This window comes from Paramormyrops kingsleyae, chromosome 1 (assembly GCF_048594095.1).
Source record: "Paramormyrops kingsleyae isolate MSU_618 chromosome 1, PKINGS_0.4, whole genome shotgun sequence".
Classification (NCBI taxonomy): Eukaryota; Metazoa; Chordata; class Actinopteri; order Osteoglossiformes; family Mormyridae; genus Paramormyrops; species Paramormyrops kingsleyae.
In genome coordinates, this window is record NC_132797.1 from 63,790,891 (window position 1) to 63,844,895 (window position 54,005).

Here is a 54,005-nt window from a genome sequence, read left to right on the forward strand (position 1 = left end):
ACAGAGTGATCAAATTAGAGCTTGGAAAACTCTGCAAACAACGAAAGTACTCTCCTCTGAATTATATTTGAAACTAATTAGATTTAATCCAGCACAGACGACCTGAAAACGGTTGTTTGCCTAGTTTGTGATATGCTTTTGGGAATATGTCAATGCAGGTTATTTTTGATGAAAGAACTCATTGTTTGGTAAATACAAATAAAAGTTAAGAAAGAGTACCTCAGCTGTTGAAATGGCAGTGTTTTCCATCTGGTCTATCTTTATCGTGCAAGCCAAGACCCCCACTGAAAATTATCTGAGAGTTTTGCGGTGGATGAAACAGGAAGTGGGAGGCGATTTGGGTCAAGCAAAGTCCATCCAGCTCAGAACGGTCATACAGGAGTATCATGTAGCTTCACATGTCTCAGGATACCAAGGGAGGAAGCAGCCTTGAAGAATCAGCAACTCCGACATTGCTGGCTTCTCAAAAGACCAGCGGGTCATTTTAGCGGGTCACTGTGTTTTAATGGCATCCAGTAAGATCTTACATTGTGATATTTTTAGATTTATGCTTCTCATTGAACTGCCAGAACCAAACCACAGACACATATGGTGCTTTTCCACTGGCATACAGGAACCGACCCGTACCCGAGCCTTGCCGCAAAGAGAAACTATAGTTACAGCATGGTTCCAGCTTGCTTTGGTTTTACACTGCATAAGGGTTGGCTCAGTAAAGGCGTTGCTGGGTTTGGAAAATGACACTGACGTCAAAAAAAGAAGAGAGACTTATTTACCGTTCACACAGTGTGCATCATGGATGTTTATCAATATGCATATGTGACCGTAGTTTTGTTTTCGTGTATCCGATTTACATCATCTTCCATTACTGAAGACTAGTTCCGATACTCAAGAACAGAAGTACAAAGGACGGTAAAAATCCCCAGATGTCACAGGGTCCACCCCACTCCAAATATCAAGGATAATTCTATCCGTTGTATCCTCACCGAACGAGACCAATCGCATTATTCATTGCGCCCCAAGTTCGAGAAACACCCCATGATTCGAGAAATACTCTAGGATTTACCAAGTGCAATTATTATTATTTTTTTACTGTGTGCTATTTTCCGCTATTGAGAATCATTGTGTTATGCAAGTATGAAACGCTAGTGGAATTCACATTTGCTTGTGTGAATTTACTTTAGGAATCCATTGTGTTCAGCTGTTCTATAGTACTTTTTTAAGTAGGAGGTTTGAAATTTTTAAGTTCCAAGTTTTCTGGAATGCATCGCATTGTGCAGTACTACTAATAATGAAGAACATATAGAATGTACAAGGGGCGACATGGTGGTTAGCAGTGCTGCCTCATATCCCCTGGGACCAGGGTTCAAGTTTCTGCCTAGGCTACATGTGTGTGGAGTTTACATGTTCTCCCCATGTCATGTGAGTGTGCCCTGCGATGGGCTGGCCTCACATCCTGGGTTGTACCCCACCTTGTGCTTGTAGCTTCCATGATAGGCTCTGGACCTATTTTAGGACAACATTTTAGGTTTAGTTCTATGGCACTGATGGAAGTTAGTTAAAAGTAAGGTACACAATAGATTGATTTAGCAGATGCTTTCGCCCACAGCAATGTACAATTCAGAAAGCAGGGTCAGACAGTCTTTGGAACAATTGTGATAAAGGGCCGTGTTCAAGGGCGCAACGATAAAATCAAGCCATTCAGCAGGGGAGTTGAACCAGGAACCTTTACAGTTGAGGCAGAGCACTAACCCACTGAGCCACGCACAACCCTTGAACAATATGTGCACCTGGGGAAGTCTCTAAGAAGAAATTCAGGTGAAGTACTTTGCTGATGTACACAAAAGCAGCTGCTGAATCAGCAGCCTTCGCTACGTAACTCTATTTGTAAACTAGGGTGCCCCTATGTCCCATTTATAAACCATCAAAGTGTGAGCTGCTGCTTCACTGTCAGCAGTGAAATGCACATGCATAATTCCTGTATATTATGTATGTGCTGTCTTTACATTCGGCTGCTAAACTGATAAAAACAAAACAGTTGTGGCATCATCTTCTCATTAGAATATTAGCAAAACAACCAGGCATGTTTTTGAGTCGACTCTAGCAGAAATGGTCAGGATGCAGATGAACACTGAACCCAGGAAACACCGCTGATCTGCTTAGGGGATTTCACTGGAGGAGAGGCTTGTATTATCACCAATGGATTGCTCAGGGATATGAGATGATTGTAGCTCAGGGCCAACCAAAGCTTTTCACTGAGTTTTTGTCTTAATTCCAGAACATTTGGGACATAATCATTTAATGAGGGCGTCTTCATGGACTGAATGAAAGGACTGGGAACGTTACCAACATCGCTGAGTCAGACTCTCAATACCAAAGCCTTCCAGTCGCACAACAGGAATTTTACTCTCATGACATGAATTTCAATAACCTTTTAAATGCATACCTGATCCACTTAGGCTGATTATTGATGTCTGACGAGAGAATAACTTGGAAGGACACGGTGCTCTACACATCCTGACAGTTACAGCACGTCTGAGGTACTCTGAAGCATCAACAGAAACCCCCAAGAGCCACCCCCACCCCCTTCCTCCCCAAGTCTTTACTGAATTTGCCTTCTGGGACAAATTGTACCTAAATGTTTGCATGTGACACACCTTACCCGTGTTCCCTGTTTTCCATCTTAAGCAGTTCTCTTCACAGCTGTGGCTGAGCTTCAAAATAACATGTTTATTTACCAGCCTATAGCCACACAGCACTGGACCCAAACCTTTAAGCTATACAAGTCTCAAAAAACCTTCAAAATTAGGGCAAATGAAAGTGGGCTAGCTGTTCATTAACGTTAGCATATGACCAGAATAAGTCCACTGCCACTTTAAATGAGTTTCAGCTATTTCCATTTATATTTTTCTTCTATAGTTTTGACTACAGGAGACCATTTGTATAAGTACATGATGTATTTAATTCATTGCATTGCAGTATCATAGCCCTCAAGCTTCTTTAAACCCATAAGAGGTTAATTATGTTTGAGAAAAAACAAAGATACCATACCACAAACATTTTTTCTGGATTTATTTCAAAGGGGAAAAATAGATACTTCAATAAATACTGCTAAAACATCAATGGAACAGACATACAAACAGACATTCAGAAAACGATGAGGCTCTACAGTTTTAACACACTTCCATAACTTAAAATTTCGTTCATTCGTGTTTTTTCGTTTTTAACATTGAAATTGAAAGCATAGCCAGCTAGCTGATAATACTGCCCCCTGAGGATAATCGGGGCATCACGGTGAAAGCAGTCCAGGAACAGGCCCAATTAGCAGAAAGGCAGCTCGCTGCATCAGGTGAAGCCTCATTTTGATGAAAGTGCGACCGGCGGCTTGTAACACAGACAAAAGCACATCCAAATGCTCACCCGGCAGAGGAGCCTCTTTAACGGAGTAAAAAAACTCAGTCTCCGTTTTCTCGATCCCTCACAAAAGCCTGTAAAAACCTGCACAGGAGTGTGTTCCAGCGGTAAGTGGTGTGTTTCCGATGACCCAACGTGGATCTGAAGAAAACTATATGCATTGCATAGTCAAAGACCCCCCCGTATAGGGAAAACAAGGGTACAGCGGGACAGGAATTTGTCTGAGGTTGTCTCGTGGATGATGAGGAGGTGGCAAGGAGGGAGGATGAGAAAGGGTGCCCTCTGATTGGCTGATGCATGTTTCCACACGCACACATCACACTCAGGCACTGGCATGGAGGCCGACCGCAGGCTAGGGCGAGCCCACGAAACACACCGGCGTATCCTACAATACCCTGTTGCCATGGTGACACGTCAAGGCTTGGCTGAACGCTGGTCAAGAGCGTAATTAAATTAAGAAGCGTGCGGAAGCTTCCGGGGGAATTCGACACAGATCTTTGGTTGGAAAACAAAAAAAAAAATTGGTTTGGAGCGTAATGTTCTCTGAGTTGTGAATGTGAGCGGCACAGGTTTTCACACCTGGAGTGATGTCGCGGTGCGGCATGCAGAGAGAGGTTCCTCATTCCACTCGACGGACTGGGGATGGCATTGAGGAAGAACTAAAATCCTGAAGAGCTGATTCTAAACCACAGTGATTCACGTAGTCCTTCATTGTCCACCTCTGTCATAAGTGCAAGGAAGGCGCTTGCCTCTCCTGTGTGAGAGTGAGGGGGTTCTCCCCCACCCCTGAGGAGAATGGCCCTCCAAAGGAATCCCAGTTTTCACATCTTTCATCATAGGAAGGGATCTGACGACTCCCATTTACCTCCTGCAGGCGATAAGAATAGGGTTTGACCCCCTCCCCCCCCCCGAGAGGTCACAGAAGGTCACCAGCAGGGTCTGGGAAGGGGTTAGAGAAGTGGACCCAATAGTTTCCTTTTGGGGGTATGTTCAAAAGCTGGGGGGCAGACATGGGCGGGGCATCTCGGATGCACCAATCAGCTTTCGCCAAAGTCTCTCCTGTGGGCATCCACTCAGGGTCGTTCATTTGGCACCTTATGTTCCAGCTTACGTCAGACCAACAACCGAGGGGGTGGGACTGGGGGTGGACAGTGGATGCTTTAAAGTGCAGAAACAGCCACCTGCCATCTCTCAAGTTTGCTTGATGGTCAGTTGGATCGAGGTGGCCCCAGTGGGGGGGCCGGGTTGACGTCCTAGCACCCTGCTCTGCCTTCGCCACGGTAACCCAGTTGTTCCCAATGCATCACATGACCACGCAGCTCTTGGCTTTGTCCTTACGGAGGTCTGTGGGCACAGTACCGAGCTCCGCCCGCCCAGGCATATGCGAGATGCGCTTGGTGCTGCGAGTTGTCTTGCTGCGTTTCACATGCTTGTTGTTCTTGTTGACGCTCGCCAGCGTGGCCATGTGGAAGATGTCCCGCACGCTGTTCTCCGACTGCAGTGCCGAGCACTCGATGTAGGGGGCGCCCATCTGCTTGGCCATGTTGGAGCCCTGGAAGACAGCAGTAGAGTCAGTCCACAGACAAGCAGCCAAAGTGTTCAGGTTCACATCCCGGCAGCAGAAGGATCTTAACCACACCCAGCTAATTAACCCCTGGCCCTGCCTCAGCTACTTTGCATGTAATCATCCACTAAGCAGCCAGCAATATCACCACACAAAATTTACATCACACATGTCGTCTCTATGTCTGTCTCTCATCGAATTTATGACCTAAAAACTTGTAGACATGAGAGACTACTCTTCAGGCACTGTAATGGACAGCTCTGGTACAAGCTGAGAGCTGGACTTAGACCTCACCTATAGAAGAGCAACATGCAGAAACCAGCCTACACGTGATTTAGGCACATCATTTAAAATAGCCTAAGGCAGTGCGAGAAGGGCAGCTGCTGATAATTTATGCGAAGAAGGTTAAGCCTAAGATGTCATCAATCAAAGGGCCGAAGGAAGGACTCTCTGGTCAGAATCCTTTAGTATTCAGATTCAACAGCTCAGAAGTTGGGATATTAAAAATGGGAAAGGGGGATAGGAGCTGCTTTTACATTTAGACATGTCTGTGTGTCAGCAGCTGTGTTCAGCCACACAGACTCGTCCAGTGAGGAATGACACTCACCTGATCATATGACACGGGGGTCTGCCTGTGATTGGACAGTTCCACCAGCGTGGTCAGATCGGTGCGCAGGTCGGATTTGCAGCCCACCAGCAGAATCTTGGTGTTGGGACAGAACTCCTGGATCTCACCCTTCCACTGCGGGAGTCAGGGAGATGAACGTTAGAAGAGGCAGCTTGGAGGAAAGTCCACACTGAGAGTATCCCCAGGGGCATTCCCGCATTTCAAACGCAAAAGGCCAGGGTGATCTAACCGCTGGCGGAGGAAGACTGGATGATGATAAGGTTAAAGGTCAAAGGTTGGCCGAGACAGCAGTGCATGCTGGCAAAGCTATGACCATTACGACCTTTTCAATTACCTCACTTACTGGTTAAGCTGTTTTGTCATGGTTGAAAAGGAGTCCAAAGCCCCCCCACCCCTTCCTGCTTCATATAACTCCCCCCATGGGTTGTCCAAAGTCACTTGACCTGCTGCAGGTCAAGTGACTTCTTAAAATATACATGAAACAAGCTGAATTTTTCACTTCCTCCACCTTAAAGCCCCTAACCACCCGTCGTTCTTCCTGCCCACCTTCTTCTGCACGCTGTCAAGCGTCTCCGGCCGGCTGATGTCGAAGCAGATGAGGACGGCATCTGAGTCCGGGTACGAAAGTGGCCGCACGTTGTCGTAATACGGAGACCCTGTAAAACATGAAGCCGGGGGTGGGGGGCGGATCAGCAAGGGGTATGAAAGGGACACCTAAGGCCTGCAGTGACATTCAGAAAAGTTCAGCAGGGTCACTGGGGACCGGCATGCCACACTCACTGAACCTGGATGGTACTTTTATACTGGATTACGAATCATGATTACTAATCATTTAACCCATTTGTACAGCTGGATTCCCATTAAGGGGTTAGGGAGCCTGAATCTGTGGCCTTAACCATTGCTGGAGCAGGGGTCATAGCATTAGGCATTAATTAGCCACTTCCGCATCAGTGCGAGTCATCTCAGCCGTCTGACCCCCTCGGCCTGTCCCCTGAGGAAGATTTGAGCCTTATTTGCATCCAGCAATGGAATGGATCTTACCCCCCCGCCCCCTCCAGCCGAAGAGTTGGGCCAGACAGCCCCAGCAATTACTCAAGCCGTTCAGAGACCTCTTAGTCTCCCAGAAAGCACACGATCGGTCACACCGTCAGCAGCTCCGCCAAAAAGAGGTAGATTAATTTATCTCAGCCATGGAGAGAGCTGTTTCCCCTTTAAAAAATAATTTATAAAGATTTACTTTTTGAGTTGCGTTGAAAGCCCACGGAGTGTAAAGATCAGCCATGTCAGTGACAGTGGCAGCAGACTGGCCTGTTAAGCACAAACTAAAACAACCAAAACGATTGTTGATCTTTTGGGCTGATTGGGCAAAATCCCCACAGTAAGAAAAGAATCTAAAAAATCTGTTTTATAAAATGTTTTATCTGCTTTCCAACGATGGGTGGAAAACTGTGAGGGTGCCTAAAGCAACAGAGCATGGCGGGGGTGTCACATCGAGTTAAGGTGACTCCCCCAGCCAGCGTCGCTGGGGAATCTGAACTACCCACAAATAAAGCAACACGGCCTTCAGGAATCCGGGGAATTCTGTTTGTTCAAGTATAAAAGTCCTCTGGGCGGGGACTCCTGCGAGCCCAGATTTACACCATACGCGCGAGCAGTCGCTGACCCCAACCCCCCGTCCCCCCCCCCTTCATCCTCCACCCCCCGTGCCCTGTCTGTGCACAGTTAATCTAAACGGTCTGGAGGGGAGGTTTGCTGTAAGTTGTATATATCTGTGGTGGCCTGAGTTTCATCAAACAGCTCCCTCCATACCACACAGAGAGCTGGGAAACCACAGAGCAGAAACCACCGCGAATATCTCACCCCCCAGACTCAGCTTCCAGTGCTGTGAGCAAACAAGAGGATGAGAAATATGTATGTGGGAGTGAATGATTTCCCATAAGAGGGTGCTGACATCATCAGTTTGCGATGATCCCATGTGACGGCCCGGTGTCCGAGACAAATTCCCCAGAGACAGTGAGAGCGGGGCAATCCCAACTCCTTCCACCAGTACGGGTCCACAAAAACCAGTAAAGACCACTTCATCTTTTGCAGAAAAATCCAGAGGAATTACAATTAAACATTTTCATGTCTGAGTAGTGTTTTGCTTGTTAAATACATACTAGAAATACTAAAAAAGACATCCCTGTATTCCAGTTTAACAGTGTTATCTCTGTGCCAATCCGATGCCTGGTGAAGTTCTGACCATGGCACATGCCGGTGTTTAGCTAAAGTTTAGTTAACTGTATGTTTGTGTGGATTAGGTTTATATTATGTTATGGGGACCAAATGTCCACCACAATGTAATAAAAACCTGTTTTTTGGAGTTGTGGGCACCATTTTTCAGGTCCCCACAAAGATCTGTGAATGAAAAAAAAAGGAAAAATGCCAAAAGTCTTGTTATTTTGTTTGGTTATTTGTGGTTAATGTTAGGGTTGGGTAGGGGGTTAAGGTTGTCATGTTTTCCCCATAGAAATAAAAGTGTATATGTGTGTGTGTGTATGTATGTGTGTGTGTGCGTGTGTGTGTGTGTGTGTCTATGTGTGCGTATGTGTGTGTATATATATGTGTGTGTGCGTGTGTGTGTGTGTGTGTCTATGTGTGCGTATGTGTGTGTATATATATGTGTGTGTGCGTGTTTTGCACCAAGGGTTTCATGCTTCTATATGACATTTTAACCTCAGCCTCTAAAGAGGAAGGCCGTCTGCTTGATATTGATGGGTCACACGTGGTTAAAAAAAGTTTGTTCTGATGATGCACAGAACCAGAAAGATACACAGACTGACGCAGACAGACACACAAAACAAAAATACACAGACAGACAAAGACAAACAGCTGATTCTCCATTCACTGCTAGCTAAGCATGATGCCTGTCAAACCAGAAAAGGTCTTTTACTCGTTTTCACTTTTACTTCATTTCTGACACATGACTCCCCCCCCCCCAATCTCAGGGCAAAACAAAGTGTGCCTATAAACTTTTTTTTCAAGTTCACCTTTAAACAAGAGGAGCAAAGGACAACAGGGCCTGGAACCAATGGCTTACTGGTTAAGATCCAATCATTCACCAGTCACCACCAGTACACTGTGGCCCATAACCAGTACAAGCAGAACTAAACCATCTAGGGGCTGGAAACACCAGCTCCCAGAGCAGAGGTCAGACCGCTTCCATCCAAGATGGATGGATGGATGGATCATTTGTTTCTGCACTGTTATAACAGCTCTCCAATAAATCATAACTGACTGTGAGTTGGCCAGGGAATCTCGCTCCCCTTCTCAGATGTGTCTGTAGCTGAAACAGGGCCCCAGCTAAATGCATTACAGCTCCGGGTACTTTAAACAGCTTAAACCTGCGGGGGGTTCACCGCCTGCAAAACGCTGACAGCCCCCACATTCCACAGGCAGCCCGGCCCTCCCTTCTTCCCGCTTCCACACCTGAGAATATTTTCGCCCCATTATCTGCATTAAAGGCACGGTGACGGCCGATTCCTTAGGAATCAGCCAGTTTCAGGCAGGCGGGTCTTCTCTGTCAGAGCCCACAGACGCTCCTTTGTGCTGCAAAAACCCAGCCCTCCGCCTGAGGAATGTGCAGCATGCTGCTTCAATTTTCCCAGCGCAGACGGGCAAGCCCCACGCTCCCTACACTCCCGGATTAACCGAGACCGCCCCCTACGACTGTCAGTCTAAGCGGAGAACGTGATGCACGCCATTTGAACAGATAAATTCAATTCCATTTATTTTTATATAGTGCCTTTCACAACACAGCTGCACCAAGGCACTTGAGAGTGTGTGACAGTACAATACTGCATCATGCATACAAAATGGTTCATGAAACAGGGAGAAAAGAAAAAAAGAAAGAACGAAAGAAAGAATGCCAGAAGACAACGGAGGAGAGGAACCCAAAACTCACGACTAAGGAGAAAAAAAACCTCTGGGTGTTCAAGATCGACTGGCTGCCCAACCCCCCTCCCTCAGAGAATAAAAGCAGAATGACCCTGTTTAAAAAAGCAGGGTGCAAACTGTGGTCATGGTTAAAGTTTATCAGCCAGCCGGTTCTCCAAGCTTAAACTTGGTTAAATCAGGATAGTGATGGGAAAAGGGAGTTTTGAGAGGTTACAATGGTTTGGGACTGCTGTGCCCAGTTAAAAGTTTGAGCTCTCCCATTAGAAAACCAGACTGGGGAGACTGGAAAGAAGACTTTCCCTCCTCTCACCAAAGACTGGCTCCGCGTGCGTCCTCCTCTGCCAGGGACCCTCTGGAGGGATCGACCCGGGTGCTAATACCTTTCCAGCTCTTTCCAAATCAGTTTTTTGATTATGGCCTGACTGACAGCTGGGCCTCATTAACTGCTGCACAGATAAATGGAAGGAGAATGGGTGGCCTAGCACTTAAGGTGGGGGAGGGGGGGACACACACCCTGGGCAGGGGGGAGCATATATATCGATGGGGACTGTGTGTTTGATGAAGGGCCTTCAAAGGGGGGCTGGTCCTACAGCCCCAAGCTTCCGGGTATTGCTCTGGTGATTATAATTTTAAGTGCTGGGGCAGGCAGACAGAAAAAGGGTGGTTCAGTTGTTATCTGAGGAAGGGGAACACCTGAAAGCCCCCTCCCCCCCCCCCCCCCAGGCCATTCTTTATAGATGTAGGGCAATGGGCTTTCAGGGGGCGCACTCCTCACAAATACTTTGCTGAGGAATATTCCGGAATATCCAGAGACAAGGCAACCGAGGCAGGATTTTGAGCAGCGTGTGATGTACTCGCTACGGGCGTGGCGTCCCAGACCAGAGGCTGCCCCCCACCACCACGTCCTGCTCCAGTGAAGCCCCTCAGCAGTGCGGGCAGGTGGGCCACGCGCAGAGTCGCCAGGGTAACCTTACTCGTGCTTTTCAATACAAGCAGTGCCGGGGGAAACGCACCCCCCCCCCTCCAAACCTGAGAGCTTATTGGGGGGGAGGGGTCCTCTAAGCTCAGGGTTTTCTCTAGCTATTGTATTCCACATAAGCACCCCCCCAACCCCAAACCCAGGCTCATGAGTTTCCCAAGCACCAAAGTCTTCTGGCAAAGCGAAACTCCTCGTCAGAGGAATTCCTGGGTCGGGGGGGTCACCATCCACCTCTAGCCCCAAGCTAATGCTTGATGTGCCGCTGCTGCCCCCCCCCCCCCCCCCCAAGCCTCCGAAAAAGCTGCCCGGCCCATCCTTCTGCCAAGGGACAGTGATGGATTGGTCTAGCGAGGCGCTGCTAGGTCCACAAAAGCCCACCTTATGTGTCAGAGAGGCTCCGCCACAGCTGTAAATCACGGGGGAAACCTGTTAACGTCACACAATTGCTTGGTCCTACATAATGGCACAGTGCATCAGACTGTGTGAGACATGTATTTACCACAAATGTGTGTGTTTACTCAGAATGTAAGTGCGGGGATCCTACTCAAGCCTCAGTAAAACTCTCGTCACCCTCAGTCAGAAATCACCTGTTACAAGTTACAAAAACTAAGGGTTCTGTGTGTGTGTGTGTGTGTGTAACAGGTACTGTATGTATATGACCTTGTACTTCATACCAAGGCTTTTACTATATAGGTATTTATTTGCTCACGACCTATTAATGGCTCCGAGCACACATTCCAAATGTATGAAAACATTCCAACGCCACCAAAAATCGTTACTGGTATACTGGGAAGTCACATTACGGATTTGGGACGGGAAATAATTTGGCGTCAATTCCCAGCATCGTCTTGAATAGGGGCTATGTGATTAAGGTTGTCCTGCTGTTGGTCTTCAAGCGCTATATCCCCCGTCCTACTTGGATCACCCCATTCCACGCATACCGAGGCGCGTCACTCGTCCCAAGAGACGCGCCGGAGCTTCGGACAAGCCGGGGCAGGTCTGACACACGCCGACTCTCGACCGAGAGCAGGGTTTAACAAGCGTTTAGTGACACAGGATATATCCACCCTGCCCCAACATAAGGAACAAGCACCCCGTAGCGTCGTAGGAAATATCCACCCTGTTCCGACCTAGGGGATATCCCGACGTATGGAATAGCCTATCCACCCTGTCCCGTTTAAAGACGGGTGTGTGTGTGTGTGTGTGTGTGTGTGTGTGTGTGTGAGATGGGGGGGGTGCTAACGGACGGCAAATGCTGTATCATGCCGTATTTAGCCTACAAAGGATGACCGAAGCCAGTCATGGGAAGACCCACACACAGAAAACACCAAATAAGATCTGGGTATAGGCTACATCATAGAGTCACAGGAAGCGATCCCCTGTCGGCTCTTCTCATCACCATAAAAAGCGATACGGTCGCCGCAAGTGCGGTTCAGATCCCAAACATTTCCCATAAATGCAAATACTCTATGAACAAAAAACCTGAGCCCCTACAAACATACGAATTCTCATCCAGTTATCCGCGTTGTATATATACAATGGAAACACATGAAAACCATTTATTCTTTTACCCCACACCGCCCCCACCAAAAAAGTTGACTTACCTGAGGTGTCCCACAAACTGAGCTCAATCCTTTTCTTGTCGATTTCAAAACTCGCAGTATAATTTTCAAATACTGTCTGCACGTAGTTCTAGAAAACAGAAGCAGGTTAAGCAACCAGTTACACACAGCCATGACCAAGTTAAATCAGACTCGAAATAAAATAGCTAATACTTCTAGATCTTTTAGACAAAACAATCCAAAGACACAAATCCATCCCATTATCAGACAGGAGTGAGAATGTCACAACTTTGTCCTTCTGACATTATTCCCAAAACAGCAACACGATTCAAAATAATCTTCCGACAATGTCAATCCCGTTCCCCGCATAGTAGTTTCATATAGTTTTATTTCCATATGTTTAAAGTGGAAAATCCTTGACCGTACCTCTGGGAAGCAGTCCTTCGCAAAGACGTGAAGTAATGCCGTTTTTCCACACTGACTGTCTCCCACCACCACTATTTTGCATTTGGCACTCTGATTGGGATCCATCCTGGATTTCAGTGATTTCTGGCTAGATCTTCTCTCCTTCATTGATTTTTGCTATGGTATAGTCCTTGAAAGCACCGACCTCAGTGACAACACACGCATACAGGCAATGCGCAACCAAATTCCAGGAAAGCAAGAAGCCGAGGTATCCTCTCTCACAAAGCCCTCCTCCTCAACGTCCCAGTACTGCGCTACCCCGGCCAAGTGCTCGCAGGTTTTTATACGAGCCTGGAAACCAATCGCCTTCCCTCACAAGGGAGGAAGCGGCGCGGTACTCCCCTTTTTACGGAAACAAAAGACGGAGAGCGCTTCGTCTGCAAGCGCAGAGCCCTCTGTCGGCTTTTTATTATAGGCGCACAGCTGTTTCGTTCCACGATTGTCCAGCCTTGATAAATAATACATTTTTAGCGGCGACCTTGCGACGCGCCTATGTGGAATACGCATCAAGTTTCGAAACAGATTACAACCTTAATCACGGCACAATGCGCGGGATCCGCACGTTAAATGAGGTTTAATTATCCGAATGCGATCTATGAATAAACACAGCACCCACATTTGTGACACCTGCTTGAATAGGGCCGGCACAAAGCAGGGACGATGGCCCGGCAACTCCGGCTTGATTTAAGCTGACACCCACGGAAACACGCGAGGGTTACGGGCATCACGGACCGTAATAAAGGCTGCCTGCGCTTTGTCGCTCTGCATCTGCCTTTGAACCGACGGCCCAAACCTCGCTTTTGTGTTAAGGCCAAAACTCCCCCATGGGTGAAGGACAATGGGATGAATTCAATTAAATTCTGAATTATGAGACAAGAGACTTTTTTACGGGTGGGTTATATTAGGAATTTGGATACAGAAATAATACGGAGGAATTGCCTGGCTAAAATTAAACAGTTAAGCGGATGGTGAAAGTTGGAGCTCGCGGAGAAAACCTGCCTGACCTAAAATAAGTTATGTATATTTATTCGGCAGCCATCTGACTTCGTTAATTGTCATACATTATTTTCCTGCACAATACAGACTAAATATTTAGGTCAACGTGTTGCATTTACACAAGTAGAACATATCGTTACATAGTTGGATTAATATTTATGTAGGCTAGTTAAACAGGTATAAGTGATATGTAACATCGGTTATTGTATGGTTGCAGCTTTAACATTAACACCAACATACTGCAGTGCTCTGGCCAAGGCCGTATAGCCAGGGAGTCAACATTGGGGGGATCAATTAAGGTCGTAATTATAATATGCCTATATATTGGGAGGGAGGGGACATTGTGAGCACAGCTGAATTTTGGGGGGACGTGTCCCCCCAGTATATAATTAGGGTTTGGTTCTTAGGTTTTAACCAAATTTAACAACCCCCCCCCCCCCACCAAAAAAAAAAGAATACCCTTCCCCGGATGAAATACCGGCGTTCCCTTTTAAATGTATCCCAAGGTACAAATCTCGCCATAGCAAACAAAACTGGCAGCTGATTCTCGCGCAGCGTGACTCACTGCACACCCATGTGCTTGCCTGTATAACGGAGCTTACGAGACATTTTTAACCATGTCAGCTATGCCGGTGCGTATTCCCCAGAAGGTGCGTGTTTCCCCGTAAAGTTTATCTCCCTTAATAATATAATCATAACACAATACAGGTAATATAAAATTTGAATTAACCGAATAAATTTTAAAAGGCTTAAGAACTAGTGAGGATAGAGAAGCACGTTAATTGTTGCTAGACAGACTGGCAGAAAACAAGACGAAAAAATTTGTTAGCAATTCAGAAGTGTATTGTTCATGATTAATTCTTCGGCTGATTCCCACTGGCTGTTTTATTTATAGTTCCCCATCAGATCGCTCCTCGGTGATGCTTTTCAAATCAATAAAATAAATAAATAAAGCGCCTTCATCGCAGTGACGCAGACACGCAGGCGCGGCTCAATCATCTGGAAGCAACATGTGACAGACTCCCTCAAACGCAGCTCAAGCCAAATAAACCGGCGCCAATGGTATGCGGCACGCCAGCTGCCTGGCATTTACAAACACACTTAACCAAGCCCGGCAGAGCCGATTTTATACTATGATATTGCGTGGGCAGAACTCTTAAGAGCCAGAGATAGTCAACATTGCGCTGTGGGTGGAGGGTAATGGGTATGTGATCACACAGGGCACGAGGACATGCATTATAACTGCTAGGTAATCTCTGAGACACCCCTCCATGGCTAGATGATATTTTAGAATATAATATCAAAGTACACTTGATAAACATTTATAAAATGATTATGAATAGTCAGTCTGATTATTTTATTAGTACTTATTTATCATACGTTCAAGTGGTACCGTTTTTTTCAGGATCTGTGCAAGTTGTTTTAACACAGAGATTCTGAAAACATACTCATAAATATAGCTCTTAACACGCTGTTTACAAACAAAAATGCCACAGCAGAGATATATTTGTGACTAATATTGAAGGAGGCACGAATTGAATGCACTACAGTGTCAGCACTCTAACGACAGTAAACAACTGAGGTCAGAAGTATTTTGCCCAAGATACTCATGTCCTGAATCATGTTCTGCTCCACCAAAACCTAAAACGGGGCGATGTGAACATACTGGTTCCATGTGGTTCATGCCCCTCACTTCCTGTGATGGAAATGACATAAACGTGCACGGATCCCATCACCATCTATATAAAATGAGATGGAACTGCCTCTCTACCTGGTGGGGGTGGGGGGGGGGGTAATTTTCACCCATTATAATCAAGCAGCAGGGGACGTCCCACTACGCTCACACCCTGTCATGTCTGCTTAGCACCATCCTGACAGCCGCACTCGCCAAAAACCGGCTCACCTCCGCCACCCTTTATTTCCACACCTTTGCCTTGCACCGTAGGGGGGGAGCTTAAAGTGTAATAGCAGCTTAATTGTCTCCATCTCAGGGCGGTCCGTTCCGTCTGCTCCATGGGGAAACTCAGGATTCCTGACGGGGTTGTCATAACGATTAAAGGCAGATTGGTGATTCAGCGCACCAGCGAGCGTCCAGCCTGGAGACTCCACTCGAATGGCATCACGGGCGAGAGAGAGCGAGAGAGAGAGGCTGGGGCAGAACAGTAAGGAGGAACTTAAATATGAGATCCTGCCACCCCCTGGGATGGACGGGGTGGGGGGTCTGTTAGGCAGACTGTATGTGGCTAATTAAGCCAAATAAGCCAGCCTCATAGGGGTTTGGCCTTAAAACATTTTATTTATTTAGTTGGGGTTAAGGGCCCTGCTCAGGGACCCAGTAGTGAAATCACTCCGCCCAATCTGGGATTTGAACTAGCGACCTTTTGATCCCAGGCACAGCATCCTGATCCACTGAGTTGCACATCACCCTCAAGGAAAAGCTGAACTCAGACTGGTGAAGGAGGAGATGTGGATGGAGACTGAAACCCAATCATGACATTCTGAGCACCCTGACTCCATTCTCTAGGCAGGCATGAGGAGCGCATGCAGAGCCAAGGGCTTCGCCTCAGTTTCAGGCTCTCCACCAATCCTGGGCGGGACGTCAGCACGAGGAATACCGCAGACATTAATCACGCGCTCGCCTAACGGCCGGTCGGGAATTCTGCCAGCCCGTCACGCAGCCCCTCCGATGCATTTGGCACTGTACGGCTGAATGACGCGGACCTGGATGGCCGGGAATTTCCTGGTGTCCTTCAGTATCTTATGTAATTCCGGAAAAAAACAGAACATTCGGGAAATGTTTCCTGGATTGACAGCTAATTTTGGTCTATCCGAAGAATGTGTACAGGGTGTAACAATGTGCTTTCAGATGTTCAGAATCTATTACATGCCTTTGCATTTGGACTTTGCATGAGTTATATCGAAAAAGATAAAAATGCAATTTCTCAGGCAAATGTGAAAACATATGTGTTTTTGTCATATCTGCCATCAGGTTCCAGTCTCTTCTCTGTCTATTCCTTGTCCAGTCTTTGACAAATTCTGTCAAGGATCTCAAGAACAGGGAGTGACAAGCAGTCAGAAAACCACTTTAGCATGGCCTGAGAGGAGTCCCAATGTCCTCGTTAAATGTTTAGTGCCAGATCTAGTGGTGACTAGCTGGACCCAAACCCCATAAATCTATCCTTAGATGGACACTCTTACAGATAACCATATTGGAAAGCTCTTTAAAGAGTCACAGGGAAATTAAGGTTTTAACAGCTTCACTTAGAGTGTCAACTTCTGGCAAATGACTTATCATTTGTAAAGAAAAGTCGTGAGCGGTGACTGATGAAAAAAAGACTTCAAGAACAGGAGCAAATATTGACAGACAGTCTGTCTTCACCAACCCTATTATGTCAACAAAGTGAAAGTGTCTCAACCCTTCATAATCCACACCTTCAGGTTTCTGGAATCTACAGACTGAGCTCAGCTTAGATAAGTTCAGACTTCTGCACAGTCAAGGTCTATCACTGCATCCTGCCTTTGCCTCTTTGCATGATTTCAGTGTGATGGTTCTGTTAGGTAGTCACAATACACTTTAAAAATATTTGGTAACACTTCACATTAACTGCACCTTCATAATGCTTTTATATTGCATTCATAAAACATTCAGTACACCTTCATAATGTGTTCATTAAGAATTCATAAAACATTCATAAACATCATGTATGTATACCCTAACATCCTTAACAGCTGTAATATACATTAATAAGAAACATTATATAATAATAACATAACAAACATCATAATTGTATAATCAATAATAATGTTTGTTATTAATGTATATTAAAGCTGTTAAGGGATGTTAGGATGTTAAGGATGTTAGGATGCTGCTTATGAATGTTCTATGAATACATTATGAAACTGCACTGAATGTTCTATGAATACATAATGAATGCATTATGAAGGTGCACTTGATATAAAACGTTACCAAATATTTAAGCTTTTTAACTGAATACCAAATAATGAATGTTTCTAAATGTATTGAACTAACTCTGGCAGCAGGATCTGTTCCTATTTATCTGTTTGCTTGCTTTACTTTGACATTGCTTTACTTTAGATAAACTCTCCGGTAAAGGAACATGTCTCTGTCCTCATATGACAAGCGTGACAGGTGTATGACCGATACAAAAAACCTGTTTCAAATGTAACTCGGGTAATTCTGTATGTTGCATTTCTGGCCAGAGGTGGAGATTTCAGGTCCAGAGAGTACAAATCCAGACCAAGATTTTGTTTCAACCAACCAGTTGAGTATAAAGAGTCGCAGTCACAGAGTATTCAACTGATTGGTTGAAACAAAATCTTGGTCTGAATTTGTACCCTCTGGACCTCTGTTTGTGAAAGATTTCACATTGGGCTGTCACTAAATGGATAAACATCCCGTCACTCACTGACTGTATAAATACAGACTCCATGACACATGACGCCTGTCTCTTTAATGATAGCATCCATTGATAACCTTTTTCCCATCTGCTAACTTGCAGCAAGATTGAGGGGGTGGGGTCACTTTTTGTTTAATTTGAATGTATTTTTTTTCAGCATCAGAGTGCCATTTTGGCTAATTAACTAGAACACCCCACATAAGAACACATGCACTGAGGTGACTTAAGGCTGTTGAAGGTAGTTACCACTGCTGAAGAGACAGACATTACAGGCAAACAACCATCGTTGTCTTAATAGTGCTAAAGATTAACAGATTAGCAGTCTGTCACTGCTTTTAATTGAGTTATTGTAGCGGTACAATCTACAACGACGTAGATGCAACCTGGGTGGGGGTGAGGAAAATTTTTGACAAAAGTACCCCATGGAAGGATTTAAACCCTGAGGTGTTTTACAGTGTGTCATTCAGCCTTTTCCCGAAACACCTCCGCCTCAGGACTCCTGTTTGGAATTCCACTCAACAGCTTTCATAACTATTAATTTATCAACCAGCTGCACTGGTCACTTTCTGCATCACATGCAGAATAACACATCACAATGGAATAATTGCCTTACATTGTACTCCATATATTCACTGTTTCATTTACGAATCGTACCCACAGCATAGCCCTACTTTAAAATTCTACTGCATATTTATTTATTCATTGTTGTCTATGTATGTCTATGTACACTCACCTAAAGGATTATTAGGAACACCATACTAATACGGTGTTTGACCCCCTTTCGCCTTCAGAACTGCCTTAATTCTACGTGGCATTGATTCAACAAGGTGCTGAATGCATTCTTTAGAAATGTTGGCCCATATTGATAGGATAGCATCTTGCAGTTGATGGAGATTTGTGGGATGCACATCCAGGGCACGAAGCTCCCGTTCCACCACATCCCAAAGATGCTCTATTGGGTTGAGATCTGATGACTGTGGGGGCCATTTTAGTACAGTGAACTCATTGTCATGTTCAAGAAACCAATTTGAAATGATTCCAGCTTTGTGACATGGTGCATTATCCTGCTGGAAGTAGCCATCAGAGGATGGGTACATGGTGGTCATAAAGGGATGGACATGGTCAGAAACAATGCTCAGGTAGGCCGTGGCATTTAAACGATGCCCAATTGGCACTAAGGGGCCTAAAGTGTGCCAAGAAAACATCCCCCATACCATTACACCACCACCACCAGCCTGCACAGTGGTAACAAGGCATGATGGATCCATGTTCTCATTCTGTTTACGCCAAATTCTGACTCTACCATTTGAATGTCTCAACAGAAATCGAGACTCATCAGACCAGGCAACATTTTTCCAGTCTTCAACTGTCCAATTTTGGTGAGCTCGTGCAAATTGTAGCCTCTTTTTCCTATTTGTAGTGGAGATGAGTGGTACCCGGTGGGGTCTTCTGCTGTTGTAGCCCATCCGCCTCAAGGTTGTGCGTGTTGTGGCTTCACAAATGCTTTGCTGCATACCTCGGTTGTAACGAGTGGTTATTTCAGTCAAAGTTGCTCTTCTATCAGCTTGAATCAGTCGGCCCATTCTCCTCTGACCTCTAGCATCAACAAGGCATTTTCGCCCACAGGACTGCCGCATACTGGATGTTTTTCGCTTTGCACACCATTCTTTGTAAACCCTAGAAATGGTTGTGCGTGAAAATCCCAGTAACTTAGCAGATTGTGAAATACTCAGACCGGCCCGTCTGGCACCAACAACCATGCCACGCTCAAAATTGCTTAAATCACCTTTCTTTCCCATTCTGACATTCAGTTTGGAGTTCAGGAGATTGTCTTGACCAGGACCACACCCCTAAATGCATTGAAGCAACTGCCATGTGATTGGTGGATTAGATAATTGCATTAATGAGAAATTGAACAGGTGTTCCTAATAATCCTTTAGGTGAGTGTATGTCTGACATCATATTCTGTGTAAAGTTTTTAAAGGTTTGGAGAAATGCTATTTCAATTCACTGTATGCCTGCATATTGTCAAATGACAGTTAGGGTTACATTATTGGTATTACCTACTGCGCTAAATATTAAAATATTAAATTGTGAATGATTAAATGTTCATGGAGAGATTGTTAGGGTCGTGCTACATGCATATTCTATCAGTTGCATTTTTATGGCTCAAACATGCATCTAAAGTTGTTATGTTAGTCAAATTCATTCAACACACCAATAAACCAATGATATCAATAAATAGGTGGTTCCTTGGATTTCTCTTTCTCTCCCATTCACCCCTCGTCCAAACATGCAACACCTTCCCTATTTGGCAATATATTGGCATGAATGACATGATAACAATGATGTTTGCCTTGACTTGACTAGGTGTTGCCACAGACTGGGCAGGCCGGCCTGGTGTGTGGGGGCTGCTGCTAGTTTCCTCTTCACCGCTTACGTTTCGCTCTGTCTGGCGGCCTGGTGTGCAGGTAGAGATTTCCATCTGCGTGGCGACTTGGCTCACTGTCACAATCCCGCTGCAATGCAAATGGAAACAGGTGCAGGTTCCTGTACGAAACGCAGTGCTCACATGCCTTTCAGCGGTTTGCACTGCCACGGCGAGTCATGTGTTATACTTAATCCCTCGGAGGGAAAGCGTCAAAACGCTGCCCCAAGTGTTCACTCGAGGGTCATGCATCCACTACAGCAGCAACTGGTCCTGAATGAGAAAAAGCAATTCTCTAGAGTTCAGGGGGAGGGGGGCATAATTATAAAGGACTTTTATTCCTCCCCAAGTTAGATAAGAGGGATCCTTTAAAAGAAAGAAAATAAAGGATCTCGGGAGTGCAGATAACTTTCTGGTATTTGCAGCATGAGCAAAAATACGAGCAGAGAGTCTGAGCTACACAAACTGCTGACCCCCAGTCCGGATCTGTCACCCAGGATGCGGAACGCTAGTGTTCCCAGTCACTGCGTTAGGTTAATTTGGGTCTTTGTTGGCTTGATTTTGTAAAACCGTGTGTGTATGGGAGGGTGGGTTCTGGTTTAGGTTTTTATCATGGAGTGTGAAAATAAAGCAGACCCCCCCCAGGAACCAGTGGCTGGGTTTTTCCTGAGTTTCCATGGCTAATCATTGGGTTGCTCGCTTGTGAAAGATGGGAGATACATCGGGAAAGAAATTCCAAAGAAATAAATCTCGTGCTTTAAAGGTGACAATAACACAATAACTGGCTTCTGAGACTTCGGCAGAGGTCATGCAGAAGAGGACAGGTGCAGAGGAGTGTCTGACCTGGCGCTCCAAGGTTTCCATATGGACACTGGACTTTTGCATGACCTTGAGTGATCAGCAAGCCTGTCGCTCGCGTCAGTGAAGCTCCTCCGTGCTTCTTAAACCCCCGGCGACACAGTGTTGCGACATCCAACAGAAAATGTCACCTTGAATATGCATCTTTTTTTCCAAACAACCTCGCCAGAAGTACTGCTGCAGCTGATGATGAGACGCACAGGTCAGAGATGTCGTCCCGGGTCTGACATGGCGTCCGTCCAGCTGTTTGATGGCCTGTCACTCCGGCTGCTTTGCAGATCAGCAAGCCGTGGAACATGCAGAATTTTGCAAAGGGAACTGATACGTAAAACATTTAGCTGACAGTGTAAACTAATGCTGCAAGCTGTTTGGATAAATTATGCTACATCCTAAAAATATCAATTTATCCTAGTACCAGTCACCAGAATAAAAAAGCCATTATCAGTGTAAAGAATTAATTAGAAGGGAAACGTAATGAAGTGGAGACCTATCGCTCCTTGTAACTGTGTGTCTCCATCTTCGAGGAACATTAACTGCAATGTGGCAGCAGCATTTAGAGATTCTGCGAGGTGATAATTTGCCTGAATTAACACAGCATTTTATCACCGCGTTACAGATCCTGCCAGTTCCAGCAAAAACAGGCTTTCATTATGGCTGATATTGCACATGTTACAGACTTGCCGTCAATGCAGGATTTTACAGAAGGACTTAGACAGCAGGGAAAAAAAGCGCATTAATTGTGACGGAAGGAGGCAATTTGCCTTTTCAAATTTTCCGGCACGTACATGAGCCGAGGAAGCGTAAAGCCAAATAATGACAAGGCGTACTTTTTCTCCTGCATGACAAGCATTTCTGCACTGGCAAATGAGGTTACCTGATCTGTGGCTTCGGAGTTATGGAAGGGTAATCTCTGGTTAACGCTCACGATAAGGCACCAGCGGAATCCTATTCCCGAGAACTAACATGAAATAAATTGCACACAGATAAGAGATGTTCTGTATATTATAAAAAGTAAAATCCAACACATAAGCAAAATTAGATGGAAATGTTCACTTGAGACTAGGATTTGAAGTGGTTGTACTCATCAACAGAGGAAATTGAGTATTTTCACAGCAGAAAACACAGTTCATGTGAAATTATCCTGGGGTGAGACTTTTCGCTTTGTGCTGGTTGGTGCTGCCCTTATTATAGGTAATGAACACTGAGGCCTCATTATGAATCCTTTTATTATGACAGGTGATATCAATGAATAAATCAGTTAGTGAGCGAGTGCAGCTGTGAATCCAGTCTGCAGGGCTAGGGGACAGAGAGCAGGACAGGGACAAATGTGATGTAACTGTGACACAATTAGCACATGAGGGTTGCTGTGTGGGTCAGGGGGTTAGTATGCTATACCTGTGATCAGCAGGTTACCGGTTCAAGTAGCAGGGCTGGAAAAGTGATTTCACTGGTGCGCCTTTGAGCAAGATCCACAACCTTAGTTGCTCCAGGTACTACTTGGTTGTGCTTTTTCAAATGCCGCTTGATTAACAATGTCTACTAAATAAACAAAATGTAAACATTAGGGCCAGTAACATGTGATTCACCTGAATTTAGCCGTGGAAAAGCAGTTGAGACTATAGCTTGCTATCCTAATAAGCTAACAGGACTCCCATCCTCCTTTGCATGAAAGACATTCTCATAGGACTCACACCATCCTTTGCATGAAGGACATGGTCACAGAACTCCCATCATCCTTTGCATGAAGGACACTCTTACAGGACTTCCATCATCCTTTTTATGAAACACATGGTAACAGGAATCCCATCATCCTTTGCATGAAAGACATTCTCATAGGACTCACACCATCCTTTGCATGAAGGACATGGTCACAGAACTCCCATTATCCTTTGCATGAAGGACACTCTTATAGGACTTCCATCATCCTTTTTTTTTTATGAAACACATGGTAACAGGAATCCCATCATCCTTTGCATGAGACCATGCAGACTGTGCGGTTTGTGCTGAGGCTCATTGACAGCAAATGGCTGAACTCAATTGTGTCTCAGATTTGATATTTCTGAGCTGCAGCTCTGGAAGACCACCAGTACTTATGAATGATGCTTTTCCAATTCTACTCGTGGTCACCTGTGCTGATGGGATGTTGAATGTGCAGCCCCCCCCCCCCCGGGCAGAAATAGGGTGCACTGAGCGGGGGGTGAGGGGAGTGATTCAGAGGAAGAGTAAATCATGCCTGGATGAAGCATGACATTCGATCAAGCAGCAGAATAGCCCAGCCTCCTGACGTTTTCATTAAACTGCTGTGGCTTTCACATCAGCTGAATTAAATGATCGACATTGGGATCAAATTCAATTTTCATGTCCAGCCTCCTCTACAACTATGTGATTTCCAAAGCCTTGGAGATGACCGGTGTCTAAATGACAGCACGTCGCAGTTATTTGGTGTCACATATCTGAGATATTCTTTTTATAATCCCTCAAACAATCTGATGAATGTGAAAAAAATGAAACAGCTCTAAATTAAGCCATAATTCAGGCCATATGAAGCTCTTATGAAGAACTGGCAGTCCACAGTGGCTGACATTAGCATTTATGAATATTCATACACTACTTGGATGGAGTCAATCATCACAACATTGAGCATGGCTTTGGGAATCCAGAGGAACCTGACCAGAGACATTCTGAGGAAATACCGACTCTATTATTATGTAATGTGTTATTAAGGTCATATGTTGGGCCTCATCAGAAGCAAGACACTTCATTTCTGTATCATATTTAATAGCAACTCCTCTGGCTTACAAATCTACATCTCATCATATCTCCTGCTGGCCATTCAAGTCATCACGCTCACCTATCATCAGGACCCCCCCTGTGACTGCTTGGTTGCTGCTCACGAATTAAGCAGCTGAAGAGTAAGTCTGAAGGTGGTCCGTGTGAGTGTTCCACATTCACCCCAACTCCCCACCTCTTACCTGTAACTGACACCCCAAAGCCACATATCTGTAGACGAGGTCGCTCCAGGACCACTGGAACGACGCATCAGGTTTCTGGAAAAGAAAAGATGTCAGATTCAGTCACTGGGGCCTCTCAGCCTTTCATCAGATGGAGTGAGGCGAATTCAACTAAGGATTAAAAGATCAGCCATTTCAATGAAGACCTCTTAGATGCAGATTAGCCCCCCCCCCCCTTCCGAGTAGACCAGCACTCTCTTGGGGCACAAGCCTAGGTGAACTTTCACATGCCTAACTAGATACCTGGCCTCATTGGATCACTATTACCAGGGTGTATAGAGAGCTAATTATCTAGGCTAGAATGCCTGTTTGAGTCTTCCTTTGCCATAAGTTCTAACCACTATAATTAAGCATTACCCATAAGTTGCTGTCTCTCCTGATGCAGCAGTTTTCTATGGGTTCCTGCATGCAGAAAGCAAGCACAGCTCTCTCATTAATCACAGACACACAACACACACTGGGCGATGCAACAACATGGCTGCTTAGATAAATGAACCGGTCACATGGCAAATCATGGCCGTCAGCGAGTGACAAACATCCCAGTAATGGGGCATGTTTGATCGCAGGTTCATATATTCCCCAAATGATGTAGAGGGAAATTGCAGAGACTCACATCCATCTATAAAAGCCACTGTGAGGACTCCCTGACATGCTCAACTCCTAGAGTCTGCTGTTACCATCTGCATGCTACATGCAGTCAGTGATCTTAATAATGACCCTAATTTTATGGTGTCTTAACCTACCCAAAGTCTGGGCTGTGGGTTTGTGTGTTGATGTGGGGGTGGGGGACATGCATGTATATCCACTGTAGTGGTGTTTGTGTGGGGCCCCTGAGGTTTGGGGGGCCCTCTATTGGCCACAAATATGTAAAATAACATGCATGCACATCCATTTGAAACACACATGACCGCCTTCACCTTCCCCAGAGTCCTGTCCTGTTCCTCGGCTGTGACCCTCTGGCTGGAAGCAGATGTTCGGAAGGTGGGCTGATAGATTAGGAGCGTGGGGATGATAATCCATCAAAGTGCTGTAGGCTGGCTTGCCGGGTCGGGGGGCACTGTTTTACCCTTCAGGAAACCCCGGGGGAAGATGAACCCCCCCCCCACACACACACACACTCTCAGAGGTTGTCAGAAGGAGTGCTTGTCTTGCTAAACAGATAGATAGATAGATAGATAGATAGATAGATAGATAGATAGATAGATAGATAGATAGATAGATAGATAGATAGATAGATAGATAGATAGATAGATAGATAGATGGGGACAACTTCAGCCCTTGTGTAAATGGCAGGAGAATGTGTCCCCTCTGTCTACAGCAACGCTGTCACTGTCCCAAGACCAGTCAGTTTATGGAGAGCCCCCTATTTATGGGATCCGTATACTGTGTAAGTTTTATCATGATAAAGTACACAAAACCGTGGAAACCAGGAGTGGGCTGTACACAGATTAGGCTGTTTTGTTTAATGCACTCGTCTCTTTATGTGGACCCAAGCAGCACTGTTAACAACAACATGATAGAGATGTGAGGCAAAGGAGAAGGAGAAGGTAAACAGTGATTCATTTTCTTGGTAATTAGAGGGACTTCCATCGCGGTTTCTCTGTGGCCAGGAGCCTAATTGGATATCCGCAGTGAATAATGTCTGTATCGCCGCAGAGTGACTCGTCCCTGAGAGACAGACAGCGATTATGAGCTGCTATCTGACGACAGCAGAGCGCAGCGGGAACGCGAGTGCCAGCTGCACCCCCTCACCCCCCGAAGGGGGGGCTGGTGCCGCCTGCTCCAGCCCCCTCCAGTATCGACAGGCCGCCATGCCCGCGATGTCACAGATGCTGGGCTTATTGTCCAAACAAACACGTGAGGCCTCACGGCTTTCCGAGGGACAGGAGTCAGGCATGCGGTAATGTCAAACGTGACTCAAAAGCAAACAGCTGAACTGTGTGTGAAGGACAAAAAAAAACATCAAAAAGATGTGCTTTTTAAGCAATATGACAGGAGTTAGATATAGAGGCCTGAAATGCTGAAATGAAATGACCAGTGTCATCGGAAGCAGATCTGCACTGGTAGCAGGAATCTCAAAATGTCAAAAGCATCCACAGCAGTTTGCTTCGTGATGAATTGTTTGGCCATTTCTGGAGAATCGTTTCTCTAGTTAAAGGGTTTAAAGTCACTTATTTATTTCAGATCTCAAGGCTTCTTATTGATTCGTGTTGTTTTGTGTATGGAGCAGGAGGGCAATTGGCAGAGAGGCTTGATATCTTACATCCATCTTAAACTCCCACCTTGCCACCTGCAGCCTTCCGCCGTCTCCCGCGTAGGTCACCCATGCCAAGCTGCCCAGTTCACAGCCGGTCCGCACCCCACCTCACTTGCACTGGCTGAGGCCGGACATCTCTCCTTGCAGTTGCAGTGGTCTGAAAGCCAGGAGAACATCTTCACCCGCATGAAGACATCATTGTTTTTTTCCTTTTTGAAACACACATGTTTAAACATCACAAAGGACCCAAAAGTCCTCTGACAGTTTCAAAATGAAGGAACATGAACAAGCAGGAGACTTTACAACGGCAGGAAGATGAGGTCAGCTATGTGCCAAAAATACAATGGACTCTTTACTTGCTGTCATTTGAGTCTAAATCCTAGAATGAAATTGATGAAAAATTCAAACAATGATTAAAAAGGTTACAGTGCTGAATGATTTAAGAGTAAAGTCTTAAGTTTCTGGCACCATAACAATGAAGATGTAGACTGATATCCTGGCACTGGCTGTATCCAACTACCAAACATTCAGTGTGTTAACTCACCTAACATACCACCTTGGGAGCATAAAGGTGGGGCTTGTCTGGGGGTGTGGCATATTTGCCTGCAGATTCAGCCTATGAAGATCCCCCCACCCACCCAAAATCAAGCTTGACAATGAGACAAATCTATCGGTGAAAGAAAGCTGACAAAGAAACTGCAGCACTGTGCCGGGTCCCGCATTAATCCTCCTACGCCGGCGGAGATGCTAAATAAATGGTAATTAGAAAACAGTCCCAATCAGTCATCAGTGCATGAGACAAAGAGGAGCAGTGACCACGCCCCCCCCCCCATTTGCATTCAGAGCTGCTGTCTGGGTTGGGTTATGTTATGCTCATCTCAAGAATGCCAGGACATGATAAAACAATCAAAGCAGGAGAGCAGAACCGCGAGACACACTTTCACTTTCTACTATATATACAAAATACACACTATACACACTTTCACATTCAACTATATATAAAAAATATACACTATATACATTTTCACTTTCTACTATATATACAAGACACTACCAGCTGCAAATACGATAGACAGAAATAAAAGGCAAATAATCTGAGTAAATACTTAAAATGTTCTTAGGTTCATCCATCCATCCATTGTAACTGCTGGTCTGGGTCTCATGAGGCCTGGAGCCTGTGCCAGGCAGGATGAGACACAAGGCTGAGGAACACTCTGTCCGGGCTTCCCGTCCATCACAGACCACATACACTGCCACACAAACGATCCAGAATTCGAACCCTCAGCCCTGGGGGTGTGAGACACGAGTGCTACTCACTTAGCGACTGCTCAACAATTTTTATGTACTGAATAATTAAAAAAAGATTCAACTAAAGTGTTGTCTCCTTGCACTTAATCTGACAGCAGCGTCAGAGCCCAGGAACCTTTGTGAGGGTCCTGGAGACATTATCACGCATCCAGGGACCCCCACGATTGTCCTGGAAACGGGAAATGAGGTTAACCTGCTGGCTTCTCATTAAAGGGACTTGCTCTCCAAAGAGAAGCAACACTTGAAATAACACAGGACCTCAGTTAACACGACAAAAAATCCTTCACAGGGTGAATCTGCAGCCACCTTCTGTCCCCGTTTTCACGCAGGTAAAAGGTCTTGGAGTTTATCCTATAAATCCCTCAACAGCGATGCTATTTTAGTATAGAGTTATGGTGGGCAGGACTCATGTGTAGCACTACTGATGACGTTAATGCATCTCAGTGCTCTTTAAAGGACAAAAACATTCCCCTCCCTTTGCAGAAGTGCTTTATATATCTGTTCAGATCTTTTTTAAGCCCTGTGAGTCTTGTTAGGAGAATGTGAAGAGTGTAATAATCTTTGGAAAGCTTCAAACATTGTAAGGGATGTTTCTGCCCAAAGTGGCAGATTTAAAACCACAGAAGAAGCCTGGGAGGCTTTCAGCTCCCATTAAGGTGCCACAGGATCAGTGCAATTAGCTGTCATGGTGCAGATCAACTTCCTCTTTATAAAGGAGTACTTTCTGCAGGTCTCTGCTCTGTTCTGCTGCAGGAGAAAACGTTTGCTTTGGTGTATTCAGCAGGGTTGTTTACCACCATTAAAACCACATATTTGTGTGGGTCCCCCAAGGTTTGGTGCAACTGGTCTCCTCATAATTAGGGTTACCAAAAAGAGGATGTGCCCAGGTATCAGAATATTAATGAGTTGTCATGTTCACCAGCCAATCGCGTAGCGCCTCTCTCATGAATATTAATGATTTTTCCCTAACCACCCCGTAAAAAGAAAATTCACATCCAGGGAAACCCGGATATATGGCAGCCTTACAGTTAACTCTAATTTTACTAGACACACCTGACACAATATACATTTATACAGGTCTTTTTCAACAAAAGTTATAAAACACTAAGCTAAAGTTTGTTAAACTTCAAGCAAACGACACGATTCACTATTCACACGAAAACAAAAATAAAATGTCAAAGTGACAATGGTTTCCAGAAATTGACATCACTGAGTGGTGATACTGAGTGGCTGCCATATATTGAAAATTGATGCCTTTTCCTTGACTTGGTATTCCACTGTAACTTGCATACGGGCTGCAGTGCTAAACCTGGTCAAACCGCCGAGTTTTGAAACTGACTCAGGTGCATTCAAACTTAAGGCTTTACTGTAGTTCCTCTGCTCTCCGAGGCTAAATGAGGGAAACACCAATGTCACGGCTAGTCCCTGGGGGTGATTTGTCACTAGGAAGCCGGCGGGTGACAGAGAAACATCATGAAGCATAAGGTGATCCACCAGCGTCTTTAACAGCAGGAGGCTTTTACACCTCGATAACGCGGAACGTAAATCTCAGAGCCATAAATTTCAAGGTAGAGTAACTCCTGGTACAGCTACTCATTTATCAAAGCATGTCGCAGGTCGCGGAAAACACCGGACAGCTGCTGGGTGGAATCGTGAATCCTGGTGTGTCAGAGGAGGCCGTTAGCTGAGAAGCAGGGCTTTGAGGGTCCTGACTGACTCCTAAATGATCACTCTTCAAGAACGGAGAAGATTTCATGGTAAGCTGGCCACTGACACCAGTCACACTAATTACAGCTGCAGTAGCCATGAGCGAACATGACAAATTCCAGCTCCCTGTTCGATCGCTATCCCCCTCACCACCGCCCCCATCCCCCCCCCCCCCCGCCAAAACTTAACATTCTCTTGATGGAGGTGAAATAAAACCACTGCTGACGCTCACCAATAATCATTCTCGTTGGCAGTGCATGACTTTAGGGTCCAGTAGAAATAACCTCCACAGCAATAATTCAGGTTAGCCAGGAAGTTTGGTCTCCACAATGTCAACATGGACCTTAGAGGAGTCAATCCAAGAGCCAGAAGCCTAAATTGTATACAGATGACAGTGGAGGTTTCACAAAAGGCAGAAAAGCAGCTCATGTTAGTGTGAGCACAACTCCAACGGGGCAGTTAGAATTCTAGGTTCCCTCTCAGCTGACTCTCCTGATTTTTGCTTTCACTCCCCCATGGCAGACAGACAGACTAAGGGCAGAAATTCAAAGCAGAAACTCGACTTGGGCTGCAATCCTCCATGTTGCAGTAGAACCAGAAGCCTGGAATGAAAGGCTAAACTGACTTGCAATCAAATGGGTTTAAACTGGACTGAAAATGTATTTCAAATAAAAATGAATTCCCCATTCTAATAAATAGCCCCACTGTGTTTTGCACAATGCTAGATGCAGTACTTAAACATAAATTGGCTCACAACATCAAAGTATCATAAATGTGACTAGAGTCTCAAACTTTAGTCATCAGTCCCTTCAGCTACTCTCAGCCAGATGTGAAGCATCTTCTAGATTAAGGGGAAAACATCCAGCTGCAAGACTGGGATTGAAACATCTGCTGTGATATTTGTCTCAATGGCACAGACGTGACCCAGTGGTATCACCTCACGGACAGCAGAGGAAACATCTTCACATATCAGGTCATCCTATTGGCTCAGGATTCCATGACTCATCAGACACAAATGCGAAGATAACAACTTGCACATTGCCTTAGGCTTTGCAAATAAAGATTACTCCAAGAAGACTGGATGGGGCTGAAGCTCTGACCAGTGTGCTATCAGATTTATCAGCTCCTAACTGTGCTGGGAGGTGGAATGTTTTTTTGGATTTTACATCAGGATCTGAAGAACTCCTGGTGCTGTGCACGTCACTGATGGCTGGTCACTGGGGAGTTGTGCCAGAGAGGCCTACATCATATCACCAGCACACCATCAGAGGTTGAAAGGTGATTGATATGCTTCCCTGTCCACCATGAAAAGCATGCTCATTGACTTCACACCACTGTGGGTCCTGGAAAAGGTTTTCCGGCATTGACTGAAGCGTATTCTAACAGCAATAACTCAAGTTAGTCTTACAATAAGAGAAGAAGGAATCTTTCTCCTGTGAAATCAAGCACAGTTATAAAAACCATACACTGGCTCTTATACTTGGATGTTTGAATGTACCTCAGTCCCAAATGCACGCTGAACAAGCGTGTTGATATTTCATACAAGATCTCACATTATAGGGTCAAAATTGTTCCTTTCTATTATCCGTTTTTTTGTAACCACTGCTCTCTTGGTGTAGATTTCCATATTATACACTTGTAATGACTGCAGTTAAGCAAATTAACAGCTGGGGGCACATGACATCGAGTTTGAACAAATGTATAACATTATAAAAGTCCACAAGTGTACAGTTTATGATACAGTAAAGACAGACAGTAGGTGAATAGTGCCCAAGCTTGCACAGAACTGTAAATATTCACTTCAGATCCTTTGATATCCATTATCCATTCTATTTAGAAGTTGGAATGGAGCAAAAGTATCGTTGTTTACAGGTTCCAGTTTTCCAAGAAGTACTTTGTAATTCTGGCCACATTCAGATTCACATTCCGCTGTTCCGGTGGCAGACTTTAGGAATTTCACATTTTTACTGAAGCTCAGGCCCAAGTTATCTGATCTCAGTACAGGGGTCTACAGGGCATCGATCCAAGGAAGGCTGCTCTTGAATGGAGGACACAGAGCCACAGCTTTGCTTAGAGCAAAACAGGGCATTCCTTAATAACCTCCGTCACATGATTTTCAAAGGTTGTGAGGACCAGGCATATAGAAGCAGACTGCAGTGACCAAGCTGTCCGACCACGCCATGTAGCTCTCATGGATACATAGGAGCTGCGCAGATGGAATTATTGGCCATGTTATGAGGAGACTGCTTGCACTGCAGTTGAGAAACAGACACGGTTTGCTGCAAGTGGATGTTTACTCAATACCTGAACCAGCCCAGACTGGATCATCGGCGATGTTCCCTGTGCTTCTAGAGGCATTTCAAGCTGTGCTCTTATTGAAGTATGTTTTGTTTGGAAGCTCAGGTTTTCTTCTTTTTTTTTTTTTACATTTTTAAGGATCCTAACATTATGGGACATTATACATTAACCATTAACCATATATGGAAAACTTCAGACATGCAAAAATAAATGCTTTAGTTAAGGGACAGAACAGGCTACTAAGCTTTGTTATTGGAGTGGGGGGGGGGGTGCAGATTGCTTTGATCTTTGTCAGATCTCAGACAAACTTGTCCCAGTTCCCTGAATTTGTGCAAAAGAGGGATTTTGTCTGGGAGAGTCGTAGATGTCAAGGCCTCTTGGGTATCCCCAGCCTGAAGATGATGGCATTAATTGCTGTGTAACCATAGCAACAGGGGCTGAGATGAGCGAGGTCAGGTCTGTCCGGGGCTCTCCAGAGCTTGTGGACCTCAGATAAATTGGCAGGAGGCCCCAGCTTTCGATCTCTGGTTGGGTGTCAGAGCACAGTCACCAGCAGGCTGTGGAAATGTAAATTAATGGCACATGGGAGTGTCCAACCTACCGTGTGTTTTTCATGAGATCTCCTTCAAAGTAAGTCACAGTGAATCCGATACACACAGAAACCACAGAGCACTGAGTTCAGGTCCCTCAGATTTTTCAACACCACCTAAATCACACCCTTTGCCCGGTGTTAAAGGCCAATATACATCTTCATGTGAATTTTGGTTGCTGTTCATGAGAGATTCCAAATGTTAACAAAATAGCAGCACAACAGGAAGTTAGACTAACCACCCCTCCTGTGAGGAACACCACCCAGAACCAGCTACATACCAAAACTGAAACGATCACATTTATACCCCAGATTGTCACATCCTTCACTGTGACAGAAATGAAAAATATGACATTAAATTCTCCAGCTTCTCCCTCCACCAACCTAAACAACCTACAGCTTTATTCTGTTTATACAGCTGGATATTTTGCTGGAACAACTCAGGTTAAGTGAGTGGCCCAAGGGTGCAACAGCAATCACCCAGCAATCATCAGGTGACCACAGCTACTATACGTGGTGCCTACGGAATGTACCAGAAACACATATAAATCATGCACAGGTCCAGGTTGAGTTTCTGGAGCCAGTAAAAGCCTCTCCTGTGTGGATTTACGACTCGTGGACCCTGTTAAAATGTAGAGGACATGCAAGTAAGCCTCCCATCTCCTGCTCTGAGCAGACTGACTGGATTCACCCACCCACACTTCTGGGCTGTGCTTTGAGAAATGTCTCTGCCAGAAACCAGGCCGGGCTTAATGGGGGGAGCCCCACACCACCTCCCTCAGGAAGTATGAAACGTCTATTCTGTGCATTCAACTGCAGGCCAAATGTGAACAGCATTAGCCGCCAGATAACTGTTTTACAGAAAAGCCCCACCTCCCAGGAGAAGCGAAACATAATTATTAGGTTTGCTGTAATTTTTCACCTGGCTAGATGTGCGGCAGGGTGCAGGTATGTTAATGACGGATTAACGGTAAGCTGGGGAACGCGGAGACTGAGCTGGCTTCTCAATATTACACATGGAAAATGCCAGAAAGATGTGAGAACCAAGCAGAATTAAGGTCTCTCCTGGAAAAAAAGAGGGTCTTTGTGGCACGTTTTTAGAATTATTAGTGTGAAGATTAATTCTTCACATCTGTTTCAGGTGCCAAGAGCTGGGCAGCACCCCTCATAATGAGACTTAACAGAAACCATTTATAAAAACATACATAAAAAATGAATGAGCATTACAAAAATATACACATGACTGCCAGAAATCTGAAACCACAAAATGAAAATTAAAAAATGTAGTCACTGAAATATTAAGCATGTGCTGGTTACTGGTGCATGACTCAAAGTATTTCTTACACATGGCAAATAAACAACACATTCATAAATATCAAATAAATAAATAAACCAGCCAATGAGAGTTTGCGAAGCTGTGAGTTTTTATTCTGTAGCCCTTTATTTCTTTTGTTTGTCAGTGAGCCCAGTAACTTTTGACTACCGGAGGAGTTGTTTGCTATCTTGCGTCCACCGGATGGGAGTGAAACAATCGTAGGCATCTGGGGAGAGCAGAGCTGAATCGGGGTGGGCTGGAAGTGTGCGGAGGCTGGAGGGGTGTAATCGTGCTGTCTGTGGTTGCAGCTGCAGACCAGGGGTCCCACGACACCCCCAGTAAAAACCAGATGGTAATGTTACTGCACCTTCAGCTGTTTGTCTAGCTAGGCTCCTCATCACAGTCTGATCACAAATTCTGGAATCTATCTTTAATGCGCTGACATGAAGAGCAATTATTGTGTGTCCTCTAGTTTTGGGGGGCAGGGGGGTGGGGGGGGGGGGGGGATTCCAACCAACCACTGACAGCCCCAGAAGTGACTCTAAAGATCTCCCTCAAAAGTCCTTCTCCAGAATGATCCTTTGCCCATCCTTTGTGTCTCAGAGACGTGTATTTGGCTTTCAAACATTCTGCAGGTGTCATAACTGATGCTGATCTCATAATGGATCATTTATATTTAATGCCACAGGTAAAAGAGAGAACGATGGCAAGAGAATTTTTTTATGATTTCAGCTCGACAAAGCAAACAGAAACGTGGCATGTTTGCTTTGAATCTATAATCAACCACACAAGCTGAGGCCAGGAGACAGAATATCTGTCATTTAAGTTACCAAAAATGATACAACAGCCAGGAATCCAGTGATGCACAGGACTGTACAACATTCTCGGTGGCAGGAAGATTGCAGTTGTGTTTTTGCTATCAAAATAAAATGGGTGAGTGGCACGACTCTCAAACCACAGGCTGAGCTGCACAAATAAGAGGATTCAGCCAATCATGAGAAGGTGGGATCATCTCACATTCCAGAGACATCTGCGGCCCGCGGCCCTGGACTCCCCATTGGCTCCGTGGTCAGACCTCGAAACGCCACTAGATGCCCTTGGTTATTACGCTGCCCAGGAAGCCACCAAGACTTGGCCAAGAATCAAGTAGCAAAAATATAGGCCTGCCAAGGTCCTGCCACAAAACCTCAAGTTGATTTGGAACTGCAGTGGCCACCAAGCAATACGGATAGGGTTAGGGTTGGGGTTAGGGGTCATTTGCAATTCTAGTAATAATAATGCAATTTGGAATACATTGAATAGATGGATGAAGCATGATGGGCAGGAAGTGAAAGAAGGGGTCAAAATGAGGCAAGCGGAATGAAGGGAGCTTGAATGCTTGGGAGAACGAGGAGGATTGCTACTGGAAATTCTGGCCTTATCCTCCTAGCCGTCAGTTAGGACAGTTTCCTCTGGATTCCATATAAAGTTCTGCCCAGATTGGAGGAACCCAGAGAAGGTGATTCGCACGGATCACAGATTTGGAGAAAAGCATCGATCACTGCATGTGACTGGCGAGATGTCAGGACGTGCAAAGATGGTATACACCTTAAGATGACTTGGAGAACACCTCCTGTTTATCTGTGCCTATGCTGTGTGAGAATAAGAGGTTTATAAACAAATGGGAGCTATCGTTATTGAGGGGAATACAGCGATGCCATATTAGATGCGGTTTGGTTGATATCACCCCTAAGGAGACAGTACAATGAAGAATCATGCTATATGCAGCTGTTGCAGCAAGATTGTATTTTTTAAAGTTGTGTTTATATGTGGTCACTTTGGCCTAAGGACCAGAGACACAGGCTTAGGTTTCGTAGCGTGAGGTTGTATGTGGCGTAAAGTCCATACATCCCGTCCAATGAAATATTCATCGAGGTAGCTTACTGCCTGCTTTGCGGTGGTTCAACGCCCAAGGCGTGTGACGCTTTCCGAGGCGGGCAATAAAGATTAATGCCCTTGTGTTCTGATAAAGGGTGTGACTCTCCACAAAGTTTCAGCAGCGGCTGCCTTCCACACACCGGAAACCCAGCCCAACAATGTGTGTTTCAATGTGGTTGAGGGGGGAGTCTCTTGGCTAAAAACTATGCAAACCATTTTTATATGAAAGACATTTTGGCTCCTTACCAGATACACAAACTGTGCCGAATGATGAAAAAATATGAGGAGAGACAACATTTGCATACAAAATAAATGTCATACCTTTAAATCAGGGGTTTTCAGCCTTCTCTAACCCAGGGGCCCCCAAGTGAAACAGACCAAAGGTAGAGCCCCCACCACTTATATGAAGTCAAAGAAAGTAAGATGGATGATAACATCCACACTGCAATTTGTCAATTTTCAACCCTCTGTTCTATGTACCCCAAGGGGGGTTGAGGGGTGGACCCTGGTTGAAAACCCAGAGAATATCTGACTGCCTGTTTCTTTGCGCACTTTCTGCAAATCTGTAGATGCCTGTGAGCTCCTCAAGGGCATTTGAAGATACTGACTTTGGTAGCTTTGTCAGCCTTGTCTGGCTATGTTGTTATTTCACAGTGGTTTGCTAGTCATTTGTGAACCATGTCCTTTGGGGCAATTCACTATGTAACTGTATGTTCAGTGATCATTCATCACTATGTAAGTATGTAAGAAGGCTCTTCTCACTCATGCTATTGGAAATTTCCAGAAAAGTCCAGTGGTATGATACGTGGATGACGCTTAAGCTCCGGAACTGTAACACTAGAATTTTGAAACAACGGCAGATCCAGGGTTCTGATTCCAGGTTATCTGTCTGACATATTAGGGCAAGCACTGTTACTGCGCTCCGAAAAGCCTGAAGGGTAGGCTTCTCGCCCCCTGTCGTTCGTGGCTTTCGACGACAGTGGTGAGCATATGACTGAGGGTAAAGAAGAACAGACTCCACAGGAACCGGAGAGAGGTGACAGAGAGAGCTGTAGACAGCCTTGGAAGTGGAAGTGGTGTCAGTTTTCAGGTCAAGGGCTAAATGCCTGCCTGTGACTTCCTGGTCGTCACCATAGAAACCGACACATGATATATGATATATATATATAGGTAAGGTTATGCAAAGCATGAAGTCCATACATCCTGTCCAATTATATATTCATCGACGTTGCTTGCTGCCTGCTTTGCCGTGGCTTTTAAATATATATTACATATACATATATAAGCACTGCCATTTTTCAAAACAAAACTCAAACCCAAATACTCTGCTCCTATAGAATACTGTCATTCTGTCATTGTCATTGTGTGACTGATCTCAGAATCGTTATTCAGGAAGCACATTCAATCCATCTCCAAGGGCATCTTGTACGTTAAATGATGTGAATATCAAAATAGAACATATGCTTGCCTTTTGGGACCAAACATTTTAGTGTTACAGATGGCTTTTTTACTTGGCTTGTTGTGGAAATTATTTCTTATAAATGTATCTTTTATGAATATTTGAAATCACTCTCCACCATTCTGCTGTGCCTTGACAGATGGCACTTAAGTTCCTATAATGACACTACAGTCATATGAAGGTGAAAGCTGTCCAAACTGGGACAGACCAGCAGACACCCTCCCTCCTGGGTTTGACCTGGAGAATTCATCAATCAAATAAGCGCTCTAAGGAGACCCCCCCACCCCCCCCCCCGCCCCCTCAAGATCACCCCCCGCCCCCTCAAGATCACCCCCCGCTAACACCACAGACCCCATCAACCCCTCCTACGAAACACAGCAAGGTTTCCCCAGTTTGTCTCCACAAAGATCATTCCAAACCTTTCCCTAAATGATGAATACTCGTATTATGTAAGACATGACACAAACTGGTGAAACTCATGAACTTCTTTTTAAAAAATCATTACAATTACAAAAGCTCACCACACTGTGGATCCAAACATCCATCATTCCTTGGAGAAAATGCCCTTTTCCATGAGCAGATCCGGTGTCCGGAAGGCTAGCAGTTATGTCGATCCTGCTCCTGTATTTACTTCGACTTTCGGTTGCATGTGCAGTTCCACGTTTTGACCCACAGGGCCTATTTACTCACGCCAGAGTCCACAGCAACACCTTGCTTATTGCTGTGGGGGCACCAAACTCAGCTAATTCATTTAACCTGCACATTTCAACCAACAACACTCGCCTCCCTGTGGTCGGCTTTCAGTAAAAACAACACAAAGGGTTACGCAGCAGCCTGTGGAGTCCATCCAATGGGGGGGGGGGGGTCTGGAGGAATTATGAACAACACCATTTGTTAGCTATTATGACGGTGGGGTGGGGGTTGGAAATACAGGAGGTCACACAGGAAATTGCACAGATGGCTGTTGGCCAGTATGATTACCTCAAGTTCTTTCCCGAATACCCTAAAATCACAACAAAATACATAGATCCAAAAAACAAGCTTTTCTGATCATAGCTCTGTTTACTTATGATACAGAAGAAAGATATTTATTAGGTTGAAAGGAATTGTGTCACTTGCACAGCTGACAGGAAACCATTTCTCAGCCGTGAGTCATCATCATTGGCAAACAAGCACGTGTCCCACATGCTGTGTTATTCTCCATTAGCATTGACAATAGCATGACTTGGTTGTAGGGTTAAGTGACCTGGGTATTCAAAAACACCCGCTGCTTGACATCATGGCTGCAAGTCAGTTTCTACACTGGCGCAATCCTCTGGGAATCCTTAAAGTAACCAGTGGGAATTAGACTAAACCAGCTGGTGTGTGTGATGATTACATCCTCTGTGTGTTTCCGTGACTCATTCCCATCAGGACTGAGTTTTGGGGGAATTTTGGTGATTGTTACTGAAATGTTTCCAGTCCAGGTTTTGGCCGAATGTCCAAGGTGACCTGAGAGACGGACAGTGGCGGAGTTTAGACAATAGGTGCTTCTCCACTTTCCCATATTCACATAAAAATGGCAGAATTCTCTCTGAGCTGAAGACGCTCACTGGAGGGATCGGGGATTATCTTCCAGAACCTTCTGAAGGTATCTCCACAGTGGCCATCTTCTGCCACCTCAAATGTGAAAAACATGGGGTTTTTGGTGAGTAATCTCAATGTTTTCTTTTCACACCGACTGACTGCTCCTTCCAGGAAGGTCACCTGGAAGGCAGGTCATTTCAAATTCATCTCATTTCTCTGTGGAAGCACTATATTACCAGAAGTATCAGTCCATGAGCTAAGGGCAGCTTTAAAGTAAACACCAAGGAGCAGATGGGGCTGCATCTTTGTGGACCTGCTGGTGAACGACAATGTTTCTCACAGATCCACAGCCACAGAAAAATGGCAGATATAATCCTAGTATTAGTCTGTAGCTGCATAGTAGTTTAATAAAGATAAATCTAAAATGTTTTTGGTTCACTGCTTACAGGAATACATTCACCAAACATAATAAATATTAAAAATATATGCAAAGAGGTGCGTCGTGGATCAGCATATAACACAAATGTTTCTGGCTCATGTCCTGTGAGAGACCCTGCTGTTGTACCCTTGGGTGACACACTTAACTTTAATGGCTCCAGTAAAACACGCAGCTGTACAGATCATCAGCAGGTTGGGCCCCTGGGGTCCGTTAGCAGAAAACATCGCTTACATCGTTTCCGTGGAGATGGGGAGGGGACGTCCTACCTGTCAGCGTCTGTTCCGCCAGGGGACCACCATTATCACTGAGCTGTGGCGTTTTATCACGTAGGAGGAGATGCTGGCTTCCCCTAACCCCAAAAGCTCACCATTAGCGGATGCAGGCTGCTTATGTAACATCTTCCTGCTAACTTGCCTCCACCTCACAGTCATCCTGGACGGTCTGTAGCATCACTAAGCAATAAAGCTCGTGCAGGACATCTGGGGGCTGTACTATCATTTACTTAGCAAATGCTATTCTCCAAAGCAACATACACATTTTGAGAAAGCAAGGTCACACAGTCCATGAAGCAAATGAGAAGACCAGCAGCGAATTGCTTTATTAGCCATGGGATTCAAACTAGTGACTTCCTGATTACAGAGCACAAACTGGTTGTGCCACACACCACCAAAAAAAAAAAGAAAAAAGCTGGCTGGGCCAAGATCCATCGACACCACAACACAATCATTAACTGCCTGAGTCATTCAGCTCTTTGACTGATGGAGGTGATTCTTGACCTCGAGCTGCAGACACCATGTTATATGTTTACATCAAGATGCCACACATTGCTGGCGAACGGCCCTGACGCCAAGGCTGGGCCCGCGGGATGTGTCCACACTCTGCTTATTCTAAGGTTAAAATGAGCAATGAGCATGTTTACCGTTGGCTAGAGTTCAAGATGAAAAAAAAAAAGTGGGGCAGTGAACCCATGTAAAAATGTGGCCTCAATTCATTTCTGAGGGAAGGCAGAACTGCAGTATTTTTTGCACTGAAATGCAAGCTTTGAAAACAAAACCTCACTATTCTCAATGACAAAATGATTAAATGCCCCCTTGGAGGAGAACAGCCTGAAAATCCCAGTGAACACATCTAGTTAATTCTGTTAAAGCCTTAACCGGCACTCTATTCCCGTAATGTTCCTTTGAAAGGGAACAGATATTGTGGTAACACCTTCTATATTACAGGTACACACATCATTCACGGCAAGAGAGGAAATGGGCTGGTATTTATGTCTTGGGCGTCTGGATGTGCCCATTCCATGGACTGCATGGATGTTATAATATAAAAAGCCACCTGATTTCAAAGAATGGCTGCATAACATGGTCAAATTTGATTGCCCTCTAGCTGGTGTGTCAAAAATGAGCAATGACAGCTGTGGGCACAGTCACTCTGAGAGAAGGAGCTCCCCCTTGCCTGCTCAAAGCCCCCGTCTGGATCTCGATTAGGCTCGAAACGTTCTATAGCATTTCATTATTACAGCTCCCCGTCTCTGGGGCTGTGAGCTGAAGTCACTGTTATTCCAAGTCAACTGTGTGTTAAAAAGGGTGAAAAAAACAATTCGGTTACAGGCTGACGAAATGCCACGATTACGTAAAGTCATGGTTGGATACACAAGCTCGTTAATAACCCACACACTCTCCAGTAGGGACTCAGACTCAGGGAGGTGCCGGGAGAGCTGGGTGAGGGCAAACAACGGGACTACAGTCACCACAGAAAGACATGTTTTGGACCAAGGGGCAGAAGCAGCTTCCCAAAAACACCATTAGGAAGGTTCCCATGACTGGGCTACAGCACTGAGATATCAGCCCGATCCACGCTGACACTAAAACCTTTTCTGAATTAAATTAAATACATTTAGGGGAAGGAATATTTGTTCTTTATTTAAGATGAGGAGAGAAATGGATACGGGTCATTTTAACCCTGAATAAAACGGTATGGTGACAAAAAATATTCTTTATGTCAATAACATAAAAGGATGTTTCCCTCCGAACACACTAGTGCATATCAGAAGCAGAAATATAACCGTATAAATGCATAGCACGTTTAACTACAAAACGCACAAGCTTACCTGTCGCGTCGCAGGAAGCGAATGTGCGCGCTCCCGCGGAAGCGAGCTGATGGGTGTTCATGGACAGTGTCAGGCTTTAGAAAGGGCAAACCTGCACGGAGTCAAATGGCGCTGTGAACCCATCTGGAGCTGCAGATGGAGCCGGCACACCGACAACAGATACGAAAAACGATTATATATTATATAACGGCGTGTTACACAATTAAGAAAGGGCACTTTCGTGTAGCCTAATTAAGATACACTTTTAAAATGCATCTGCTAGTTGACCGGTCCGGCGGAACTCAGTAAACAGCTGACCTCATTAAAAGATGCTGGCGGAGCGGATCGGGGCGCTGCGTTCGGGACCGGCGCTCCAGGGGAGACACTCTTTCATCACTGCGCTTTCCCGAGGTCCTCTAACCTGTGCCGCACTTGGAAGAAGAGGGGAGAATAAATAAAAAGGAGAGGCGGATGACGTCTGGGTATTTTTACAGCTGTGTCGTTTAAACTTAAACCGCTCACAGCGGCTTAATTACACTGAAGGAATTTACAGAGATCGTCCAGACGTAACTTCTGTAACAGCGAAGCACGTCTAGGGTCTGTTGGCCAGGACCGTGGAGACTTACCTACAGAGAGAAAGGTCATCTCGATTAATTCACGTAACGCCTATTATGAAATATGTATTACAGTATACATATAAAGGAGTCCAGCTCAACAAAATACATTAAGCATAATTGCATTTTTCATAATTCAGAATTTTCATCCAGTTCTGTAGCCTTTTAAATAATTCAGCTTCAGTTCATAAGGAGATGTGCACAGACCCACAAAATAGATGTGCAATAAAAATTATGTTTCTTGTCTCATAGGAAGTCAGCTCTTCCCAAACATTATCTCTGTGCTTTGGAATGTGGTCTGGGAAGGCAGATTTATAATAAAATTAAATGAAAGATAATAAAGCTCGTAACTGTGTTGGACACATCTTCGCACCCCACCCCCTCTCTCATCACGCCGGCATCTGGCCCAAGCATGGCTTGCTCTGGGTGGTCATGGGAGTTTTGTGTCCTTTCAGGACCCCACATTTGGCTGGCATCCATCTACCAATGTTCTCACTGATTTTAGTGAACTTTCAGGGTTGGCGAGTCCCAAGGGTGATTCTAGGATTTTTTAATGTGGGGAGTAGAATTCACATAGATGGATCAACCTTATCATTATCCAATGATATGTTTGGAATCTGTGAGTGACAGGTGAGGGGGCACTTTGGGGGGCAATCAGCTTTCAGCTGGCCCTGTCCCTGCATTCTGAGTGGCCCCTCAGAAGCCTGTTGTCCTTTAAGGAGGAAGAAACTGTATGACGCCACCCTGAGGGACAGCAGCCCCAGTGACAGCGGCTTAAGTGACGATCCTGATGAATACGATGGCACATGCAGCCTCAAAGGAGCCAAAGATAGGGTTTTGTAGCTCAAATGGCCTGGAAAGTGCTTTAATAAACATGTGACATAACGAGGGGTCCTGCTACACCAGCCTGTCCGGGAACATGCCTACCAAAAATACATACTTGTCCTTTTCAGCCCACGGTTCGATTTGTGATGCACCAGAGGCGTTGGGCATCACCGCTCAGCCCTCCTCCGTGATGATTGCATCATTTGTGCAGCTTGTTTCTCTGTGTTTCTATGGTAACTTGGAGTCTGACAGTGAGAGTGGTTGGAGACTGGTGGGGGGGGGGGGGGGGTGTTGGGAGGCAGTATATTTACCAGGAAACCACACAGCACTGGGGAATGCTTAAAACTGCATTTTTAAATCCAGTATTCATCTGTGAATGCAGCCTGGAATAACAGAGTAACGGGAACAGAGTTTTGGTAAAAGAAAGTCTTTCTCTAACAAAAACAAGGATCCAGTGATGGAGTACAAGAGAACCCAAAACAGGAAGCATTTAGCGGACCTCCAGTATCTCAGTGGTATAGCTCAGCTGGAGATATGGCTGTCCAGATGGGGTGGGGGGGTGTAGCCTGGGGGAGCATTTTCACTAAAGACACAGACACGTCTCCATTCAGGGTTTTATCATTCATACAGGATTTCTAAAGCAGCTGATGGAAAATGTTAAGATGACAGTGGATGACAATTCATAAATCACACTGCCATGCCCAGAGAGATCCAGCATTACAGAGACATTCACAAGTGCAGCAAAGTGGATTAGGTGTTATCTACAGATACATTATAAACTAGATTCAGAATTAAGGCATTGTAAACCATCGACCCACCCTCCTCAATCCCATTGGTGTATACCCAAGCGGTCTATCCCGCCCATAATCCTATCCAACCAATCAGAAACACAATCTCACATCTCACTTCCCAGCGCCAAGCAACCCAAGGAGGTCCAGATGGGAGGCTGATGCCGTCTGCGTCTCTTGTGGCGACGGAGCGAGATTGGGTTAAATCCGGTTATAGGTACCATTTGATTCCCCTGAGTCAAATAACCATATAACAGGCTTTGCATTATCAGCAAAAGAAGGTTAAAGTCTCAAGCAGATCAAATATTTATCAATTATTCACACAGCAGGAGTACAAACCTTATTTGAATGAGTGATCCATTAAATAATTCACTACAGAAAATTGTTTCAGGTTGTTTTTCCCCACTCCGGGCTGTGGATTGTGCTTAACAAATTAATTTGAAGAACTGACTTAATGGCTGCATGAGCATGCAAATATATTTTCTCAACATTACACATCTGAGCTTTGGCTTTTTGTATTTTAAGGCAAATAGTGCAGAAAGCCCAAAATGCACCGAAACATATGCACTCAGCACGGCACCCGAAAACGACGACGAAACACAGCAGATATTAATCCCATAATTGGAGAAAAAGCTGGCATTATTGTTAAGTAGCACTCTTCAGAGGCAGAGTAATAAACGAAACATGGGCAGATGTTCTCAGTGAACATGAGCAGTTATTAGCTGCAGGAAGATGGAGCCAGGCGCCGCCGGCTCGCCAAAGCTCGCTCGTGGCCCCAGATCAAAAGCAGCAATGCTCAGTAGCAGAGGCTCTCCTGTAGAGCGCCCCCACTGGGACACTCTGATGATGGTGGACGGGAGGGTGCAGATGCCTCTCCACCTGCCCCCCCCAGACGACATCATTAACTCTACGCCAGCGGCGGGTGGGTCGGCTCAGCTTGGCCCGCCGCTGTTTCAACACGGAGCAGCTGCTTCGCTTGTAATTAAGCAGCAGGACCCAACCACGCCCATCCTGACGGCAGGAAGACAGCTCCTTGCATTCCCAATGTAGACGAGCACCTCCGCCCACTGGGGAGATGGCGCCCCCTAGGGACAGCTCACGACCATTTCTCCTGCCTAGTTGGAGGTCACACCCTTCTTCATTCAGAACCTCACGGGTCTCGTTCGGATCCTAGACTCACACTGATGCATTCGCCGGCGCTAACATGCCGCCACCTACGCCGCCAGACAGGGTCAGGCCTGCTGGAGGGGTTAGCCGTGTATCTCTGAGAACCATGTCGCATGCCAGTACACGTGCAGGAAAGCCCCCCCCTCCCCACCTTTGCCTCCCCTCAGCCCCCTCCCATGTGGATGTGCCTGACATCAAAAGCAGCAATGGTTTATATATCCTTTCTTCCATGCAAATGTAAAAAACAGTTTAACCAATAGCTGCCCTAGTCAATTGGCTCCCCTTCATACAGTGTTTGTGAGATATATGCTACCTAGCCGACGTAATTTCTGCCTCAGTCATGCTCTCCCCATACATGTGATACATAAATACGGGCGTGTTTTGCTTCACTGTATGCTTCTCTTGCTGACAGACAGGTTAAAAAGGGGCAGTGTCAGGTTAAAAGGGCAAAGCCATTCCAAACCTCAGGGAGCATCTGCCAGGCTTGGCATTGCTAATGCTTTAGCATTGCATACACTGTTATACCATTTTCCACTTTTATCTACATCTAATTGTGACTTCTTGTTGTGTCTGATGGTTCTCCCTGCTGATTGGCAGATAATAGGTCCCTAGGGCAGGGCGAGGGACACATGTTGGGTCTATCAATATCCGTCAGGAGCTGAGACTAGGGGAAGGGATGAGAGTTCTAGGAAATATTCAACTGTCAGAGGGAGAGGGACCCCCATCCAGAGGCCTGAGAAATCCCCCCCCCCCCACTTGCTGTTTCCATGACAGCAGCAGGACACCTCCATCTCGGCGTAATTGCATTCCTCCCCTATGCCTTTAAACAAAGTTCTCTCTCGGGAACCCCCCCCCTGCTTATTTCACCCATCCGGAAAATGCAAGGGAGGGACAATCAAGATCCCACCGGGAAAGGTGGAGGATTCCATGTACCTCGCATGCACACATGCACGAGTGTTCACTAATAAACACTGAAAAAGTAACCAGCAATAAAATGCGCAACAAATGCCTGCATTAGGGACAGTGAAGACTCACTGAGAATCACACGTTCAGCACCCATAAAGCCATCAAATGTGTTTAAAGAAACATTGATACTCCCGCCTTGTGGCTTCCTGGGAATACTGTGGAGGATACAGTGCATCCCGGAGGAGGAAACTAGTCATTAAATCTGTGACGTCAGCATCCATCAAGCCCTAAACCGATGACAAGGGACCGAGGCGAGGCCCTGAGTTTGTCACCCAAAATCCTGTCACTCCTCAGGGATGCTAGAAGCCACATCGGTCAGCTGACTCACAAAGGACAGCCGAGGACACTGCAGGAGCCGAATGTGCATGCGCACACACTGCTACACCATCCCTGATCTGAAGGTGGCGATCAGAGGACTCGGTTATCCCTGGTTATCCCTGGTTATTCTGGTTTACTCGGCTTCCTGTGTCAGTGCATTTAAAGGCTCCTGCACCGCAATACATCGTCTCTTTGACAGAAGATTCAAGACAGATAGTAAACCAGGTCCAAATATTTTTATATCTGTGTGTGTACAGCAGATATTCACTATAGAGCTGCTTCACAGTGCAGATTGGGCGGGGGGGGGGGGGGGGGGGGGGGGGGTTAACCCCTACCCAGCCCTTAAGCATGAGTAACCAAGACTTTTGGCATTTTGGGGTTTTTGGTTGTAGTCACAGATTTTTATGAAATTAAGGTTATCCTTGGGGGACCAAAAAAATGTCCCCACAAGATAAAAAGTTACAGGTTTTTATCACAAACACACACACACACACACACACACACACACACAAACTTGTACAATGCAGAAACTTTATAAATAATAGCAGCAATTAAGCTAATGCTCAGATGCTTGTACATTATCACCGATGTATTTCACTGGAAGTTTAATGAAAAGACCATGAGTTTATCTTAAAGGCAACACAATGGGGGACTTGATCTTGCAACTTACTGGTCACAAACCCAGTCTCTGAGCCCCTGAGGCCATTAGCTGCCCTTCACAGAGCCACCTCCTACTGGGGGAAAAACCTTCACTTGACCACACAAGCCGAGGGCTGGGTCTGGTACCTCTGAAGGATGACCTCAACAGCACAGATTGCCATACCCACACCCCGAAGCATGCTGAAGCCAAGGTGTCCTGTCAAGAAAGGCCAGCTCCTTTCGTCACGCAGGGAAAATCGTTCTGCTGACTCACCATGGCAGAAACCTTAACCTTCAGTCTGTTAGTATCATTAGCATCATGCATGTACACTCGACAAAAACACTCCACACTTTAATGGACTCATTTCAGTGTTAGAAACACAGCAGTTTCCATCTTGAAGGTCATGTGCTCTCTTCTAAACCAATCACAGCACTAACATGGCTGCACAAGAGAGTGATTCAGACACGAAAGGCAGGGGGTTAGCTGATAATGTGAAGCAAGGAGGATTCATGAGCATTTAGAGAAGCAGAACGAATAAATGACCATGTGACCCACCACGCAGACAGCTGCAGATGTATGGCTAGGTCTTCATGGAAAATGTGATGAATTAGATCTATGATAAAGTAACTGATTTGGTGGTCCACGGTCAGCTCAACAGGCAAACACTTCACACAGTTTGACATCGCTGTGGGGGGGTGATTACTTGAGAGGGATGTGTGTGCTGTGATGATATATGACCTGTGGATCAAGTTCGGTCTAGCACAGAGACTGGGGTGCTAGAAACAGCACTCACCTCAACCTCAGCAGCTCATCTGGGGGGGGAGTGGAGCCACAGCCCAAAAGCTCCCATGTAGCAGACAGTGAGAAGGAGAAGTTTGTTCAGCGCTGATTGATTTCGGACTTCCTCCCTAATAATCACCAGCTCGTTTATATAGGGATTCTACTGGCCCAACCCTACTGTGCAAACGGATAGGAAATAATCTGGACCAAAGTTTGTAAATCATTTTTTAGATGTTTACCCACTATTGCACAAAACATAAGACAATCTATGTTGTTTAATTAAAGTTACTTTATATAGGTCTTTTACGGTTGTCATTAACACTGAACACAAAGGCAATTTAACTTACCCTAAACTTAGTCTGCATACTTAAGTTCTGTATCATAAACTTAATTCATCCATTACTTCTTTTTAAATGCTCAAATTGTAAAGTTTTATGATGGTAAAAACTGCTCAGATGATGTTTATCTTAACACACTTTCACTTTGTATCTCCACCAGTTACTAATGCTTAAGCTGACGCTGCCTAAGCACTCCTGTTTCCTTTGTTATGGCGCCCTCCAGTGTTAATTCCCAAGTATCAGAATTAAATAACATGAGCAAAAAATCTCCAAATACCTTAACACTAGCTAGTTTCCAAGTGATGACATTCAGTCAGAGATATTAATATTAATTTATTATGAAAAAAGATTGACGATAAAAGAATAGGCCCTTCCACCATTGCAACATATCACAGTTTACTAGAAACAAAAATTTCAATATAATTTCATGTGCTACTTTTATAGACATCAATAAATAGTTCCATGTCTAAACTATAGCTATAAACATGCAGACTGTTTTCCTGAACAACTAATCTAGTGTTTAAAAATAAATATTCTGATTTTTCAGTGAAAATTCACATACCACCACTACAAAATCAGGAATACACATTTCAGGCACAAAACCTTATTTCCCAAAATTCTGAGTCTGCTTTCCAGCTTCTTGCTGCAAGTTACCAGAACCCATTATGAGAGATATGCGTTCTTGGAGGGCTGCTTATTGGTGTCGCACATCATGCCCTCCACCTCCTTACAGAAATTGTAGCTGGATGCAGAGGGGCCGACGACCTCGATGCACGTCTCCATGGACACAAACAGAACATCAGGGTGCTGCAGACTGGCGTCCTTGCAAAAGCCCAACAGCCTTTCCCTCTGGTGCCTGTCCAAGCTGCCATAGTCTATCTTCTGTGTTCTTAAGTCGGACATCCAGGTGGCCACCAGCTGCTCCAATTCTGACCTGGCGCTCATTATCAATGAGTGCTCGGTCCCACTTAATATAATCTGGGTGAGGTCACCTTGTTTTTGTGTCTCAATCTCCACCGCATACTTCTGAAAACACCGATCCAGTTTTCGATGCTGAAATTTCCAGATATACTTGAAGACGTTTGTGTCCACCCAAGTCGAATCCTCCTGAAGTCCACCCACCACTGAAACCACGCATCTCCCTGCACCTGACTCTCTGCTCCTGTACCCCGTGCTCTGCATTCGTGTTATGAGGTCTTCCCTCAGCTTCTTCATCGCTTTGAAGGGTCCTTCAACTACGGCTGCTCTCTTAGACATCAGTAAGGAGAATCTCACCGATCTGTGACTGTCCTTTAGCTCCTGGATTAGTCCATTTAGGTCACCAAACATGGAAAGGTCAACTTCAGCACGGAAAAACAAGAAAACCTATGGAATTAGGGAAAAACAGTCAGAGCTTCTAATTAACTGGTTTCCCATAGAGATATGTTGTTTGTTATGAGCGTGTACACGCAAGGTACTTACATCCTCACTGAACCTGAACACAGTGACTGGATATGCATCAGGAAACTCCTTGTCTTCCAATACATGATCCACCTTCAATACCCTCTCAGCATCTTTCATATGAACAGGCAGGGTTGCAGTAAAGGGGGGGACAGACAGAAGCCCTAAAAATCTGTATAATTGTACAGTTTAAATCGATGGGAACACAGCATTTCTGGCAGCAGGCTAGAGACCTTAGCACTTGGAAAAGAAAACAGTACCACAGTGGCAGGATCAAACTCGGTTATCTTTCCCGTGTTTAAAATACCTTGAATTCCGTCAAATGTAACAAACGCGACACCCTTAAGATTGGTGGGATACTGGACATGCTGCACGTCACCCCCGAGATTCTTGGAGCGCTGGAAGTGAATGACCAGCTTGTCTGCCATCCTACTGGGGGGCAGCGCGTCCGGGACGCCGGAGACGACCAGGGTGCGGCGCGCTTTTGACGAGTCCATCTCCTGAAATGAACACGAACACCAGCTTGCGTCGAAATACGCTTTGGGAAACCATTAAAAACAACCTGTCCACAAGGTTCCATACTACAAATATAAGAAAAAATATTATTTTATTAATTTGCATACGTAAACGTAATAGCATAAAACTAATAATATTTTACTTATTCCCGCTCGGTAATTTATGGTCCGATTACGTTTAGAATACAATTATACCTAGACGTATATAGGTTTAATTTCGCTACAAGCAATTTTAACAAGTCTAAATTACTTCATTATTCAATTTTCTTTTCCATCTCCTATTTCTTTTGATTTTTTTTAAACTTAACTACCTGACCAAGATGTAGCCGCCGCGGTGGTGGTGATACGGAACTAGGAACGCAGCTCTAAGCGTGATATTTTATGGGAACTGTAGTTTTATTTGGTCTCGTCTGCTATTACAAGCTTCAAAGACGCCTCAATAGAACTACGAGTCCCATCATACAATGTGATTTCCACTATCGGCCGACGAGCGTGCCGAGATAAACGCAACTCATCAAAAGTTTGGACAAGCTTAATTATACCGATTTGAAATAAAACTTGAAAGTCATCAAAAAATATCTACAAAAAGCGAGTTTGAAATAATAACACAACCAATAATATCTAGACACTCATAATTTCACTTTCGTTTTTATTTTAATACCCAAGGCACTGCTTGGAAACTTTGACGTAACTAGGGTATTTGTTTTTGTTGATTCCATTACAGAACAAAACCAGGAGCAGGCCAATTGTATCATTGACACGACACAGTAGCAAAGGATGCTTTTATAGTTCTATTGATTTTGATAAACAAAAGATTGAATTGCAACAATATACATAAATGATATCTTATACAATCATTTTTTCAGTCACTAAATAACTAACATAATTTCATAAGGCTTCAGTTACAAGGTTTGCCAGTCCAAACATGAACTGATACCCAAAGACCCAAGAAAGCATTTTTGATACAGCTAATTTATCAAAGTTACAGATATTAAGCTTGTATTTGCCCCCTCATCTAGGGCAGTTTTTCCATATTTTCCCAGTGTGATCACATTGCCCTAGGCACCTCAGTCAGCACTGTATACTTACCAGCATTGCAAACCTATAAATTGCACACACTTTCAACATAACATATGCTCAAGGATATTGTTGTTGTAATATATTAGAGAAAAGAGTAATATGGAATTGTTTCTTTAGGCTGATAACATATAAACTTGGTATTTATCAAAGTGTTGTGATCATAGAACTCACACATAATAATGTAATTCAGCTGCATTCTCTGGAGGACAACAATATGATTATATTTTTGAGTGCAACTTAAAATACCACCACCTTATCCTTAAGATCTGATAGCATGATTGACAAACTGAAAAGCAGCTTCCCCAGTGAAGGTAGGAGACAGAATGTTCTCTTCAGAATACTAGAGCAGAACTAAGGTGTCTCCTGCAGATCACGCCTCAGGTTTATGCATGTCGTCGCTGAAGTAGGCCTTAACTCCTCCTTTGGAGGTGTACTTGATAGCATCCACCTCGCCCCCAAAGTTGCTGGGCTTCTGGAAGTAGATCTCCAGATGATCCTGCATGTCTTCCTCATCCAGAAAATCCTTGATGTCTTCCAAGAGCACCGTTCGCTTGGGCACTCCACAGAATGTCTACAACCAGTGATGAGCATTGACATCTTTCACATTCAAACTAGTCTCAACCCTCTTATGCAATTTGCATGTCAAATTAGACCAAAGAGATATATACAGTAACATTCTCTGCTGGCTCTTACCTGGAACTGTTTCAACTCGTAATCAAAATATGGCTGGATACATGCATCAATTTTTTCACCCACATTTATGGTGTATTTCTTCTTCAGACACAGACTTTCAGCAACTGAAATTATAGAAGGAGGACACTTCAATTCAATAACCATTATTTTCTAAATGTTCACCAATGTAATAAAAATCCACTTAATCTCACAATTATCAAGAACCACGCTAAAACAAATCTGCAGATAGTTTAATCTGTCACTAAGAATGGGAATATGTATATCTATACATAGAAAAGCTCTATTGTGACTATACAAGCTGAACCTCCAGTATTGAGGAAGGTGACATGGCCGGCGCTTCTCGTCTTGTCATAGGCCAGCTCTTCCACCTCCCCTCCTCCTAGGCTGGGCTTAGAGAAGCTTAGCTCCAGCCGGTCTCTCATGCGATTCTCATCCAGGACAGGAGGCACATCAGAGAACTTGATCTTCCTCTTTGAGATGCTGAAGTGAATCTGAAGTTAAAGAGGCTTAGAAATGTTAATGACCAATTCATGCAAAAATACAAATATTACAATTAGTAATGAGATTTAGGTGACTGAGGGTGGACAAATAGCGAGAGGGTGGCAATTCAAATACTTTGAGGCACTAGAAAAAAGATCCTGAATTGTTTGAAGTGTGAATTGTAGTATAACACACTAAAAACTATGAAAATACTGGAGTTTCTTCAGACAACAGCTACAAGCAGACAAGCTGAGGAATGTAAACGCAGCCCTTTAGTAAAAACATAAGCTGTTTCCCAACCTGAAACTTCACAGATGGCTCCAAGGTCACAGAAACAGGCTTCACATCCATTCTCTTATTATCCACAAGGACACAACAATTTGGCAACATGAGTATTTTTTCTGCCACTGGAAAGAGGTTTTGGAGAATCACAATGAGTAAAGAGTCAATCATTTCTGTTTTTGCCATGACATGAAGCAGTTCATTCTGAAAGGTATAGCATGCAGCTAATACAAAAACAATACACCTTAGATACCAGCGGCCTGTACTATGAAGCGGGGTTACTGGCTTATCGGGGTAACTTGTTGGATTTAAGGTAGTCTGAGCAAAATGTAAGTGAACGAAAATGAAGTTTAAACTGCGGTACCTTAAATCCGACAAGTTACCCCGATAAGCAAGAAACCCCACTTCGTAGTACAGGCCACCGGTCAGTCAAAGACACTAGTTTTAATTTATACGGCAAGTCAAACTGAATCAGGTGTAGCCAAATCAGAAGGGTCTTGGTTGTATACCTTTGTCTTCTTCGAAGGTAATAAGGGCTTGCCCACCCCTCAGCAGAAGACAGGGTTTCTGGCTGATGGTGAACTGACTCTCAGTGGTCTCATAATCATACTTTTCTGCATCTTTCTCCTGTATCACATGTGCAAACTTCACCTTCTTCTCTGGGATGTCAGTCTTAACCTGAGGGCAAAAGCACTTTGCCAATGTCTCCTGTGCAGAAACTCACAGCCATCAAGCTCTCGGGATACTAAATGCCACCTCACCCCCTGTCCGTTCCTGAGAATACTCACCACCCCTGCCCCCCTCCAGACTGGCACTGGTCACTGTAACTTATCTATTTATTGCCTGTTAGTTAGTTAATCACTATATTTATATCACCTTTATGCTGCTTCTGTATTACTTATTAATAGGACAATAAAGTCCACTTGATTATTATTATTATTGTGGCTTGCTGTCTGTATGTTACACTGTCGTCCTGGGGAACACTATTTCTTTCTATTGTGCACCTGTATATGTATGGTAGGAGAGTAAAGCCAACTTATTATTATTATTATAATGGCTTGCTGTCTGTATGTGAAACTGTGGTCCTCTATCCCTGTACCATTTATACATATATGAATGGTATGGTAATAAAGCCCACTTGACTTGAGATCTCTTGTACCTTTGATTGTTGCTGAAGCAAACAGTATTCTTCTGTTTTCACTTTCAGTGCATCTTCATGCGCTTTTATGCGTTCCCTCAGAGTCCTGTTGCGCTTCTCAGCATCGGAGTTAAGGGTCTGCGAACCAACAGCCGCGTAGTCAATGGTCATGAGGTACAGAATCTAGAAGTGCATCCATTTTCTCCCATTATACAGAGTGAATCCATTTTAAAATATATTATGGAAACAGGAGGATCACCTCCAGTTCTTCTGTCATCCTCAAATGCTCAGCCTCCTTCTCCTTTAGCACTGAAATCATATGTATTGTTTCTTTCTGGAATTTTTTCTTTTGGTCTTCACAGTCCATTTTCTCCAGTATCAGTCTGGATTTTTCATTTTCTGCTTCTATAACCTTGGCCTAAGTAAGGTGACAAGAACAGAAATTTAGAAAGAAAGAAAGAAAATAAAAAAGAAAGTAAACCATATCACATTTGTTGCGGATAAAAGCAAAAAAAACAAAAAAGACGTGAACACAGGATAAAGACTGACAACTAACATTCTCTTCCTTACCTTCCAAAGTTCCAGTTCTTGTAAGGTAGCTGTCACTTCCATGCTTTATATCAACAAGTCTTTAGTACAAAGCTGTCGTAGAGAAAAAGATCAAAAACAAAGGTAAGGATGTACTGAAGGTATTCAGTTTTTTCTACCATTATATCTATGGGCAAAGATTTTTTAAACCAGAGT

At 44.8% G+C, this 54,005-nt stretch overlaps 3 protein-coding genes across 8 annotated transcripts in view; all 3 read right to left on the reverse strand.

Annotated features, from left to right (window-relative positions):
• Positions 1 to 3,052: 3,052 nt before the first annotated feature.
• On the reverse strand, positions 3,053 to 41,533 carry rnd3b (Rho family GTPase 3b). 4 transcript variants are annotated; one of them, XM_023822364.2, is made up of 8 exons: positions 41,516 to 41,533; positions 41,219 to 41,347; positions 26,539 to 26,670; positions 24,218 to 24,292; positions 12,123 to 12,210; positions 6,150 to 6,259; positions 5,583 to 5,717; positions 3,053 to 4,963 (listed from the first exon to the last, which is right to left on the reverse strand). In XM_023822364.2, exons 3-8 carry the CDS (start codon positions 26,581 to 26,583, stop codon positions 4,715 to 4,717), a joined length of 702 nt encoding a protein of 233 aa, XP_023678132.1. In that variant the 5' UTR covers positions 26,584 to 26,670; positions 41,219 to 41,347; positions 41,516 to 41,533; the 3' UTR covers positions 3,053 to 4,714. The 4 variants fall into 4 exon arrangements, with proteins under 4 accessions (XP_023678132.1, XP_072573616.1, XP_072573618.1 ...); XM_072717515.1 differs by lacking the exons at positions 41,219 to 41,347; positions 41,516 to 41,533 and adding an exon at positions 37,628 to 37,845; XM_072717517.1 differs by lacking the exons at positions 41,219 to 41,347; positions 41,516 to 41,533 and having other exon boundaries at positions 26,520 to 26,540.
• A 6,420-nt stretch (positions 41,534 to 47,953) lies between these two features.
• si:dkey-154b15.1 (RNA-binding protein 43) lies at positions 47,954 to 49,981 on the reverse strand. The gene is made up of 4 exons (XM_023820777.2): positions 49,900 to 49,981; positions 49,381 to 49,573; positions 49,095 to 49,186; positions 47,954 to 48,998 (listed from the first exon to the last, which is right to left on the reverse strand). The coding sequence occupies exons 2-4, from the start codon at positions 49,568 to 49,570 to the stop codon at positions 48,297 to 48,299; spliced, it is 984 nt and encodes a 327-aa protein (XP_023676545.1). The 5' UTR covers positions 49,571 to 49,573; positions 49,900 to 49,981; the 3' UTR covers positions 47,954 to 48,296.
• Positions 49,982 to 50,220: 239 nt separating this feature from the next.
• The window catches only part of nmi (N-myc (and STAT) interactor), a 6,655-nt gene continuing 2,870 nt past the window's right edge, over positions 50,221 to 54,005 (reverse strand). For all 3 annotated transcript variants that reach the window (XM_072717535.1, XM_072717527.1, XM_072717524.1), the window contains exons 2-9: positions 53,832 to 53,903; positions 53,521 to 53,679; positions 53,283 to 53,399; positions 52,633 to 52,801; positions 52,142 to 52,248; positions 51,666 to 51,852; positions 51,362 to 51,465; positions 50,221 to 51,239 (exon numbers count right to left, since the gene is read on the reverse strand). In XM_072717535.1, coding sequence (XP_072573636.1) covers positions 51,039 to 51,239; positions 51,362 to 51,465; positions 51,666 to 51,852; positions 52,142 to 52,248; positions 52,633 to 52,801; positions 53,283 to 53,399; positions 53,521 to 53,679; positions 53,832 to 53,873 — 1,086 coding nt within the window. In that variant the 5' untranslated portion in view covers positions 53,874 to 53,903 and the 3' untranslated portion in view covers positions 50,221 to 51,038. The remainder of the gene's footprint in view (positions 51,240 to 51,361; positions 51,466 to 51,665; positions 51,853 to 52,141; positions 52,249 to 52,632; positions 52,802 to 53,282; positions 53,400 to 53,520; positions 53,680 to 53,831; positions 53,904 to 54,005) is intronic.

Bases quoted from the DNA above. Each gene is read 5' to 3' on its own strand.
- rnd3b (XM_023822362.2), bottom strand. From the start codon at position 12,653: ATGAAGGAGAGAAGATCTAGCCAGAAATCACTGAAATCCAGGATGGAT. The intron at 6,260-12,122 runs GTAAGTCAACTT...CATGTTTTACAG, and splicing joins CAGTTTGTGGGACACCTCAG to GGTCTCCGTATTACGACAAC. The intron at 4,964-5,582 runs GTGAGTGTCATT...GCTGTCTTCCAG, and splicing joins CCCCCGTGTCATATGATCAG to GGCTCCAACATGGCCAAGCA.
- si:dkey-154b15.1 (XM_023820777.2), bottom strand. From the start codon at position 49,570: ATGGACTCGTCAAAAGCGCGCCGCACCCTGGTCGTCTCCGGCGTCCCG. The intron at 49,187-49,380 runs GTATTTTAAACA...TTCATATGAAAG, and splicing joins TACATTTGACGGAATTCAAG to ATGCTGAGAGGGTATTGAAG. The intron at 48,999-49,094 runs GTAAGTACCTTG...CTAATTCCATAG, and splicing joins TGTTCAGGTTCAGTGAGGAT to GTTTTCTTGTTTTTCCGTGC.